Source organism: Castanea sativa, chromosome 3, assembly GCF_040712315.1.
Source record: "Castanea sativa cultivar Marrone di Chiusa Pesio chromosome 3, ASM4071231v1".
Taxonomy (NCBI): Eukaryota; Viridiplantae; Streptophyta; class Magnoliopsida; order Fagales; family Fagaceae; genus Castanea; species Castanea sativa.
This window is the reverse complement of record NC_134015.1, coordinates 16,709,569-16,781,657: the sequence shown is the minus strand read 5'-3', so window position 1 is coordinate 16,781,657 and position 72,089 is coordinate 16,709,569. Positions and strand designations below refer to the sequence as shown.

Here is a 72,089-nt window from a genome sequence, read left to right as displayed (position 1 = left end):
TATTTGTTGAAAAAAAATGGTTACATCCAACACTATTAGACTATAAAATTGTGGGAAGCATGCTTTTTTAAATCTCTGTGAATTCCTATTGCATAAAATTTCATTCTTAGTTAGCATTTGGGAGTGCTACAGAATTTCGTTTCTATGGGCCAACAAAAATCAAAATAATTTTTTTTATATAATATAAACAAAGCCAAAAGAGGATTAGTGTTTTTTTTTTTTGTTTTTTGTTTTGAGAATTGACAAGGGTATTTTGAGGAGGTAAACTTGTTACACACAAAGAAGTCGACGACTCCATTAAGCCCATCAGCTTCATATACAGAAGAACGAAAGTGACAATGCCATAGGCCAACGACCTCACCTCAATACCCGACGGCATCTACATGAGACGACGGGAATCCTCGAACGCAACAAGAGGCTGACGGGAATGAAGAGCATGAGGGGTCCAGCGTGGCCTTGCTTGAGCTCCACGAATATCTGTGTAAGAAAATGTCTTGCATCCCATGATTAACCCTAGCCAAGGGAATCTCCATAAGAAAAGGATCCTACAAGATACTCGTATTTATGAGGATCTTCCCTACAAGGAAAGACCATCTCCACCAATAAACGAATGTTAGCTCTAGGCTACTATAAAAACCCAAAGCCCTCACACGCCAAGGTACGCATAATATATCCCAGCTCTGGTACTCTAAAGTTGTAAAAGTTCTCTAACTTAACCTTCGGAGGATATTTGGTCGGTATTACACCGGTACTCTCTGTGAGGTTTTCTTCTTTGTTGCGTAGGTATTGTCTTGAGCACGTGGGGACTATGCGACTTACTGACTATTTTTGGCATCATCAAGAATCAAAAAAGGATCTAGTTGTGATTAATTGCATGTCATTTTCACATCAACCTTCTACTTTTATTCCACCAATTACAATCAGCCGTGTTAAAATTAATGTAAAATTGGTTGTTGTTGTAATACTGACCCGCTTGAAATAATTAGAGTAATGCTACAGACACAAAAAAAAAATATTTGTAAAATAATATTTCTAGCATTATTCAAATAATTATTGGCCTTGAAAAAACTCTCTCCTCACAAGCCAAAAGGTTGAATATATCACACTCAACAATATACGAATTCCGCATGAAAATTACTGCCCTTCCAAAAAGTGACATGGTGAGTTTTGGCAATTACTGTACATAGAAAAACAATGAAAGCTGGAAACTTCAATGTTCATGGCTTAAACCAACTTGCAGCCAGTATAAAATTTAGGGTCATGCTAAAGATTTCCCTTAGGGTATTGATTAAAAATTTATTTTAGGAAAGTTTTGACATCACTTTTATGAGAAATGAAAAAAGCTGTCAAAACATTAATTTTTTTTCTTTTTCCATAAAAACTTTCTTTAAATGAATTATTAACCAATACCCTAAGAGCATTCGTTAGAATTTCCCTAAATAAAAAAGAATTAAAGTAGCTCATTTCTTTCGTTATAACTCAAAAGTCTTAAGCAACAAAGAGGCAGAGTGTGAGTGAAGCAATAAAGAAACTCCTTGTGTCAGTACCTAGGTTGGGTTTTCTTAAAGAGAGTAATTAGTTAGTGTTTTTTTGGTAAAGAGAGTAAATGGCTAAGGGCCTGTTTGGTTTACTCTTAACTCAAAACTCAATTCTCATATCTCATTTCTCATCACTCAAACTGATTAGTTTTATAACTCATATCTCTATCTCTACTTTTTCCTTAACTTTATCTTATTTTTGTTTGGTTTCAAATTTGGGTGAGCTTAACTCAAAATTTTGACAAAGTGATGGAGCTCAAGTTGTTGGAGTGTAATAAAATTGTAGTCATATCTTGTGGTGTCTACTCTACTCTACAGGAGCATTAATGGAGTTTACTACAGGTAAGTTTCCAAGCTGTAAGGTGAAATATCATACACAATATTTTTGCAACAAATTTTAAGTGATATCTTCAATGTTGGTTTTCTTGTTGCCAGCTACTTTGAGCATTTGTTTCAATTTTCAAGTGGTGGTTAATATAATAGGAAAATGTTAACAGATGCCCTAAGAGTACCCATTAATATAATCCAATATAATAATCTTTTAATTAAAATTGAAAAAATGTTTTAGGCTCAACTCTCGCCCACATACATATTAAAATTATATTAAAAGAGTTGATCTATTATAAGCACCATACAATAAAGTTAACATGTACTTCCTAGGAGCTTTAAATAAATAACAAACCCGGTGAAAATAATAAAATTAGAGAGTTGATTATCACATTGATATATAATAAATCAAAATGATGTTAGTGGTGATCTCAATAAAAACAATATTGCATAATTCACAATTTATCACCTCAACAAATATTAAAAATAAATTGTAATTTTTTTTTTTAGCATTGCTGTAAGGAAATGGTGATTGGCTAGGTTCGTAGTTTATTCAAGCTTATTTTATTCATAATTGATTCCATGCTAGGGCAAAAAATTATTAATTTCAATTAAATTAAATAATAAATGTCACTTTTATATACTTTAACATATGTAAAGTAATATAGGAAAAATATAATCATTACATGAAAAGTTTATTTTGCATATGGATGATATATTAAAATATGTCCCAATTTTTCAGCATAAAAATTATTCCATCTTTTTTTTTAATGAAATTGTTTTTACATATTCCTATATATCCTACTCTAACTCTCCTAATAAATATGAATAATGCTTAATCTATAACATTTTCAAAAAAAAACTTAGGTAACAATTTATTAATGTTTCTTATTTGGACTCACAACTACCATTACTTTTTTACATACTATTAACATTTTGCCACCTAAAATTTATTGTGAAAATATTGTGTACCTAGTTTTATTCATTAAATATTGATACAAAGTAATGTGGAAGTTTACCTTTTTTTTTAATATTGATTTTTTTAAAGAAAATAATTGGATAATTCTTTTTTTTTTTTGAAGCAGAAGCATATCATTCAATTAATCAGAAAAATTAGCATCTTGGTACAGAGCTTCTCTAGCTATTGGAGGAACATCTTCCATCCAATACATATCCTCAATAATATTCCTAGCAAATTGAGCTAATACATGAGCTACCCGATTCCCCCCTCTTCTAATACAATCAATCCTTACCCAGTGTAAATTTCTAATCAAGTGTTGAATATCCCCAACCACATTCCCAAGCATTGGTTGATCAATCTTCAGAGTTGAAATAGCTTTCATAGTAGAATTGTTATCTCCTTCAATGACTAATTCAGAGAAGCCCGCATCTACCGCAAACTCAATAGCTTTTCTACATGCAAGTAGTTTAGCTTCCTCAATGCAAAACACTTCCAGATCCTTAGTTGCCATGGCTGCCATAACCTCCCCTTTCTCATTGCGTATAATTGCACCATATCTGGATCTGTTGAGGCTTGAGAATACCGTTGCATCAAAATTGAGCTTGTAGATCGTCTGTGGAGGGGGTTGCCAAGTACCCCGAGCAGGTTGCATCCCTTGTTCAGTTCTCATTTGTACTTGTGCAGTCCAAAACTCTTCTAACAGCTCTCTTGCTCGATTGATCAACCATCCCGAATCATGGAACTTCCCTCCATGTACAACTCGGTTTCTTTGATTCCAAATCAGCCAAGCTTGGACCAACACATCCTCCATGTCTTGTAACTCAACCTGATCCAACAAGTATTCCATTAAGTCAATTAAATCAGCCAAACCCGAGACCCCCTCTGCAAAATTTTCAAGCTATCAGACCACACATCCTTGGCCGCCTCACATTCCATAGAGCATGGATAGTTGACTCTAGAAATCTCATACATATAGGACACATTGCATCATCAATTATTTTTCACTTTGACAGATTCAGTTTTGTTGGCAAGATATCATTGCAAGCTCTCCACCTAAATACTTTAATCTTTTTTGGGATCCGAAGATTCCATAAGGCAGCCCAAACTCGTCTCCCCACGCAACCCCTTGATCTCTCAGCTATATTTCCTCCTTGCAATACTTCCCTTGCCACCTTATATGCAGACTTGATAGTAAACAACCCCTTTTTATGATGCAACCAGATTATAGTGTCTTCCACATCTCTTCGGCTTAGTTGGATTCTACAAATGGCTTCAACATCCACTTGCTCAAACATGTCCATGATAAATTCAGACCTCCAAGCATGCAATTCTTAATCAATTAATTTAGCCACAGTCACCTCTCGAACCTCATCCTTGACTGGAAACAAAGGCGCATTTGTTGGATAATTCGGTATCCATTTATCCCCTGAAACCCAAATGGAAAGGCCATTCCCAACTCTCCAACAACATCCCAACTTCAAAATAGGCAAAGCAGCTACAATACTCTTCCACACAAAGGAACAATTTGGGGACTCCTTGGCATCAAATAAATGAGATCTAGGAAAATATCTAGCTTTAAGGCATTGATATACTAAAGAATTATCATCATGCAGCAACCTTCACCCTTGTTTAGCTAACATAGCTAAATTAAATGCCCTTAAATCCCTAAAACCCATTCCTCCATCCTTCTTTGATTTGTTAGCTTTTCCCACCTTTGCCAATGAATTTTTCATTCATCCCCCACTTGCCTCCACCAACAGCTTCCGATGGATATAATTCTTAGACTATATTTAAAAACAATATTTTTATATCATTGACCAACGGAAGCTGAAGCTTCTAGTCCAGTGGCTATGAAGCAGGACATGCGATTCAATGAATCTCTTGAATTGCCCATTATTAAAAACAAATAATAATAATAATAATCTCTTGAAGTAACTTCTCAAGTCATGCCAGCCGAGAATCATAAATTAACTGTTATTTTGTGGACTCCTCATGGGAACTGCAAAAGATCAAAAAGGCAGATTACGAGAATATTGTTGGGTGGGGCGGACTTGAGTTCCAGTTGGGTCTTGAGGGAATTGGGTTCGAAGGGCTTAGATAGAGCAAGGGCTATTTTTTTGGTAAGGAGATTTTTTTCTTTCTAATTTATAGTAGGGTTTTTAGCCTCGTTTTTTAAAACACAGCTTCAGGGATTCTTGAAGTCGCATTTAAAAAACGCAGCTTCAGGGTTAACTATGGCCACGTTTTTCAATAAATGCAGCTTTAGGATAGACCTAGAGCCTCGTTTTTAAAACGCGGCTTCAAGACATATATTAAAAAAAAAAATTTAGATGGGTTTAAAGCCGCGTTTTCAGCCCATTCTAGAAAAACGCGACTGGAGAACCAAAAAACGCAACTACAGACTTGGGCTTGGGCTACGTTTAACACGCGCGGCCATAAATCAGGTGCTGTGGGTGCGTTTCTCAGAAACGTGGCCCAACTAGGGTCTTAGGCCGCATTTTTACAAACGCGGTTGAAAAAAACGTGGCCTAAGTTATTTTTTGCCTTAGAAACATTCCCATGTAGGGCACTAACAAAGCATAACTTAAAAAAAAAAAAAAAAAACCTCTACTTTTAAGAAGTGAAAAAAAATGAATGATGTTATAAATATTACAAAATTTATTATATAAGTATTATTAAAAAAAAATGTAATATTACAAATATTACAAATTTTATTATATAGGTCTTACAAATTGTTGTGTCACCATCATTGTGGGGAGTAAAAAGATCTTAATAGGGATAAGGGCCGTTGGGCCTTGCTGAGGAAGGCCGACCTGCTCTTGGGTTTAGGGCTTGTTGGTACTTTAGGTCGGCCCATACGCCGAGGATCCGAGGATCCAGCCGAGGATGTTTTTCCCTCGGACTGACACCTCGCAGAACCCGGACTTCATGGTACGGGTTAGGGAATGACACGGTCAAGACCAGTGGTTAAAGGGGGTGAACCCTTGAATGTCCTAGAAGCACCGATGTTGGGAAAGTGTCAAAGGTAAAGGCTGCTACCTCCACATTAAAGACCCTGCACCTACCACCCTGGCCGCATTAATGGGGAGGTGACACTTGAACAGTGGAAGGGAAACTTCTAGTTACTGTTCAAAGGCACTAAGAAAAGAAATATCTAGGCTAAGGGAGGAGTTGGGGCAACACGTGTATAAAGTATTAAAAAGAAGAGTATTTAAGGAAGGACCTGGAACAGAAATGAGGATGGACTTTTTGTAACCTAAAAAGAAAAAAGACAAAGAAAGAGAGATAATATAAGAACAGCTCTCGGCTTACGTCCGAGGAGACCTATTTACATTACTCCTTGCTGTTTCCAAATACTTGCAATCTTGAATTTGTCATTTAATCCTCACTCACTTCTAACCTGGGTTTCAAGCCCACACTCTAAAAATTCTTATTGTTTAAGGCTCATTGGGCCCGAGCCCATAACTTGTTCTTGGGTCCGTGTGCAATTGTGCGCTTACAATTGGCGCCGTCTCGTGGGGACCTAGTCTAGAAGTAGTAGGGATATTATGGCGGGCTTAGGCTCTCACCATGGTAGTCACAAGGATCACAACGGAAGATCATTTCGAACGTCTTGAACATCGTAGGGATCGTGAGGGAAGCGTCCATACGTAATATCCAGGGGCTAGCCATACTCGGAGGGGGTAGCACTACCCACGATGAGGGCTCTAAATCCATGCGAAGGAAATTAATCGTTTGAAGAGGAAGTTACGCCGTGCTAAACGTAAGGTTTCCCCGTCCTCATCTAGTTCTTCCTCGAGAAGGATAGGGGAGTTGGCTACAGCTCAAGGTCATATTCCCCCACTAGCGCAACATCCTCCGGTGAGGAGGACGACCAATCAACTCGCGGACGTAAGAAGCTTCGTTCTAGGGGCTTAGGCAACGATACCATGAGTAGGGCGTTGCACCAACTCTCTAAATCTCCGTTTTCACGGAGGATTGAGGGGAGGCTTCCCAGAGGTTCACCCAGCCCACCTTTACCATCTATAATGGCCGGATCGATCCGGTGGAGCACGTGAGTCGACTCAACCGCAGGATGGCAGCACTCTCACAACGAGACTTTGATGTGTAAAGTCTTCCCCTCCGGCTTGGGACCTCGTGGCTACGAGATGGTTTAACGGTCTCAAATCGGGGTCTCGTGGGCTCGTTTGGGGAACTAACTAGGGCATTTGCTTCGCGGTTCATTACTTGTAGTAGAGTCCCTCGGCCACTTGGACTCGTTGCTATCCATGGTCATGAAGGAAGGGAGACACCGAAAGCATACTCCGACAGATGCGGGAGATGTTTAATGAAATAGACGGCGACTTTGATGAGGTGGCGCTTAATACCTTTAAGGTAGGCCTCCCTACCGATCACGACCTAAGAAAGTCCTTGACGAAAAAGCCCGTCCGCGCGTACGCCGTCTTATGGATCGTATTGATGAATATAAAAGGGTAGAGGAAGACCGGCAGGCGAGGGAAAAGGAAAGGAGAAGGTTATCCCGTAGGAGAAGGGATTTCGTGTCGGACAGATATCACGACAACAAGCCGAGGAGGGATTACTTCGGACAATCCGGCTCGGCAACACCCCAGTCGTAAATACTCGTGTTCGAGAACTCGGTGCATCAGGTTGTTAGAAAAAGTTCGTAAAGAGCCCTTCTGAGATGGCCGGCAAGATGGCGGGGGACCCCGCGAGAAGAAATCAAAACCTTTTACGTCGGTACCATCGGGATGTGGGCCACACTACCGAGAACCGTCCGGACCTGTGGAATCATCTAGAGCGGCTCGTCGGTGAGGGAAAGTTAAAGCGGCACTTGTGTCCCCACCGGGCGGAGTCGGTCAAGTTGGTTCAAACAACCGTAGGAACAGGTTCATCTCGACCAAGCATTGGGAACGATTAATGTCATCTTCGCCGCACTGGTAGGACCGGCTCAGTCCCACTAGGGTTATGGCGGTTTCCCATCCGCGGGCCGAGGATGTGGGTAGCAGGCCGAAGAGATTAAAGAGCACTTTACCCGTCTTGGGTTTCTCCGATGAGGATAAAGTAGGGACTATTCGGCCCATGACGATGCTCTTGTGGTTACCCTCGGGATAGGGAATTATGACGTGAAGAGGGTGATGATAGATCGTGGCGTGGTGCGAATATCATGTACCCGATCTATTTAAGGGCTAAGGTTGGAGTTGGAAGATTTAACTCCTTATGACTCACCTCTTATAAGCTTTGAAGGGCGAGCCGTTGTGCGAAGGGACAGGATCAGTTTTACCCGTTCAATCCAGGCACGAAAACGGTTGAGGTAGATTTCATTGTGGTTGACGCGTACTCCCCATATACACCATTCTCGCCGGGCCGTGGCCGCACGCTTTGGGAGTTGTCTCTTCTACCTTACATGTTAAAGTGAAATTCCCCTCGGGGGAGCATGTTGAGGAAATCCTTGGCGTCGAGTAGTGGCTAGGCAATGCATATCGGCTGCGGTGCTTCGTCGGGCCGAAATTGAGTCATCAACCTTGCCCATCCGGGAGTCGTAGCAATTAACGGCTTCGGAGGCGCCCGGAGCGATGACGGAAGATGAGGCTATTTGTGAGGAGTTAGAGAAGTTTGTAATAACGGATGATCCGAGAGAGATTCTTCCAAGTTGGCATACTTTTGCCACACCAAGAGAAGATGGAGTTAGTGAAATTTCGAAAGACAATTTAGATGTTTTCGCGTGGGACCCCTATGAGGCTCCGGGCGTAGATCCGAACTTTATTTGTCATCGTTTAAACGTCAATCCCGCCATTGTTCCGAGGAGGCACCACCTCGGCGATCTTCCCAGAGAGCATTCGAAGTCGTGAAAGAGGAAGTTCTTAAACTCAAAAGGGCGGGGGCTATCAAAGAAGTTTTCTACCCGAGTGGTTGGCTCATACTTGTTGTTGTTAAAAAGAAGAACGGCGAGTGGAGAGTGTGTGTAGATTTTACTTGATCGAATAAGGCCTGTCCTAAAGATTCGTTTCCAATGCCACGGATTGATCAACGGTCGGTAGATACTGTTGGACATCCTCGGATGAGTTTCTTGGACGCCTTCCAGGGTTACCATCAAATTCCCTTGGCGTTAGAGGATCAGGAGAAGACTGCTTTCATTACTCCAACCGGGAATTATCATTATAAGGTCATGCCATTTGGGTTAAAAAATGCTGGGGCTACTTACCAAAGAATGATGACCCGAATGTTCGAACAACAACTGGGGAAAACCATAGAAGTATACGTGGATGACATGGTGGTGAAGAGTAAGACAGTGCCTTCGCACATGACAGATTTGGCCAACACCTTCTAGATATTAAGGAAATATAGGTTGCGCCTTAACGCCTCCAAATGTTCTTTTGGTGTGGGGTCTGGAAAATTCTTAGGATATATGATTACTCATAGGGGGATAGAGGTAAACCCAAAGGCAGTTAAGGCTATTCAGAATTTGCAGCCGCCTCGGAACCCAAAAGAGATTCAAAAATTGACCGGAATGATTGCTGCGCTGAATAGATTTATTTCTCGGTCAGCTGACCGGTGCCGTCCTTTCTTTCAGTTGTTGAACAAGTGGAAAGGGTTTCAATGGACTGAGGATTGTGAGTCAGCTTTCCAACAGCTTAAGCAATATCTTTCTCGCCCGCCCATTTTATCTCGCCCTGAGGTGGACGAGGTTTTATTCGCTTATCTGGCCGTGGCTATTCATGCGGTGAGCCTAGTCCTTATAAGGAATGAAAATGGAGTGCAGAGGCCGATCTACTATGTTAGTAAGTCCTTGAATGAGGCCGAGGTGCACTATCTGCCCTTGGAAAAAGCACTTCTGGCTGTAGTCCACGCCACGCGCAAACTTCCTCATTATTTCCAATCTCATACAAAGGGTTGTTTTGACCCAGGTTGCCGCCGCTTAAGGCCGTGTTGCGTAGTTGATTATTCGCGTGTGGAAAAAATGGGGAACCATTTTAGGAGCCTTTGATGTTAAATACAAGCCTCGCACTTCGCAGCGGCAGGTCCTCGCCGATTTGGTGGCGAGTTTACCGAACCATTGTTAGAAGAAAATTCAAAGGAAGCACACATGGGTGAAAAATCAGTTGGTGTGATCACAGCCGTATCGCCCTCGGCTTGGAAAGTTTATGTGGATGGGGCTGCTACTCATAAAGGGTCTGGGGTTGGACTTGTTCTAATGTCCCCTGAAGGGATTGTCTTTGAAAAATCTTTGAGATTGGCCTTCTCGGCTACTAATAATGAGGCCGAGTATGAAGCGCCTTGGTAGGCATGCGAATGGTACATAAGATGGGTGGCAAGGAAATCCATGTGTTCTCGGACTCTCTGTAAGTGGACGGCCAAGACATGGGGACCATGGAGGCTAGAGACCCCAGAATGCAGGACTATTAGGCCCAGGTTAAACGACACCGAGCTGAATTCGACTCCTTTGCCTTAGCTCATGTCTCTAGCAGTGGAAACACTCATGCAGATTCTTTGGCTACATTGGCCACATCCTCGGCTCAAGGTCTACCAAGGGTTGTTCTCGTTGAGGATCTGGTAGAACCTTCTCTTGTAACTGCTAATGCACCTCGCATCCATCTAATAAGGCCTCGGTCCTAGTTTGGATGGATTCGATCGTATCTTTTCTTAAAAATGACATCCTTCCTGAAGACAAGGTCAAAGCAGAAAAGGTACGTCGAAAGGCGCCGCGTTTCTGGTTGTCCGAGGACCAGAAGTTATACAAACGATCCTTTTCAGGACCGTATTTGTTGTGTGTACACCCTGAATCAACAGAATCATTACTGGAGGAATTGCATGAAGGAATTTGTGGGAGTCACACGGGGGAAGGTCCTTAGCCCATAGAGCCCTGACTCAGGGTTATTGGTGGCCCAATATGCAGAGGGAGGCTCGGGACTATGCCGTAAAATGTGATCAATGTCGAGGTTCGCCCCTAATATCCACCAACCTCGGAGGGGTTCTTAACCCTCTCTCCCGACCTTGGCCTTTCGCACAATGGGGCTTGGACATTGTAGGGCCATTCCCGAGAGCCGCCGGAAACAAAAGATGATCGCTCGTAGGACGGACTACTTCACTAAATGGGTTGAAGCGAGCCCTTAGCCAATATCCGAGATGTTGATTCCAAGAAGTTTATATGGAAGAATATTGTTACTAGATTTGGTATATCCGCATACTCTTATCTCGACAATGGCGTTCAATTTGACGACAACGCCTTTAGGCGATCGTGGTGACATGGGCATCACAAATAGATACTCTGCCCCGGCTTATCCTCGAGAAAATGGACAGGCCGAGGCCGTTAACAAGGTCATAGTCAACGGGCTCAAGAAGAGGTTGGATGATGCGAAAGGCGAGATGGGTAGAAGAGCTCCCTCATGACCAGTGGACGTATCGGACCACTCCGCGCAGGTCCACTGGAGAAACGCCATTCTCTATGACTTATGGAGCCGAGGCGGTGATACCATTGGAGTCTGGATTTCCTACTCTAAAGACAAGTTCTTTTAGTCCAGAGAATAACAAGGAACTTCTAGAGAGATCTTGATTTACTTGAAGAACGGCGTGAGGTGCCTATGGTCCAAATGGCTTATTATCGCCAAGAAGCTAAGACAAGGACATGATGCCCACGTGAAGCTAAGGCCACTTGCGCCGGTGATCTTGTGTTAAGGAAAGTTGTTGGCACTTCTAAAAACCCGGCTTGGGGTAAGCTAGGACCTAACCGGGAAGGTCCTATCGCATTGTTTCAATAGCGAGGCATAGGGTCGTATCGGCTAGTTGACCTAGACGAAAGAATTGTACCACGTCCATGGAATGTAAATAATCTTAAAACGTATTATTATTAATGAAAATGAGTTTTTGTCAATTAATATTTCAAAGTTATGAGTAGCTCGATTTTTGAAGTAACAATTCTAAAGAATCAAACGAAAACTTGGTTAAGTCTTTGTCCTCGGACCACAAACCTTGTGGAAATTGATGTCTTGTCATTTGTTAAACAGAACCTTAGTTATGCGGGTCCTCGGACCTCCTACTTTGGGAAAATTAACATTTGAAGTTACGTTCTAAAGAATCAAACGAGAAACTTGGTTAAGTGCTTGTCCTCGGACCACAAACCTTGTGGAAATTGATGTCTTGTCATTTGTTAAACGAGAACCTTAGTTATGCGGGTCCTCGGACCTCCTACTTTGGGAAAATTAACATTTGAAGTTACGTTCTAAAGAATCAAACGAAACTTGGTTAAGTCTTGTCCTCGGACCACAAACCTTGTGGAAATTGATGTCTTGTCATTTGTTAAACAGAACCTTAGTTATGCCGCGTCCTCGGACCTCCTACTTTGGGGAAATTAACAGTTGAAGTTACAGTTATAAAGAATAAAACAGAAACTTAGTTAAGTGCTGTCCTCGGACCACAAACAGTCTGGAAATTGATGTCTTGTCATTTGTTAAACGAACCTTAGTTATGCGGGTCCTCGGACCTCCTACTTTGGGAAAATTAACATTTGAAGTTCTTGTTCTAAAGAATCAAACGAAACTTGGTTAAGTGCTGTCCTCGGACCACAAACCTTGTGGAAATTGATGTCTTGTCATTTGTTAAACAGAACCTTAGTTATGCCGGGTCCTCGGACCTCCTACTTTGGGAAAATTAACACTTACAGTTACAATTTTTAAGAATTAAACGAAAGATTGCTTAAGATTTGTCTTCGGACTATAACTTTGATTAAAGTTAACTTCTGATTATGTCTGGATGTTAATACGTTACTGTTTATTAAACTCGGACCTTAAGTTTCATATCTTCAAGTGTTAAGCAATTTTGTGTAAGGAATGGTCCTCGGATCTTGCATCCTACTAGAAACAGTGTTATGCATTATAAGGGCTTAATCGTTACATGAAGTCCTCTTTCCTTTTTAATCAAGGCATTGTTCAAACGTATTAACTATGTCACCTTGTATTAAATCTTTAGTAATATACGCATGATTATGTGGAAGTTATGATTGTGCCATCCTTGGAGTTAGATTTTTATACTCTGAGAAACTTTTGATATGACTTAATGGGAAACTTTTGTAATAAGTACGAAAAAGAGTAAAGTAGAAACAGAGACAATTCAAGTGAAAAGTAAACGAAATCGTTCTTCATTAATCAATTGAGTATGCATTACATATAATTCAAAAAAAAAAAAAATAAAGGAAAAGGAGAAGCCCTAAGCTAAGTCCTAAGCTGTTGGAGGAGGATCTTGCTGAGAGGTACTAGTGCCCTCGGTCTTTCTCAACTCCAGCTCAAAAGGAGTCATCACCTGCTTTCCTTTATCCGCTGTCTTTGTTGAAAGGACGATGGGTTCCACTGTCTGGCTCAAGTCCTTCTCTGCATCTACTCCTCCTTCCTTCTCTTTATTGGAACCAGAAGGCTCTGTAGGATCAAGAATTTGCTGTGGGACCATCGGAGGTGGGGCAGGAAGAGTTGTCTCAGGGGTAGGAGTAGCAGCAGGAGCCTCTTCAATCTCCTGTATTTCTAGGGGAAGCCAAACGTTCTCGGACTTCCTCAAATCCGAAGATTGAGGAACTCCTGCTACGTTTAAAGCTTCCCCCCATACTTTTTGACAGTATTCGCGGCATAAAGCTGCGAACTCCTCTGTCAGCTGCTCCTCGGTGGTTGCTACCCCTTCATCGAAACTTGCCTGCTTGGCAGCTTGAAGAGAGAGTTGGAAGGAGCTGGCTTCTTCCTTCATCAGCGCCAGTTGCTTCTTCAGATCCGAGCACTCCCTTTGAGCTAGGGAGAGCTCTTCATCTCTTTTACGAAGGAGCTTGCGCTGTCCTTCTATCTGGGTCTTCATGGTCTTCAAGTTTGACTCGACCCCATTTTTCTCTCTCCTCAGCTCTGCTACCTCCGAGGTCAGCTTCTCGTTCTCGGCAAGGGCTGTGCCCAAGGACTTCTCAGTCTCCAGCCTTATTTCGAGCTCAGTTCTGGCTACTTTCCGAGTGTCTTCAATAAACTTTTCAGCTACAAAGACCTCTTGAATAGCCTGTAACAAAGTATGATGGAGTTAGGAATAACAAAAAAAAACTTACCTGTAAATAATATTAAAAGTGGAATCTTCCTAAAAAAAGGAGAAAAACTTACCAGGGCTAAGTCTCTTTTTAGAGAGAGGAATAGTTGTGGCTGGCCCATCTTTTCCAAGGTCTCCATGTCCTTGGGCAGCAGAAGAGGACGTTCCAAGACCTCGGCCAGGTGGTGGGCATGGCCTTGTTGAACCGCCCTTATACCGGACGCGGGAGAGATAGGAGCGCCGTCCCGGCCTTAGATCGGGGGACCAAGTGGTCGGTGCTCGGCGCACTACAGCCTCATCCCTGATTTCCCCGAGTTCAACTGAACGGGCTCTGCCCTTGCCCTTGTCCGGCTTCTGCTGCTGGGCCGGTGGGAGTTGTTGGCGGGCTTCTTGGGGTCTTTATTAGTCGTCCCATCATTATCCCCCTTCCTCTTCTTCTTGGGATCCTCGGCTAGTAGTTTGGGCTCAGCTGGAGGAGGAGGAGGAGGTAAAGCTGGGGGAACTTGGGACGTCCCCGTTTTCTTCTTCTCTGCAACTTTGGCAGCCCTGTTGGTGAGGAGACCCTCCATTCGTCCCATGTCTTCTTCTACGTCGTCTTCGGGAAGGGCAACCACAAACCCAGCAATTCCAGAGGTCTCGGTGGCTTCTTCTTCCTCGTCGGAAAGTACCACAAACTGGTTCCCGCGAGGTCTCTCGGTGTCTTCGAGATGGAATTGGTCTATCTCGTCGTCAAGTGTGTGTGAAGAAGACACCTGCTCTTCTGGAACGACAGTTGTTTGTGAGTGCACGGCGAGGGGGACTGCTGCTATCGGCCGGTTGTACAAAATAGTGTTAGGAGCGTCCGGGAGGTCACGGTCGTCCAAAAAATGGGGCCGAGCTACGTTTATCCTCTTTCGTCTTCGGTCGCCTGCAATAATGGCGTCCTCTATCTCCTGGAAGTCTTTGGAAAGGGGAGTGTATCCGAGAATGAGGTGAGCAGCCCGGAGTTGTAGGTCTTCACTAACGAACACCTCGGAGCGAAGTACTCGGTTTAGATCGGCAACGTTACAGTGACTCAGACGAGGACGCACGTGCTGCTTATCTGCAAAAAAGACGTCAAAACAGACAAACCTGGTCAGATTCACACAAATTTTTAACAAATTTAAGTAAATACAAATACGCATTTCTGTGTGTGTGTTATGAGAAGTTGTGTTGTGGGAGATTAATCCTATGGCGTCGCACCTGGATCCCCCCACTGAACTGGGCAGTGGAGGCCGTCGTGCCAGTTCCCAGACACGATCAAGTAGTCGTCCTTCATGCCTTTGTTTGATTTGGGCAGATAGGAGATTAGCCTAACGGTGCTGGACCGAGATTTAATATAATAACCTACCTTAGAAAGTTTGTGGGACTCATATAGGAACACGACATCGTGCCATGTGAGGTTTAAACCCATCTGCTCGTTTAGAGCATCTACACTACCTAGAACTCTAAAAACGTTTGGAAGGCATTGGTCGGGGCACAACCGGTGGTTGCGAAGATATTCCCTCATTACGGGTTTCATTGGAAGGGTCATCCCACCCTCTATGAAGGCTATCATAGGGATGATAACCTCTTCCTCTTTCCTAGAACCGGCCACGGTTGTTGCCGGGCAGTATTCTAGCCCTACGTCACTGGGAATATGGTATTTAGCTCTAAAGCCTTCCATCCCAGCGACGGTATCAACTAGACACTTGAATTTTCCCATTACAGAAAGACGATAGACTAAACTCTAAAAGGGAGAGTGTTTGTATTGATAGCCGAGGACAACTATCGAGGAGAAAAGGTTAAGAATAAGAGCAAGAATTTACAAGGTTGAAGGTGTGCAAATCTCCACGGTTTTCTGCAAAGTAAGGTATGATGGCTGATGTCTTGATGGGATTACCCCCTGAGGAATTAAATGAAGGCGCGGGTTCCCGAAGCGTCACGACGTGCGAAAAGGCGGCCTCGAAATTATGTCTGTCCCGCCTAAAATTTCGTGGAGTAATGAGAACCGTTGGATGCCCATCTCACCGTTGAACGTGGGAGACAAAGAGTAACTTACAGTAATAAATGCGCGCGTTTTTGAAAATAAAACCGCCAAGTGTCATCTTCTGGGACGCGAAACGATTTCCACACGTGCCATCACTTATAAAGTGTGTGGAGTGGATCCTCGTCAGATCAAAACCCTATTTTTCTCCTCGGATGTCGAAAATTAGAGTTTTGAGGGGCTATTGTGGGGAGTAAAAAGATCTTAATAGGGATAAGGGCCGTTGGGCCTTGCTGAGGAAGGCCGACCTGCTCTTGGGTTTAGGGCTTGTTGGTACTTTAGGTCGGCCCATACGCCGAGGATCCGAGGATCCAGCCGAGGATGTTTTTCCCTCGGACTGATACCAGAGAACCCGGGACTTCATGGTACAGGTTAGGGAATGACACGGTCAAGACCAGTGGTTAAAGGGGGTGAACCCTTGAATGTCCTAGAAGCACCGATGTTGGGAAAGTGTCAAAGGTAAAGGCTGCTACCTCCACATTAAAGACCCTGCACCTACCACCCTGGCCGCATTAATGGGGAGGTGACACTTGAACAGTGGAAGGGAAACTTCTAGTTACTGTTCAAAGGCACTAAGAAAAGAAATATCTAGGCTAAGGGAGGAGTTGGGGCAACACGTGTATAAAGTATTAAAAAAAAGAGTATTTAAGGAAGGACCTAGAACAGAAATGAGGATGGACTTTTTGTAACCTAAAAAGAAAAAAGACAAAGAGAGAGAGATAATATAAGAACAGCTCTCGGCTTACGTCCGAGGAGACCTATTTACATTACTCCTTGCTGTTTCCAAATACTTGCAATCTTGAATTTGTCATTTAATCCTCACTCACTTCTAACCTGGGTTTCAAGCCCACACTCTAAAAATTCTTATTGTTTAAGACTCATTGGGCCTGAGCCCATAACTGTTCTTGGGTCCAAGTGCAATTGTGCGCTTACAATCATCATAACTAATTCAAATATTCATTCATTATCTTGTAGTTTTTGAAGTGCCACCAAGTTATATTTTTTAGTTTCTAAATATATATATATATATATATATATATATATATATATATATATATTACATTAGTTTGTAAGCTTTTGTAGTAAAATTTGTAGTATTTTTATTTCAAAAAAAATTGTATATCAATAGTAATCCAACCAAATAACCATCATTAAGTGAGTGAATGAAAATGCTGAAGCTAGTACAAAATTTACTATAAAAATAAACTTACTAACTGATGTAGCAAAAATGTTATTCATACCAATTAAAAATTTATAATAAATGAATGTTTGAATCGATTTTTATTTATTAGTGAAATGTCAAATTATAAGGTCTATGCAATAAAATTTATAGTATCCTTAGCATCACTTAAATGAATTAGTCATATTACACCTTAAGAATAATAATTTTTAAATAAAAAATAATATCAAACTATAACTAAATTGATAATTAATAACCAAATATTATTCAAGTAATATTTAATTATAAAAAGACCCATTTGAATTTATTATCTTAAATTTCAAATTGTATTGAGGCCGACCCTGGTGACACTGGTTGGAAATATGTATAACTGTATAAGTTGATATCTCATACAGATGATAATTAACATCCCTATCACTCCATGCAAACTGTTCTTTGGATCTCTCACAGACCATTAGTCTTGTAATATTTTCAATTTTTTGTATTGAAAATAGGTTTAAATGTGATATAAAAGAGAGAGAGATCACCACCAACACAACATTTTACTCTAGAAAAAAAATAAACAAAATAAAAAATGAAAAAATACCGTTTGGATTTGGGTACTCCATTGGTGAAGCAAAATAAAAAAGTTCCTTTAGGACTTTAACTGCTCATCTGTTAGTGTATAAAATATTAACTGAAATGGAAAAAAAGTGTTTTTAGAATGAAAACTAGATGTTCTTGTTTACTATTTGTATATGTTGTCAGAGCTTATCCAAGTAGATTGTAGCTAATTGTTTCTAATCCTCCATTGTACTTCAATAATTTCAATATTTAATGAAGTAAGTTTCATTTCCCTTAAAAAAATAATAATAATAAATATTAAAAAAAACCTAACCCCACAGGCTCAAAATGCCGAATCTCATATCTTTTTATGTGATTCTATTTCATATCTTTTTTGGATTTCAGTTGAAAAAAATTTAGCATGACAATCTATTTCACAACTTATTTATCACAACTATGATGAAATGGGTGTGATTGGTAGGGGAAAAAAAATTTGATTTATAAGTAAGTAATAAGCAATCATTAACAGTTTGTTGAATCAAAATTGTAACAGAAATTATGAAAAATTGTTGGCGTGCAATAAAATTATAGTCTTGTTTTGTGGTGTCAGTGAAGTGCAATAATTTACTGGAGCTACACTAGGAGAATGTATCTCATATGTGCAGTGTGTTGTCGTATGCTTGTGAAGGACTTGTAGAGAACTCTTCCAAATAAATAACAAACTCTTGTCCATTTTCTTTTGGGTCTAATTTTGTGATCTTAAATTGGGTGCTTTGTTTCTTTTTGATGTAATACCAGCCTTTCATTAGCAGTATTACATAAAGTCAGTGTTTTCATAAAAATTTTGAAGAGAAGGAAATAATGTTTAATTGAAAGAGTGATCTAAACTAGAAAAAGTAGGGTTCTTTGGATTAATTTGGCTAAAAATTTGAGGAGATTGATGTGAATACTCTTAAAGCCAAAACTAAGAGACAATTTAATTAGATCCCAAATTAGATTTCAATTGTGGGCTAATGTTGTGCCATGTGTCCACTAAAGTTTTTTAATATTTGTGTCAAGTAAGTTAATGAGTGCAAAATATTAAGAGTCCAATATTATTTTAATGTAAGAATAAAAAACCAATCATATATATCTATTATATTCAACAAAAATCACCACACTTTTTATCTTATTTAAAATTAGAATAAAAATCATCATAAATTGTATTAAACTTAAGCAAAAATTTTAATATACATCTAATTACGTTTATTTTTTATAATTAATTCAATCAATTATGTATATTTTTATGATTACAAAAATATATTTATTTTTAAATACATTTATGCGTATGCATGGGTTACATACTTGTAACAAATAAGTTGGAGTTACAAACTTGTCGCTTAATATTTAAATAATGTGTACTCCTTTTTTAGGAGTTTCAATATGGTCCTAAATATCTTTTGGAATTGTGTGAGGTGTTTCTCCAATTGCTTTTCTAGTCGGGTCGTGTGACTAAATTTGGAACTCTCCATGAACAAAGTATTTTGGATTCTAGGTGAGAAAATTGTTTGAGTTACAGGATTAGCATTATATGATAACCATCTCAAAAAAAAAAATTACATTTCTTGATTTTTCCATATTGTTTTTTTTTTTTTTTTAATTTCAATTTTAAGTCAAGTGCCTAACAAATTGTTTCGTACAAGAATCACCACGTTAAAAATCAATGAATTTATGCTAAAGGTCAATTGTGGTATTTTCCAATCCAGACACCTCCCTTAAACCAAGGGACCCGGACACCACCAATCAACAATCGCCAGGCTCAAGCCCTTAGAAGTTAGGTCCATCAGTCCAATCTGAAATAGCCTAAACTTGCAGTCCACTCTAATTCCCAGCCTAACCCAAATGTCCATTAAACCCATCTCTCTCATTACAACCTGCAAGCCCATTCAAATAATCAAATCCAAAACCACTCAAGCATAAAAAAAAATAATAATAAAAAAAGGCCCAACTGAAAATTAAAAAAAAAAAAAAAATCAGCCCTGAATGTCTCTCTCAAGTACACTAATCCAATCCAAAAACATGCTAGGCCCATCAAAAGCTTAACCCATTTAAATCTCATAATCCAAAGCACCACCGCACTCAAACCAAACTCACTCAGCCCAAACCAAATATAAGCATGTTAAATTTAGGCTAAAATGCAAAACTGACTCTACTTTAACCTTTTATCATTTCAATCCTTTAAGTTTTAGTTTTGTCATTTTAGTTTTTTAAGTTTCAAATTATATATGTCAATTTGGTCCTCCGTTAAGATTTTGTTAACTGCGGCAGTCTACTAACCAAAACGTCACCATTTTGGACTTTTTTTTTTTTTTTTAATTTCTCAATTAAAAAAAGTTGAATATGTTAATTTAAAAAAAAAAAAAAAAAACTTAGGGGAACGATGTCATTCCATGCAATTGAAAAGAATCTTAAACTGCCCAAAAGTTATACTCTGAGAAGTGAGAAAGCAAAGCAAACACACAAAATTAGTCAAATTTAATCAAAACTCATTTCACAATTTGCCTAGAAGATCCATAAAAATGTTATCTTTAATAATACCTTGATTGTGATCTCTGGTTTCATGGGCTTACTATCACCCAACAAAATCAAAGAAAAGATAATGAACAGAATTACAAACCCAAGCACAAAAGCAAGAGCAAGCAACAACAAAGAAGACCCTTTACACGCTCTTCATCTTCAAGAAGTCCTTCTTCAATCACATCACACTGGTACTTCCATGGTGGTCAACGGTGATGATGTGGCGCTAATGTAAGCAGCTAACTGGATGATGACGTCAACTAGGGCTAACGTGGCAATGCTGACATCACGAATGATGTCAGCGTGGACCAGAAGCTGGCACGTGACTGAGGCGCTACTTCTTTGGGCGGTGCGTGTGAGCTTCGATGACTGCAAGAGTTCCACAAGTGAGTATATCGGGGCGAGGCGATCACAATGATACTTGCAAAAGATGAATTGGAGCAAGATTCATGATGAAGTCGGTAAGGGCAGTGGTCTTTGTGGTGTGGGACTCTTTAATGACGGTTGTGAGACGTCGGAGGTTCAACGGTGAGTGGCTGCGGCAATTGCTGTAATGGCGGAAGCGATGAGAGTGGAGTAACACCAAGAAAGACAAGACTGCTAAGAGAAAGGTCAGAGCAGTGGCTCTGATACCATGTTATAAATACTGAATGAATAATATTGTATTTCATAGGTAATAGAGTATACATGAGTGCCTTTATATAGAAGAGACAAAGTGTGTAATACAAGTAAGTATGTAGTATAAATATGCATGCTCTACAAGTAAACAAGGTGAGCCTAAAGCCCACAACCCATTACACGTTAACAGTTTCTATCAAAATTTTCTATTCATTAAAAAAAAAAATCACAAACAAGAGAGAGAGAGAGAGAGAGAGAGAGAGAGAGGTGATGAAAAAATGGAAATAACAAATGAAAGAGGAGATGATATTGTTGATCTTTACAACGCATCAGCGAATGGTTGTACAACCACATTGAAAAGCTTAATTGATAAAGACTCACACATCCTCTGTAGAATTTCTTCGTCCTATCTCAGTGAAAATATATTACACATATCAACCAAGTTAAAAAAGTTTTAGTGAAATGAAGGTGGCCAAGCTCAGCTGATATGTGTAATGGGGTTTCACTGAAAGGAAACGAAGAAATTCTATAGAGGATGTGTGGGTCTTTATCTATTAAGCTTTTCAATGTGGCTGTATAACCATTTGTTGATGCGTTGTAAAGATTAACAATATCATCTCCTCTTTCATTTGTTATTTGCTTTTTTTGTATCACCTCTCTCTCTCTCTCGTTTGTATTTTTTTTATGAATAGAAAAACTTTATAGCAACAAACAAAAACACACTCCAAACGACCAAAGTCCTTAACAAGAGCAACCTCCAAACAAGGACACCAACCAACACCAAGGCACTCACAAAGTTTGTGAATTGTGATTACAAAAAAGAAGAATATATATAGATGGTCGAGTCAACATACTCTTCACACACACCATGACATTGATGTTATATAAGTTAGTCTAGAATCACAACCAATTTCACATTTATTTTTACAACTCTTTTGGCATATTGTGATTAACTACATGTCACTTTTATATAAACATACTATTTTTATTTTATCACTCAAAGTCAGCCACGTTAAATAGTTGTGAGATTAAGTATAAAATTATTTGTAGTAGTATTGAGTCCGTGTGAAATAATGAATGCACTTCAAGAGACCTCAACTCACAAGCCCAAAGGCAGAATCACGCTCAATATGCAAATTTTGCATGAAAATTAATGCCCTTCATTATCAAATATTTCTAGGAAATATTAACGAATACTTTAAGGGTGTTGGTTTAGGAGCTATTTTTAGAAACATTTTATGGGAAAACGATAAAGTAATTAATTTTTTTTGACAGTTTTTTATATTTCTTATGAAAGTGGTGTCAAAACTTTTCTAATATGATTTATTAACAAATAGTCTAAAAATACCCGTTAACATAACCCATATTTCAATAGTTAATGAAGTCATTCTCATTTCCAAATAAAAAATTCATTTAAACATACTGATACATTAAATGTTGATCAACCTATACAATGTGGCTGTACAAATACATAAGCACCAAAGGGTGAGAAGTGAAGCAAAGTAGTCAAAAGAAAGTCCTAGTGTCAATACCTAGGTTAGGTGTCTTGAGAGAGTAAGGTGTGTTGGAGTAAATAGCTAAGTCTGTTGGAGTAAATAGCTATGTCCCAAATTTCCAGCATAAAAATTATCCCATCTTTTCTTTTGATTTTTTTTTTTTACGCATTCCTATTTTCCTATTTCCTACTCTAACTATCCTGATGAAAAAGAGCTTAGCTTTAGAATTTTCTAATAAATATGAGTAATATTAGCATTTTTCACAATAAACTTAGGTGACAATCTATTTATGAGTAATATTACATCCATAGCATTTTACAAAAGTGCTGCTCATGATCAATCTTATAGTCGTTTTGAAGGTCTTGCCTCTGAAGATTATATTCATTAATATGTACTTTTCTTTTTTCTGTTATTCAAAATTTCAACAATGAATTTTCATGATAAACGATGTTAATCTCTCTTTCTGATGAAATGTCGATATTTCATTGCATAGTATTTTCAATTTATACACTCAAAATCTTAATCTTCTTTAACAATCAGATTACTAGCCAGATAAGGTATTAGGGCCTAGAAACAGAAGCAAAGGACCAGTACCTTTATAGTTTCAACACACACATGCTGCATAATACAAAAAATTGTGAATCCAAATCTTGTTCGTGAATTTTTCTAACCATTTTCTCACCCTCCAAGAGATTTTAAATGGCATTGGCGTTACTGGAATTGGACGCCAAAATAACTTTCTCAATGCTGCTTTCCCTCTATGGCAGGTTGCAACAACAAACATCAGCAAGGGGATATGGCAACCAACTTAGGGTGAAAAATGGGTCAAGGTAAGTATGCCAATGTGTAAAGCCAATTCTTGCCAATAAAAAAAAAAATCCTAATTAACACAGGACATGGTTTATGATGTTTGTAACAGACTTGACTTTTAAGGTTGATGTGATAATCCTATGTGAAGATTCACCACTTAAAAAAATGAATGATAGGAAGGTTAAATAAATCAACTTAACGATGCATGGATACTGTTATTTTAACAAAACTATATACAATGCCAAACTAAATAGCATACATGAAAAAACTAAATTGCAATTCATACTGATATGCATGGCTCCTTCACTCTTGATCAAGGAACCTTTTGCTATCTTGACTTCTAGCTTTCTTGCGCTGGACATAGGCAGTTTGATTTTGGACATGATGGAAGGGTTCAAGAAGTTATGAGTGTTGCCAGTATCCACCAAGAGTATCACTCAGATGCCCTTTGATTTGACCCAAAAGCCTTATGATTTCCTGTTAATGCATATAATGAAATCTCTGGTAGTTCCCTGGAGGTTTCTAATCTTCTTGCAAATATGGCATTCTTTTAGCCTCATATTCTTCTAACTGCACTTATTTCTTTACATCATGGAGTTCTCGCCCCTCCATCTAGTATAGTTTTTCAAGGTATTGCATTTATGCCCACATGCCACTTTCCATCATGGTAGTAAGTAGTAACAATCCTTTCTTTCTCCTTTCTTCCATTTGAGCAGGAGAAATATTTTGAGTTGGGATCTTTGGCTTTTGATCTGTCTCAGGAGGGCTTCCCTTGATCAAGCACTGGCTTCATGGTCCTCCTGCTGCCAAAGACTAATTCTTCTAGAACCTTGGCCAACCCAAAAGTAGTGTTCAAGGAGGTGGGGTTTAACATCCTAACTGGAAGTCTGATCTCATCTCTTAGACTACTCAAGAAAAAAGTTAACTTGTGTTTCTCAGATAATCCCTTCCACCTATTTGACTAGACTTCTCACTGAGCCTTGTATGCAGCCATTCTTGATGACTCTTTGAGCCTTGAAAGGCTTTACATTGGGTCATCATAAGACATGGGGACAAACCTGGTCTGCAATGCCCTCTTGAAGGCCCCCCAACTTGTAAACACTCCTGACTCTCCAGCATATTGGACCAAACCAAGGCTTTATCCCCATGTGGGAGGAAGCCATTAGAATCTTTTGGGGAGCAAGGGTGCTGTAATAGTTGAAGTATTGATTAGCCTTGTACATCCAGCTCGAAAGATTCTCTCCCCCAAACTTTGGAAAGCCTAGTTCCGTTGTCCTTTGAAGATTGAGAATGCCTCCCTTTGTTGTGCTCCAATAAGGGTCTTGAGAGTATCTAAAATTTGGTTCATCTGTTATGCCAAATGTCCAAAGACCTCTGTTGGTGCTCTTGCTGCTAATTCATGCTTAATTGCTTATCATCGATTCAGTCAATTGAGATGCTCTGGTTCCTTCCACCATCTCCAAGTTAAGGGTTTTGATCCCTATTGTAATGATTTAAACAGGTAACTTGGGTTCTTTAAGAATTAGAGAAACCTTGACTGATTCAAGGTAGTCACCCTCCAAGAAAAGAGAAAGCATGACTTGGTGTCTGATTACTTTCACACATGCAACTAATTGGCTTACTAACCCCTTGCCCAACTAAGTCATGACAACCTTAACAACCCTTTCAAGATTCATTCTTGCCCCTTCTTGCACTTAGTCTATTAGGCACTTTAGGCTCATGACATTCTCATGTGTATATATATACACACACGCACACGTTTCCTTTTTCCCTAGTGTACATAGGAAGCATAGTGAAAAATATGATAGCTCAGCTGTTCCAAGCATGATGCATACAGAGATTTAGGATTTAGATAAACCTGGCACCTAGACAGACATGGGAGCATCATCAGTTGTAGCATGGAACCATTATTCAAAAAAACACACTTCAATAATAAATATCCACTCTTCAACCCCATAATGGTATAACTTACCCCTTGCGCCAATGATATAATAACGTAGCCTTATATTAAAATTTCAATTTAAGCTGGCTTTTTTCTCAACATATGCAATTAGAAATTCCCCACTAGAATCAAGTTTGAAATAAAATACTAGTATGATGGACAATTGATAGTGATTTTCCCTCTTCACTTCCTCTGGTTATCACTCAGATGATTCCATGCCACCATAATAGAATCTAATAACCTTTACATCAACTTGAACTAAACAAATATGAACAAATTGAAAAAAGCTTTTGGGGTTGAACCAAAAATGCCAAAACATCAAGCCTTGGTTTAGACAATACGCATGGGGTGGGGGTTTTGTTGGACGGGTACCAGTTAATGATTCATCCCTCTGGGATCAATATCAATATCTTAGACTATTGTAGTAATGGGTAATGACTATAAATTATGACAAAAGAAAAGAAAAACAAAACAAAACAAAACAAATTCCAATTGTTCACAGTACTAGCAATTTGCAAAGCGAACCTGACCTCCAACAAAACTTTGCAACCATCAACGGCCATACAGCCCTCATACTAATCACTGAAAATTCAGAAGTTAAGAACCAGCCCAAACCGTGCAAGCATGTAATCAACAAAATGTGAAAAAAAAGTAAACAAAGATTAAAAAAAACAAACAAACTTAAGTGAATAAATTCCTGGTGAATCAGTCCAGCCAAACTATTGAAACAAACAAAGAAAATAATACTCAAAAGAATCCTCTTTGGTCCGTTTAGGAACAACTTATTTAGCTGAAACTGAAAACTTTTTGCTGAAAATGTATAAAAAAAAAAAAATTCAAAAGCTAGCTGAATAGCACAATGGGACCTATGAATAGTACCAAAAAGTACAACGAGACCCATAAATAGTACAAAAAAGAAGCTAAAAACTTAAATAAGCTGAACTTTTCATTACATCCCAAACAAACTCTTTGTATCATAATGAGATGGAACACCTCCATTGAATTTTTCTAGTAACTATAACTTAATTATGAGAAACTTTTCCAATTTCTACTATAATACAAACAACATACTTTAGATCCTTGAACAGCCTAGCAGGAAATTTCTACATCTTGGATTACCAAAAGGTTTTTTTTCCCCTTCTGTTTCTCCCTCCTACAAATCTAAATATTTTCACAAATAGAGCAGCACAAATGGGTCAGAGCAAATAATCTCAATTGCACCGGACAAGGAACTATGGAAATACAGGTGAGGGAGTCGAATTTTTAAATTGTTCAGTACTTCAACGAATTTGCGGAAACACAAAAAATTAAGATTAAAAAGTGATGTAGATAAAGCAGTACATTTTAAAGATTGAAATCATGATACATAGAAATAAAGTTTAATACACATAAGAATGCTATACTATTTGCTTAGGAACCATGGTACAAACATAAAGCATGCTATAAACTAGGTTACAATAATAATTTCCCGAAAAATGCACAGAAGTTTAAGACCACCTTTCCATAATCCATCGAATGTTTACCATGATGTAATTGAACATTAGGAGAAAGGCCCCAGCAGAAAGTGGGAACTCTTCCATCATCAATATAATATAGCTATTTTCCCCTTTTGGCTGGGCTAAGATAGTTGTTATGATTAATATTATAATCTCAATCAAGATAAGGAAATCAGACATAGAAAACAATCAATCAGAATAGCAACTTCCTATTTCCTAAGACTTATCTGAAGTTTCATTGGAATCAGTAGCAGGCCAAAATACTAACAGAGAGCATGCTCTACCATTGCAATGCTCTTATTCAACTAGAACAATAACAAAATCCATAGTCCCAAACTCTTTGGGTCAACTATGAATCATACAGACTAATCAGGGTTGGCCACATGGGGACACCCTAACTTTTGTTTATGGAGGTTCCATTAATAATAAAATGGCTAACCTTTGTGCTGGCTGTCAACCTACCACAATTTCTGATGCGGGAGCAAAGTAAAAATCACTTTAGAATTAACATTTTCAGATTTTTGTATTTATCTCATAGGAAATTGGATAATTGTAGACTTTTATTTAGATAGGGATTAGATTTGACACTAGATAGGGATTAGTATTTGAGTTCAATTAGGAGTAGTTTTCATTAGTTGTTATCTTTTTAGTTTTATCTCTTTATCTTTTGGAAGCTCTAGTTCTATATAAGGGCCTTGTTTATTTGTATTTTAGAGATTAGATGATTGATTAATGAAATTCAGATTGGAGATTTTCCAATTGTTGGGTGCTGATTCCTAATGCCTTAGGTGCTGATGCCTAAGTTTGTTTGCTTGGTGCTGATTCCAAGTGCTTCCTAATGCCTTAGGTGCTGATGCCTATGTTTGATTGCATGGTGCTGATTTCAAGTGATTCCTAATGCATTAGGTGCTGATGTCTAAGTTTGTTTGCTTGGTGCTGATTCCAAGCGACCCCTAAGTGTTGATTCTTAGGGTTTATCTTTTAATTTTCTTGTTCTTTTATTTTATCTTCATTGTCCTACATCAATTTCCCTCCTTTTTGGGGCTTGGAACTGGTTGTGAGCAAAATATATGACACTAAGCACTGAAATTGGTGGAGTAAGCATTCAGTGTTATTACGATAATGAAAAATGTAAAATGGACTGCAAAGCAAGTCCTGTCCATCAGGTACTGTAATATTAGTAATAGCATGCTCCTGCATAGATAGATGCAGTAATGTTAATCAGCATTATGGAAAAATATCTTATTAAGGAGAAATATAAATTGTTTATAATTATATGGTAAAATAAGAAATTTCTTGTTTGAAAGCTACTTGGTAGCGCATATAATAAAAATCAAGCTTGCATGATGAATATTCTTTTCTTTCTATTATTGGTAATTTATACATGTATTTAATGAGGCTTGGACCTACAACCTCACCCTCCACATTGTTCTTATGGGGGGAGGAAGTTCCATTTTGTTAGAGCTCATTGGCATCAATTATACATGAAGATTTGAGAGCAACACATAACTGGAAGTTAAAATAAATAAATCTACTCACCTCCACCACACCATATCATACATGAAGAGTGCTAGAAGAAGACCAATTTCGAGCTATGCAGTCAAGGACATGACTAAATCTTTAGATAGTTTGCACTTTGCACTTGGCCAAATCCTCTACATCACCATCTCATATGCTTGTCCTTTCTATTGATTAGATTCCTGTCGGCCACTGTAATTAGATTTCCACTACCAATCATCCATATGCAGATCAAAAGTCAACTCTCTACTATTACCTTGTACAACACTTATGTAAAAGCAGAATTGGTCAATTTTTGGACAATGACAATCATAATAACTGTAAATCCAACAGAAGGGAGGGGTTACAGTAACTTACGATTGATTTCAGTTGCCAAAATAACTTTATTTTCTTGGCAATAAATAAACGATAGCAAAGTAAATTCACTTGTTCTAATTTTCCTATTTTACACAGGACATTCCTCAAAATATAATCTATAAAAAGAATTCTATTTATTGTACTGAATAAAAGATAGTCCCTAACATATATAAAGGTATGGCCACCACTTATAAAATCCATTAGGATAGGTAATTGTTGCTTCATTTAGCTTGAGGAAAGAAAGAAGATCTTGTTGATAATACAGAAATTTATGTAGATTAATAGAGAACCAATAACCAAAAGAGTAAGAGGCAAAATAAATTTATATGCAAATTACTACACCAAAGTCCCCCTTTCTTATTTTCTTTGCTTTTTGCTAATGAGGGTGTCCAGAGCTCTTTGAGCACTAAATATTTTCCATGAAAGTGTGTATTCTCCCTGTCCCACACACAAGCTAGGTAAACAAGGATGAATCCCTTGGGAGTGGCCTCAAGATACTGGTTAGAGGTTTCAAAAGCATGCCATTTGTTTTGTTGTATCAATTCAAAATTTCTTACCATTTGCAGGCCGCAGTAAGCCAGTAAGCAAATGTTCTACTATTATTGACAGCCAAAACCAATTTCAATCCTAGCACTTGATTTCAAGCCTCCCAAAACCAATTTCAATCCTAGCACTTGATTTCAAGCCTCCCAAAACCAATTTCATTGCCAATGACTCATGGGTTTCAAGTGTCCCTCCATGGAGATGGTCAGATTTAAACCCCCAACAAGGGCTTTCTTTGTAATGGGGATAAGGAATTTAATGATTCTAACTGTTAGGGTGGGAAACCCTGTGTTGTACCAAAAATTAAAAACTTCTTTTCATTCACTTCACTCACCTCTCCTTAATGTGGCTCAATTTTCAACAATTATCTTATTCTCATTATTACTTCCAACAATTCTTTTGAGACTTACCCCACCCCTCCCTGCCAAAAGAAAACTATCTTTTAAGGACATTGAAGTCAACATATTATCAAACATGAAATGTTTTAGTAGTAGTTAGAATAATACCTAAGAGAGAATGACATGCTTGTTAGAACTGACAGTTGTTCATTTTATTTGCTCAATAAATCAGGTAGGAAGCTCACTAAAATTGAGAGATAACAAAGTGAGATTTGGTACTAAACAACAACTTAAGAACTGAAGATGAAGTGATACCCATCTTAGTTGGCTTGGTGCAGACATCTAAATCAGTGATAATTAAGTTCAAAACAATAGGACCTTTAGAGATGCCGGTAATCTATTTATTAGTGTAGAAGATTATGTAATTGTATCACATATATGGGGAAACTTCTAAATATTGACATGTTACACAATAAAAGAATTTAGGGAGTGGAGATGTAAAACCAATTCATGTGTCCTGACTAGATGTTCAGATAAGTGTTTTACACTTATATTGTAGTGTCCATGCAATATAGTGAACGTTATAAATACCATAGTCAAGATCATAGTACAATCGCTTCCCATTGAGTATATCAAAAATATAATCATAAATGCAATTGAACTAATTCATTATTGGGGTAATTGCAGCCGTGACCTAGGCACAAATTAAATTTGACCGACAATGTGAATAATAATTCAGAACACTGATAGCTCCTTGATGCCAGTTTTTAGAAACTAAGACTTAACACTAGTACCCCCCCCCCCAAAAAAAAAAAAACAAGATTTCACACGGAACAATGCAGGAGAAAAGGGCATACAGAATTATGAAATTCCTTCCTCTTGACACAAATTTTACTAGACTAAGTGTCCTTGTTGCAAGTATGTCTTCAAAAAGAGTCAATAAATATCTCTTTAAAGGGAATATTCAAAAAGTTTCAGCATTTGTTTTTGGATTTTTGGGTAACAAACAATTATTTTTCCAAACGTATACATTATTTATTAAAGATGTTTGTTTACATGTCAACAGAATTTAGTCAATTACAGAAACCCAACTCTCTAATAGTAATATACCATAATAATCAGATCGTCTTGCAGAAGTACCACATTCCTCCTGACCATCATCTACTTGGTATTTCTGTTACTATTAATACCAAGAACCAAATAACTTGTTTATATTCATGGCAAGACAGTGAAGCTACGAATAGTCTACACCTGAATACCCTCTTGGAAGCTAATAAACTCTTTGCCACAGTAATTAACAACCAACTTGCAAGCTAATTTATTTACACATTATTTACAGCTTTATTTATATTCAGTAGAATCATAAATAAAAGACTATTTTAGTTTCTCCAGATATTCTACAAGTTTTGTTATGAATGTAGAAAATCATTGAATCAATCACTATCATGTTATTAACAAATTTAATTAGTGTAAGAATTGTCCTTAGATGATATATTTTAAATGTCACCGCAGGTTTGGATGTAATTATTTTGTTTGCATGCATACACACATGCATACATTAACTAGGCCTCAAAAATTAGTTTGACATAGAAAGTTAAAGAAAAATATTTCAGGTATAGTTAACTGAATGAAGTTGACATCTTCCTCTGTTGAACTGAATATGAACGTAGTGTTTATTCAAGATTGACATCTCAAAATGTCATCATTGTTATTAAGTTGTCATTACACTCATTAGCAGAAATGCGTTGTCGGGTATCAGCAATTAGCATTAAGAAAACTGTTGAAAATCAGCAACATAGTCCTGCTCCATCTTTCAATGCATCAACTTCTAAATTTTCTTTTCCTAGCAATTCAAAAGATCCAACAATTTCAATAGGTCTAATTCAAGAGATGTACTATTTTCATGGCATTTCCTTTTTCAGCCATACTAGTCATTATTATATCAATCATCCATGCATGTAGTACCTTTAAAATTAATAAATTAGGGGAAAAGGACATGCTGCTAAGAAAACTGGTAATTCAGACACACTGGCTGTGCTTAGTAAATCCGATTCCATATTTTGTACAACTTAAGAGTCCAAAAATTTCTCATTCAATCAATTAAGTGAGAAGCTTTCCAAGAATGATGATAAAACAATCAGATCATGAACATTTTGTCATCTAGATTCTAAACACTGATAAATTACTCATAATAGATTTAAATTTTCAGAAGTAAACTTGGGCCACTTCTGAAACAAAACAAAGTTACAGCAGTAACAAAGAAGTTTTTCAAACCACATCCTGAAGTAAAACAAAAGAACATACCTAAAGTTACTTGCATGTGCTACGGTTAAGATTCTTAAACAAACAATATATACTTTTTACTGTTGCTAGATTTTTAAAAATGGAGCAATGAAGGGAAGGAGAACAAGTAAAAAAACGAAAAAATAAAGACACTTTGACTGCTTTTCACTCAAGTACTTATTTAAAATTTAATAGATAAACTGCCTGTTTATACACAAACTACTTATAAGTCATACCTGCCTTGTTTTGATTCTTTTGAAAATTTGGAGCCTCTCCCACTTCTTTAAATTTCACTAGTGTACTTATCATTGTAATGGTCCATTTGGATTGAGGGAGAGGAAGGGGAAGTAGAGTAGTGTAGAGTGGATTTAGCACAAAATTAGTTTATGTTTAGCCAACTCTACTCTACTCCCCTCTACTCTCCCTCCTTCCCCCTCCATCCAAACAGGCCATAAAAGTAGCCCAAATGTTTATTCCTAATTATTCTCCATTTTCTTAATGTCCAAACAGCAATATTAGAATTCCCAACCAATCAAAAGCAAAATAGGGTTTTCTTTGCCAGCACACTTACCTTCCTCAGAAATGAGTGATGAGTAGCAAACACATTTGGAAGCTTTTCACTCAATATTCACAAGCAACAACCCCTCTCGCTTTCACAACTCGCTAACAAGGAAAACTCACCGAGTCATCAACTCATTAAAACCACGTGTTAACACTTAACATCACAGCCCATTCATCACAAAACCTTCTCCACCACACGCTAGAAAAACAAACGTCATTTTCACATATTTTCAAAAAAAAAAATTTCATTTTTTTTTTTTATCACAATCAGTCAAATTACTATCCCCTTAAGCAAAGTACAACCTCGCCCTCTACATTGTTCTTATTGGGGGGGGGAGGGGGGGGAGTTCCATTTTGGTCAATCTCATTGGCATCAATTATACATGAAGATTTGAGAACGATGCATATATGGAAGTAAAAACTAATAAATCTACTCACCTCTCCCACACCATATCACACATGAAGACTGCTAGAAGAAGACCAAGTTTGAGTTATGCAGTCAAGGACATGACTAAATCTTTAGTTACAAGTTTGCACTCGGCCAAATCCTCTACATCACCATCTCATATGCTTGTCCTTTCTATTGATTAGATTCCTGTTGGCCACTGTCATTAAATTTCCACAACCAATCATCCATATGCAGATCAAGAGTCAACTCTCTACTATTATCTTATAAAACACTTATATAAAAGCAGAATTGGTCAATTTTCCGACAATGGCAATCATAATAGCTGTAAATCCAATAGAAGGGAGGGTTAAAGTAACTTACAATTGATTTCAGTTACCAACATAGGAACTTTTGTTCTAGGGATTAAAGAAAATATATTGAAGTAAATTCACTTGTTCTAATTTTCCTGTTTTACACAGTACATTCCTCAAAATATAATATATGAAAGAATTCTATATATTCTACTGAATAAAAGATAGGCCCTAATATATACAAAGATATGGCCACTACAAATAAAATCCATTAGGATAGGTAATTGATGCTTCAATTAGCTTGAGGACCTTGTTGAAAATACAGTAAATTTATGTAGATTAAAAAAGAACCAATAACCAAAAGAGTAAGAGGTCATTAAAAAAAAAAAAAATTATAAGCAAACTACAACACTAAAGTCCCTCCCCCACCCTTCTTTTTTTTTTTTTTCTAACAAGGGCATCCAAAGCTCTTTGAGCACTAAACATTTTCCCGGAAAGTGAGTATTATCATTGTTCCACACACACCACGTAATTACAAGGACGAATGACCTATTAAAAAATAAACTTATAATTACCTATCCAAAAAAAAGGACGAATCCCTTGGGAATGGCCCAAGAGACTGATCGGAGGTTTTGAACCCAGGCCATTTGTTTTGTCATATCAACTTAAAATTTCTTACCATTTGCAAGCAAATTTTCTATTATTATTGATAGCCAAAACCAAGTTCAATCCAAGCATTTGCTTTTATGTCTTCTAACGCCAATTTCATTGCCAAGGACTCATGGGTTTCAAGTGTCCCTCAATGGAGATGGCCTGATTTAAACCCCTACAAGGGCTTTCTTTGCAATGGGGAGAAGGAAGCTAAGGATTCTAACTGTTAATGTGGGAAACCTTGTGTTATACCATCATTTCATTCATGTCACTCACCTCTCCTTCATGTAATGGCACAAATTTTAACAATTATCATATTCTCATTATTACTTCCAACAATTTTTTTGAGACTTACCCCACCTTTTCCTGCCAAAAGAAAACTATCTTTTAAGGACATTGAATTGACATCACTATTTTATCAAACATGAAATTTTTTAGTAGCAGTTAGAATAATACCTAACAGAGAAATGACATGCTGCCTTTTAACGCCTGCAAAAAAGGTAATCCTTGTTAGAGCTGACATTTGCTTATTTTATATCTGTGCAATAAATTAGGTAGGAAGCTTACAAAGTGGAGAGAAAACAAAGGGAGATTTGGTATCGCGTAGCAACATAATTACTTAAGAACTGAAGATGAAGTGATACCCATCTTCGTTGGCTTGGTGCATACATCTCTATCAGTGATAATTAAGTTCAAAACAATAGTACTTTCAGAGATGCTGGTAATCTATTTATTAATGTAGAAGATTATGTAACCACTACATTCAATGTATCACATATATAGGGAAAAAAAAAATCTTATATTTATGCTAAATATTGACATGTTATGCAATAAAAGAATTTAGTGAGTGGTGATGTAAAACCTATTTCCCATGTGCCCTGACTAGGTGTTCAGACAAGTACTTTACTTTTTGTTTAGTGTCCGTGCAATATAGTGAACGTTATAATAAATACTATCGTCGAGATCATAGTACAATCTCTTCCCATTCAGTGCATCAAAAATATATTCATAAATGCTATTTAACGAATTCATTATCAATTTGACCGACAATGTGACTAATAATTTAGAACACTGATAGCTCCTTGATGCCAGTTATTAGAAACTAAGATTTAACACTAGTGCCCAAAAAAAGAAATTATAAGATTTCACACGAACCATGCAAGAGTAAAGGGCATACAGAATTATGAAATCCCATCCTCTTGAGGGACTAAGTCCTTGTGGCAAGTATCTCTTCACAAAGAGTCAATGCAAATCTCTTTAAAGGGACTATTCAAAAAGTTTCTACCTTTTGTTTGGAGTGTTGGGGGAAACAAGCAATTAATTTACCAAAAGTATACATTATTTATTAAAGAAGTCGGTTTACACGTTGACACCAATTGGTCAATTACAGAAACATTTCATAACTAGATCCTCCTTCAAAAGTACCACCAAGAACCAAATACTGTGTTCAATTAGTCTCAACAGAATTACCCTCTTGCAAGCTAAAAACTTTCCTGTAGTAATTAACAACCAAATTGCAAGCTAATTTATTCTTACACAGTATTCCCAGTTTATTTAGAATCACAAGTAAAAGACTATTGTAGCTTCTCCAGATAACTGAAAGGTTTTGTTATGCCTTTAGAAAATCAATCGCCGTCATATTATTAAAAAATTTGACAAATTCATACAAAGAATAGTGTAAGAATTGTCTTTAGAAGATATTTCTTAAATATCACCACAGGTATGGATGTAAGTAGTTTGTGATTGCGTGCATGCACACGTGTATACATTAACTAGACCTCAAACATTAGTTTAACATAGAAAGCTTTAAGATAAATTATTTCAGGTAGAATTAACTGAGTTACTGAACTAAATACGAACATAGTGTTTTTTAGGAATTGACATCTCATAATGTCATCATTGTTATTAAGTTGTCACTAGACTCATTGGCAGAAATACTTTGGGTGTGTTTGTATAAGTCAATAAAAAACGGTGTTTTGAGTTTAAAATAAACGTTCGTAAAAAGTTATGAAAGTTGTAGTTGCAAAACATATAATTTTTGGTTTTATAAACGCTTCTTTAAACTCCCAAAACATCTCACAAAATGGACCCTTTGCTGGGGATCAGCCTTTAAGCATAAGAAAACTGTTAGAAATCAGCACTTTCAATGAATGCAACTTCTAAATTTTCTTTTCTAAACAATTCAAAAGATCTAACAATTTCAATAGTCCAAACAACTTAATTTCAAGAGATCTACAATTTTCCTGACATCGCTGGCTTTCTTTGCCCATGTTTAGAATCCATACATGTAGTAGCCTCTACAACTATTAAATTGAGGGAGGACATGCTGCTAAGAAAACTGGTAATTCAGACACTCTAGAGGGTGTGCTTATTTAGTAAATCCAATTACATAGTCTCGTACAACTTCCGAGTCCAAAAAATTGCTCATTCAATCGGCAAAGTGAGAAGCATTCCAACAATGATGATAGAACAATCAGACAATGAAACATTTTTTCATCTAGATTCCTAAACACCGATAATTTACTCATGACACTTAAATTTTCATAAATTTAACTTTCAAGTAAACTTGACTTAGGTCACTTCTGAAACAGAACAAAGCCACAGGCTACAGCTGTAACAAATAAGTTTTTTTCAAAACCACATCATGAAGAAAAACAAAAGAACACGCACCTAAAGTTACTTCCATGTGCTAAACTTAAGATTCTTAAACAAACAATTTATGCTTTATACTGTTGCTAGTTCCAGGAACTATGAAGGGAAGGAGAAGAACAATTAAAAATAAATAAATAAAGACACGTTGACTGCTTTTCACTCAAGTGCCTACTTTAAATTTAAATTAATAGATAAACAGACTGCTTTATACACAAACTCATGAGTCATAAGTCATACCAGCCTTGGCTTTGAAAATTTGGAGCCACCCTCACTTTTTGAAATTTCACCACTGCAAATGTTTAATCCTAATAATTCTCTCCATTTTCTTAGTATCCAAAACCAATCAAAAAGCACGACAGGGTGAGTACCAAACACATCACATTTGGAAGCTTTTCACTCAATTCTCACAAGCAACAACAACCCCTCTCGCTTTCACAACTCGCTAACACCGAGTCACCGACTCAGTAAAAAAAAATCCCACGTGTTAACATCACAGCCCCACCCATTAGAAGAAAATCAAACGTCATTTTCGCATATTTTCATTTTTTTTCTTTTTTATCACAATCAGTCAGATTATATTATCCGTTAAGCAAAGTACAACGTGGCCGCGATCCTCATCCTCACTAACGTGCGCAGATCCCCCCATTCCCACGTTTCACTGATGCTAACATGCACCGTCAATTCTAACGTGCGCCGAATCTCTCGTACGGCAGCCCGTGAATCCAAGAGAAACAGATAAAAGGCTACGAGAAAAATACGAAAAGCCATTCGTAACGTTTTAAAATTAATTAATACTAAAAACGAAACAACGTGATAGTCTAATTAAGATTATAACTAAAAATTATTTAATTAAACAAAATAAAATAAAAACAGACAATCCCTAAAAACATTTTATAAAAAAAAAAAAAAAACATTAGCTGTGTAATACAACTATCTTCTTCTTTTCTTGCCTAAATCAGAAACTACTACCCTTACTAAAGTAAGGTATTTACAATCACTGCCATCACTCTGAGAAACACAACCTAACACACACACATGAAGAAAAAGCTTCTACTTCTTTGCCTTCCTCGCCGGAGCTTTCTTCTTTGCCGCCGGAGACTTCACGCTCTTCGGCTTCGGTGCTTTCTTTGCCGGCGCCGCCTTCTTCGACGGAGTTGTTCTCGTCGAAGTCCTCGCCACCTTCGCCTTTGGCTTCGCAACTGGTTTTGCCTTTGCTGCAACCTTCGTCTTTGGCTTTGGCTTTGGCTTCGCAGCCACGGACTTCGCCTTAGGTTTCACAGACGCTGCGGCTTTTGCCTTTGGCTTTGGCTTGGTTGAAACTTTCTTTGCCTTGGGAGCCACTTTGGTTCCCTTCGGCTTTGCAACGGACTTAGGCTTCGCCGGAGCAGAAACGGTTGAGGACTTCTTCACCGGAACGGCAGGAGCGAGCTTGAACGAGTTTTTCACCTTGACGAGCTTTCCGGAGGCGACGAGTTTCTTCAAATGGAAGAGCAAAAGCTTGCGGAAACTCGTCGGTAAGTGCTTGTGCTTTTCCTCGGAGTACTTCGTGATCGCGTACTGGCTTGAACCTGTCTTCTCCTTCAGAGTCACAATCGCCTCTGTAATCATCTGCAAAAAAACCAAAATCAAACACAAAAAATCAGTTTTTAGATCTGAAAACTTTGAAAAAGAAACAGTTTTTTTAGAGAGAGAAAGTTAGGGTTTCTAGAGAGAGAGAGAAAAACCATACATCGAGGAAAGGAGGGTGAGAGGGTGCGGATTTGGGCTTTCTCGGGCCGGACGATTTTCTCGACTCAGTAGTAGCGGCCATGGTGAGTTAACGCGGACGAGTTGAATGGAGATTAGATTCGGAAGCAGAGCAGAGAGGAATCGGAATCGGAAAGAGTGTTTTAGTTTTTGGAGAGAGAAATTTGGATGTGAGATAAGACGGTTAAGGAGAGAGATTAATATAGTGAGAATGTGAAAGAAATGGTGAGCGGTGATTGGTGGAGGGTAGTGAGACGCGGATTGAGGCAAATTTGAAAGTTTGAATGTGGGCCATTGGATTAAGGGGTTATCTACGGCTTGGGGTGGAAGTTTGGGTGGGGTTTGGATTGAGGATTTTTGGGGATAAAAGTTTTGGGGGTTGGGATGAGTTTTGGGTGTGTTTTTCACTTGATTTGTAAGGGGTGTAATTTGGGTTGTGGGTCATGGATTTTATTGAGGTTTCGATGGTTTTTTAGAGGAGGACGTAAGCTTTGTAATGAGTGTTTATTTGGGTCTTTTGGGTAGGAGAATTGGGAGAATTTTGGGTTTGAAGGTGAATTGGTCAAAACTAGGGTTTTTAAAGAGTTTGGTTGGGTTTGGATGAATTTTGAGGCAATGCTTGGTGTTAAATTGTGATTTTTCAATTGTATATGATTGAAGGGTTGTGAAGGAGTGAATTGGTTCAAGAATCATGAAATTTGGACAAATATTGGTACTTGAAATATTAACCAAAATGTCATTTAAGTTGAACATATCAAACCCATGTCCTTATCTCACAATTTAGGGATTATCATTCCTTAGTCAATAATTATCTCCAATTAATCAAATTATTAACCACTTGTTAATGACTAAGGATACTTTTCAAGCATAGTTAATGGTATATAGAGAACTCATTCTTCAAGGTAAGCTTGATTATGATAATGGCCAAATATAATTGAATGTCTTGTATGGTAGTTGTTTAGTCTATATGCAATTTAAGGTATTGGCATTCTACATTGTTGTGTTTTGCACCATAAACATTAAACGGGAACAAATCTTATCATTCATTCTCCTAGGAGAATCGTATTTATATCCACTATTCTTTTTTAGAGAAGTTTCAACTTTCATTCATCATATAAATATATGGCATCCACTTAGGTTATGTCTTGAAACATATTCATGCTTTTTATCAAGCTCATTTGACTAATGTTCATCTATTAGAGATGTCTAGTTAGATCAACTATCTCATATCGATTCATTCAAATAGAATGAATCACAGTTATTTATAAATTAATCATTCAACAAGCACCTACAATAGAGCATAGAAATTCTTCTTCTACTTACTAAATGATGAGAAATGCATTTTTATATTGCTCCCATCCTAAAAGTTGAAATTTGAAATTTGTTCTTATAACTTTATCTAAAGGTTTCCGAGAATAATGAAAGTATACCACTAAAAGAAATGATTCTCAAAAGTTGTTTTTTTAGATCTTTAATCAATATCCTATACTTACACAAATGTTTAATTCCCCACCCTTGCCAAGAACATGGGTGATTTCCTCAATTCAACCAAATTTTAAAGATTAGATTCATTTTTCAGCCATGCTTGGAAAATTATCTTCCAGCCATTAGTGATAGTTCAATGAAATGAGAATGCTTCCGATTGCATCTACTCAAGATGCAAATTACAATTTTAACTATTGAAGGCTAACTTTAGAAATTAATTTCTTCCATAGCATCTCTCAATTTTGAGAGGTAATAAAAATTTTAAACTTAAAAATAAATTGTTCATCATAAAATCTCAACAAGAAAAATGGAAGTTTTATTATGCCACTGCTATATGAAAATAATTAGTGAATAATAAGTATTTTTATTTTTTTTATTAAAAAAAACATTTTCTTGTTTGCTCCAACAAAAATTTCACTACAAAATTTTAATTTTTTTTCTTAAAAAGTCAAAATATTGAAGTTGTTTTGCATTAATATGACTAGAAAATTTAATGTATCACTTAGTTTTATTAGAGTGCCATTGTAGGATTTGTTTAATAAACTCAAAAAATACTCATATTGCCTCATATGAGCTAAATTGACTTCACAAAAATAATGGGGATGGGTTCTTTAGATAATCCTAAACATTTAAGCTTTCCTATCCATCTTTCTCCGTTCATACTTCCTATAGCATAGTTTGTCATGTTAATTCTCCTAGTGAAAATCATTATTAAAAATCAATTTTTAATCACCTACTTATTGGGAAAAAAATGTTAATCATCTAGCTTCTAAACCTTTTGAAATTATTATTACCTGACACTGAAGGCCACAATTTCTCAATAATAAATTTTGCACTAACTTTTGGTGCCGAGTTTACTAATATCCAATTATTTTTTGAAAGAGTTTAACCTATGGCACCTGAACTTGATAATAGCTATTTATCATTAGACCAAAACACCAATCGGTTTTTTGGTGTAGTCAAGAATAAAATCTCAAATCTCTTATTCAATAATCATAGACTTTATCAGTTGAACTAACTGGAACCCACACTAATATCCAATTATTAAAGTGCTCAAACAATTTTATAATTATTAAGTCAAGAGACTTGTAATTCAACTGGTACTTTATAATATTTTCAATGGAAACATACATGATTCAAATCCTCCTCCTTTAACCATCAAATTATAAAAAATGAAAAAAAAAAAATATATATATATATATATATATATATATATATATATATATATATATATATATATATATATATATATATAATGGTATTTGTCTATTCTTTGCTCATCTAATGATTTTCATAATCCACAATCTACTATAGGAAAGATAAGAAAAAATTTTGGGGCAAGAAATTTATCATCTTCAAATCTTCCAACATCAATGCAACCAAGATAAAATGTTTAGACTGATTTGGTTTTATCTAGTTGTCTAGGGGTATTTGGCATGTCTGCTTGTATACAACATGAATCACTTTTATGAACCCATTTAAGTTAGTCAACAATTGCCTAAGTTTTTTGGAGTAATTATTCAATAATCTGAGAATATGATGGCATGAGATTCTTCTCACATAATAGTTAGTTCCACTAATAAAATTTATAATGGAATCGACCATTCGTTTGAAGAGAGTCTTAGGTTGATGTACCAAATATTTTCCTACTTATTGTATTCTCCTTTACAAAGATTTTAATTTTACTTATTTTATCATGGTCACATTAACACATGGGTTATGTTTTAGATTTTGTTCAAGTGTTCAGGGCTATACTTTTCTACCCTTTTTTTTTGCCATTTAGCATCATTTTAGCAACAATTTCGTTAGTTGGTATGTTTTGAAAAATTTTAGCAAACTAACATCTTGAGTTTGTTAGATTCAATTTCAATGAAGAAAATCAATTCTAATACACTTGATTTATGCTCTAACAGAGGCTAATGTGGATCTTTTGTACACATGGAACTCAAGTCTAATACACTGATTTGTGCTTTGGAGAATAAATATCAAATATTACACATCTGGAGAAGACATAGAAGAAGAAAGAAAGAGTTTTTTGCAGGTGCGTTTGGTTTTGCAAGTGACTTCATGGAGTGGGTTTGGTTTTGCCATGGGTCTCTTCTTCTTCTTCCTCTTCTTTTCCTTCTTTCTTCTTCCTCTCCTTCTTTCTTCTTCATTTTTCTTCTTCGTTTCTCAGATTAGTAAAAACTAAATCGAGTTCATGAGACTTAAGTTCTACATGTATAAAAAATTTCCACATCAGTCTTCCAAAGCATCAAACTTGAGTGTGTGAGACTTGATTTTGTTTGACGAAGTCGACTCTAACAAACTCAAGATGTTAGTTTGCTAAAATGTTTCAAAACATGTCAACTAACAAAATTGTTGCTAAAATGATGCTAAATGGCAAAACAATCCCTCTCTTACCCTGATAGAGGTTTTGGGTTTGGGCTATAAGATAGTAGTAATACTAATATTAGGCCCACACATTTTTTTTAAAAATAATTATAGTCACACAATTTTCACCAAAAAAGTCATTTCCACCAAAAAAATCATTTCCACCTTCTCCTTTTGTGTTGTTTTGGCCTAAGTGAGGTGCCATAAGAGTGAGGGTGTGAGTTTTTTCAAAGAAAAATTTTGTGCATGCAACAAGGTTGTTTTTAAAATAACATATGGAAATAGAGATTAAAAGAAAGAGTAGATTCCAATTAACTTAACGACAAACTCAAAGATTAGTTGTAGAGGGTTGAAGAGAATTTGGTCAAGTCTGGGAATCACAAGGAGGTAGCTCACCTCAAATCTGTATTGGTGATTTTATATGACAGGGAAGAGAAGATGTGACATTAGAGGTCTCGGATTCAATGGTTGCAAAATAGGGATTAGAACACAAAGATTTTCCATGGGCCAGCTACTTAACGGAATAGGAAAAATTTCATAAAGGGTTTAAAGGATGATAATGGTGTTTGGCATGAGGATGAGGATTTTTTTTTCGGGTTTGTTAAATGAATATTATTCTCGGCTATTTTCATCCTCAAATCCTCATGATTTTGATCGTATTTTGGATGGGGTTGATGAAGTAGTGACTGATGAAATGAGGGTAGATCTAGCCCGGCCTTACACAACTTAGAAAGTGGATGCAGCTATCAAGGAAATGGTGCCATTAAAGGTCCCTGGTCTAGATGGGATGCCACCATTATTTTATAAGACCTACTAGATTGATGTTGGAATGGATGTTCATCAAGCTGTCTTGTCAAGTTTAAACTCAGGTGCTATCTTAAAATCTATAAATCATACTTTCATCACTTTGATCCCTAAAGTGAATAACCCGGAAAAAGTTTTCGATTTTTGTCCTATTAGTCTTTGCAATGTGATTTATAAGATTATGGGTAAGGTGATTGCAGACTGTCATAAGCCTTTGCTTAATTCAATTATTTCAAAAACTTAGAGCATTTTTACTGTCGATAGATTGATTGCAAATAACATCTTAATAGCTTTCGAATCTTTGCATCACATGAAGACTAATTGTATAGGGAAGAAAGGGCTTTATGGCACTTAAATTGGATATGAGTAAAGCCTATGATAGGGTGGAGTGGATTTTCCTTGGAAAAATCCTTTTGAAGTTGGGTTTTCAAGCTTCTTGGTTGGCTCTAATTATAGAGTATATTACCACTATTTCTTATTCCATTCTAGTAACTGGAGAGCCAAAGGGAATGATTTCCCCCTCTAGGGTTTTAAGGCAGGGCGATCCTCTCTCGCCTTATTTATTTCTATTTTGTGCGGAAGGGTTAAATGCTATTATTAGAAAAGCAGTAATGAAGGGTGACATAAAGGGGTTTTCTTTGTGTAGGAATGGGCTAAAAGTTACTCACCTATTTTTTATAGATGATTGTCTTTAATTTTGTAGATCCACCTTGGAGGAATGTCAAAAAATTCAGGAGCTATTGGCCTATTATGAGGCAGCGTCAGGCCAAATGATAAATAAGGAGAAAACCACTCTATTCTTTAGCAAGAACACCGATGAACAAACACAAGAAGCTATAAAAGTTTCTCTTAATGTACCAGCAATACAAAATTATGAAAAATATTTGGGTCTTCCTTCGTTTATTGGTAGAGAGAAGAAAGCTTGCTTCACCAATGTGAAAGAGCGGATATGGGCAAGAATGCATGGGTGGAATGAGAAGCTTTTGTCACAAGCTAGTAAGGAAGTGATGATAAAAGCTGTCATCCAATCTATTCCTACTTACTTGATGAGTGTATTTAAATTGCCGGTCAGTTTGTGTAAGGAAATAAAAACAATGATTCGACAGTTTTGGTGGGGATAAGGTGACTCAAAAAAGATTCACTAGGATAAATGGAGTTCTTTGTGCTCATCAAAATCTGTTGGAGGGATGGGTTTTTGAAATATCCAAAAGTTCAATAATGCCTTACTAGCCAAACGAGTGTGGAGATTAATTCAACAGAAAGGTACGCTTCTTTATAAGGTTTTTAGTGCGAAGGTTTTCCTAATGGGAGTATTCTTGATGCCTATTCATCCAAAGTGCTCTTATGCATGGAGGAGTATATTGCAAGCACGGGAGTTTATAAAGAATGGTGCTATCTGGTGGGTCGGGAGTGGTTAGATGATAGATGTGTGGAAACATAGATGTCTCATTGATAATAGTTGCAACAAGATTGTATCACCAAGAGCAAATTCCACTATTAATTGGGTTAGTGAGTTGTTCTACTCCAATACAAGAATTTGGGATCCTGGCATATTGGAGAGCAATTTTTACCCTTGGGAAGTTGATATTGTCATGACCCAAATTTATGGAACATGAATTTAGATGCATGACTAACTTGCTGAACTTATTTAACTCAATAAACATAATTGATCCAAAATAAATTAAAACTCCAAAGAAACAAGTACTCTTAAAAAACCTCTTGCAAAAAAAATCTAAACTCCACAAATTGAAAATAATCTCCACTATAAAAACATGAATTACAAAATAAAGGTAACTGAAGTTCTATAGGTCTTCAAGTAATACTGAAGTCGCCTACAACTTCCACGCTCTACCTTGCAACTTACAAAGCGATCCAAAAGTTCTATATTCTTAACTACACTTTAATTTGAAAATAGTAATTGATGGGGTGAACCACACATCTAGTAAGTAATTATACAGAATACACATCGTAATAGAGTCAAGCAAAGCACATGTATTTTGATTTTTCACAAACTCATTCAATGATAAAAAAAAAATTATTCCAAAACATATAATGAATCACTTAATACATATGTAATCACATCTTAAAATCATTAGAAACCACATACATATAATTGATCAGAGCACAGTGTCACATATACACATCACATATTCTCACATACAATCCTGTAAGCGGATACCAATATCTAACCCCTGCTGGTGAGGGATTAACACATATTCTCCCATGCAATCTTGTGAGCAGATTTACACATATATTTGATCAATTCTAAAAATACTCATTTTGAGTCACATATGACAAGACAAAATATATACTAAATAGAATAATTTTCTTAATATTAACAATTTTTTCAGATATAGAGACATATCAAATATCACAATATTGAATTGAAACCAAATCAAAAGATGCTTAACTCTCTTAGGGAATGAATAAGAAACTGGGGAGGGATACCAACATCTAACCCCTGCTGGTGAAGGATTAACACATATTCTCCCATGCAATTCTGTGAGAGGATTTACACATATATTTGATCAATTCTAAAAATACTCATTTTGAGTCACATATCACAAGACAAAATATATACTAAATAGAATAATTTTCTTAATGATGATGCGAAGAAAATCAGTAGGCTGGATGCTTCGGACTTGACAGGACTGCTTGCTCCTTCGATGGCTTGGAAAAGAAAGAAAAGCGATCAAAGGTGACCGGGATTGCCGGCCAAGAACCCTTCGATGGCAAAGTTAGTCTTCTCTCTATATTTTCGGAGTTCCAACTTTTTGGGAAATATCAAGCGTACCTTTTTCTGGTCTGAATGGGTGTTTATATAGTGTCCTAGGAACAGTTATTGGGCTTGTAACCTCTCCTAGATTTGAGGAGGTGTGAGGGTTCAAGGATAACTTCCACCAGCGTTTAGGAGTTATATTTTCTCATATAACGGTCACCGGAAGTTATGCGTATGTTTCGGAGTGGAACATGTACTCAGGAATTTCCAAGTGTAAAGGGCTCGTCTAGTGGTCCTCTTGTGGACGAACCCCTTCAGGACGGGGTTGATAGCTTTCCTAGGACGAATGCTACAAGTGTGTTTTCGTCTATGGACGACCATGGATGTTAGCCTCGTCCTGGTGCTTTCTTCTAGACGACTGCTGGTGTGGATGACCATGGACGGTCTGGAGTACTTTAATTTTTCTTTATTCCTCATCAGTTGCCCCTTCGTCTAGGGGTCATGCAGTACATCACCAGACTTCAGGACGAGTTTTCCAAGAACATTTATTATCATTATTTTCTATTTTATTTATTTTTCAGACAGCGTACCACATGTCACGCTTTCATAGGTGGTTGGTCACGTCGACTTACCTCATCGAGGCAGATGCCACGTGTCGCTTTCTCATTGGTCTCGTCGTTGTGAATACTGAGACTTCTCTACCTATAAATAGTGTTTTCCCTCTTGTGCCCCTCATTTTTTTAGATTTTCTATTTTGACACTTCTCGTCCATCGCCTCGTCTAGGAGCGTTCTCAGCATCCTTGGTATCTTTCTTCTAGAGCCAGGTATTCCCCTTACTCTCACTCTCAAGCTTTCCTTTTTAAGCTTTAGGACGTCTGAAATGGCTACCTGTTTGCCTAGCGACAGTGTAGACAAGGCCATAGACGAGTATCATGATTCTTCTAGTTATAGCACTTCTAGTAACGATAGTAGTAGTAGTAGTAGTGGCCACACAATGGAGGAATATACCTCTGGTGTTCCTGGAATTCCCGTTGAAACCTTACAGGAAAATGTTAGGACGAGGGCAGCCTCTGGAGCTGATACCTCGACAAGCGTCCCGCCGTCCCCCCTTTTGGACGAAGAAGAAATTGTGTATAGTTGTACTATAGAAATCCCTTCTAAGATGGACGAGAAGAGGTTAGATGCTCTTAGGAGTTGGTTCTAAATCTCAGACGATCTGGATCCTAGGTTAGCCGTTCGAGGGGAATGGTGTTGCCAACCTTGTTTTGGAATAGGTATTTACGAAGCTTATTTGCTAGGGGGACTTAGATTACCTTTGAATGCCTTCGCTAGAGAATTACTCACTAGGCTGGGCTTGGGAGTTTGTCAATTTAACCCCAACGCGTGGAGACTTATTGTCTCTATGCAAGTCTTATGGAGGGAGGTATTTAATGGGAACCATCCTATCACCGTAGACGAGTTTCTGTACTGTTATAAACCCTCTGAGATAAGTCAATCTTTAGGTTTTTATCAGTTCACAGCTAGGGGCAATGACTGTAGGTTGATTAAGTCTTTGCCTTCGTTTGACAGAAATTGGAAGACAAAATTTTTCTTTGTCTCTGGTTTTTGGGTGGGGCATCCTATCAAGGTTGGTAGAGATGCATTTGCCCCTATACTGGAAAATTAGGGAACCTTCGTCAAGACGGTATGTTATGTTTTTCCTTCATTCTTTTTTATTTGTTTTGTTATATTTTATCTTTAGATATTTGTCTAACCTTAATTTTCCTCTCTTTTCTCAGTTGTTAGAGGTCATTCTTTAAGTAAGTTTCACCGTGACTGCGTCCACAGAGCTCGTCTACACCTTAAGAGGATTTTTCACTCGTTGGTGACTCTTCGACGCTTGCACAAGTGGGGACTTGGCCCTAATCCATTTGCTGAAGCCCTTGCGCACAAGCAAGCTGTCCGTAGACGTGAGTGCTTTTCTTACTTGAAATTTTGAATTTATATATATATATGTGTGTGTGTGTGTGTGTGTGTGTGTGTGTGTGTGTGTGTGTGTGTGTGTGTGTGTGTGTGTACATGTGTTTTTCAGGAATGGCAACCATGAAAGAAAACAAGGGGAAGGAAGTGATTGACGAGATGACCAGACTTGAAGTTCAACCTCAGCCTTGTCCTGCTGCTGGAGACAAGAGGAAAAGCTTGTCCAAAAATTTGGACTTGGGAAGCTTACCCAGTCGTCGGGGGAAGAAGACCAAGCATGGGTCGTCCAGGCCCGAAACTACTAAGTCTGACCCTCCTTCCTCCTTGCCGTCCATCACAGTCATTGATGTTGACTCGCCTACGCTCGTTGGTGTCGCTCTGTCCAAAACCCATGCTCCTGCTTCGTCCGAGCCTCCTCAAAGGATTTCTATGAACTTATTGGAGAATGAGGATTTGGCTTGGGAATGATTTCAAGAGGCTGTAACAAGTGAGGATGTGGCTGCATGCTACTACTTGTCTTTGAAGGAGTTTGAGCATTCCGGTGTCCACGATCTTTTTAAGGTGAGCACCTTTGTCTTGTCTTGCTTTAGCAATGTTATTTATTGTCATTTTTATCCCTTGAACCTTCTTGTCTTCTATGTAGGCAATGTCGAAGTTCATAGCTGCTTCCAGGCAGGCCATGGAGATGGACAAGACGAGGATCCTTCTTGAAAAAGGAATAGAGGAGATTAAAAACGACTGCAGAATTTGGGCCGAGGTGGCGAATAAGGCCAATGACGAGGTTAAGGGGTTGAATGCTTTAGTAGGGGAGCTGAAATCTGATGCTGCTAGGAAGGACGATCGTCTTGACTTTTTCAAAAGAAGAACGACGAGCTGAGTCTCCTTCTAAAGAAGGCCAAAGACGACGCAATGGAGGAGTTCAAAGCGTCCAAGGAGTTTACCGACCTGCTGGACACGAACTATGCAGCAGGCTTTGAAGATTTTAGAATGGATGCTATAGAAAACTTTCCTGGAGTTGACTTTAGCACCATTAAACTCAACCTTGGCGCTGCTACAAGTTCTCTCCTCCAAACAGGCTTAGATGATGTTAATATTAAGGATGACGCCACCACAAAGCCATCCCAGGACGACGCCAACGTTGATGCCCCTCTTCTTGAAGAAATTTTTTAAAAATTAAAGTACTATTGTTATTCTGCTTTTCTTTTGGTCCATTGTTTTTTGGACTCTTATTAAGATGTATTTGAGTACAATTATGTCGTCCAGAGTGTTCTGGACGAATTTATTAACAATTGCCTTTTAAGGCTTATTTTATAAGGATTTTTGAACGGTGGTCGTCTACCCTCTTTAGACTAATGAATATTTACTTTTATTCATTATTTATTGTATGGACGAGTTTATCCACTATTTTCACCATTTATGTCATTGGCTTTTAAACAGTGTGTTCTAAGTGTTGAATGGTCGTCCATGTGATTTTCTTATGGACAACCCACCTAAGCATGGACGTCTTTGTTAGCTAGTCAAATCTTTACTAGTGTAACTCGTCTTAGGAAGACAATGATGACTTTGCCAGTCTTTTACCTCGTCCTTTGGGCAATTATCATTCGTCTCCTCGCAAGAGGCTTATAATGTTTTACTCGTCCTAAGACATTGAGGCGTCTTGGCTAGATGCTCATTTTTGGAACTTTATGCTTGTTTTTGGAACTTTATGCTTTAACGTATGCCTTTTTCTTGTTTATCTACTTCTTAGACGAGTATGTCTTAGCTTTTTCTTTTTGCTTTATCCTTATTTTAAGGAAAGCTTAGACGAATATGCCTTAGCTTTTTTTATCCTCATTTTGAGGAAAGCTTATGAACATTACATCCCTGCGTCTAGAGACTTTCATTCATCTTAGGCTTTTGCCCCCTTGTGGGTATCATTATGGAAACTAGATTAAGTATATTAGAAATCCAAACCATATTATTGCATGAACATTGTCCACAAATATGGCATGCTTAGAAGTTGGTGCCTTATTAAAACACTTAAGAAAATACATAACCTTGTCTTTTACAAACTGGTCTGTAGACGGTGCAAAAGTTTAAGAATTAGTGCACTTTTTATTCTTAGTACACACTATAGTAGTAATAAGAACACAATAGTAGGTATAAGTAAACACATAGATCGTGGCTGTAGTTGTCCATAGTATCAACCTCGTCCCTGGATTATTTCGTCCAAGTTCATCACTGATAGTACCTCCTTAGGTGTTCCATGTTCCAAGGGTGCTCTAACTTTCATCCGTCCATGGTCTCTAGGTAGTATGACCCCTACCTCTTGCAGTTGATTACCCTGTAGGGTCCTTCCCAATTGGGCCCTAATTTTCCATGAGCCGGGTTCCTAGTTACTAAGGAGACTTTTTTGAGAACAAGGTCCCCAACACTAAATCGTCTAGGTTTCACCATGGCATCATGCTGCCTAGCCATAAGATTCTTGTATCTTGCTGTCCTTTGCTCCGTTCCATTCTTACCTCGTCAATAAAATCGAGGTCAAGACAAAGTTTTTCCCCATTCTCTCTCTCCTGATACTTCATCACTCGATGATTAGCCATATGAACTTCTGCCGGTATGACAGCTTCACTTCCATAGGTTAGCTTGAAGGGGGTCTCTTCTGTCGGAGTTCGTACAGTCGTCCTGTAGGCCCAAAGAATACCTGGTAACTCATTTGGCCATATCCCTTTTACCCTCTCAAGCCAAGTCTTGATGATTTTCAGCAGGGATCGGTTTGCTACTTCTGCTTGTCCATTCGCCTGTGGATGGGAGGGTGAGGAATAGTGATTCTTGATTCCAAAATGTTTACAAAAGTTCCTGAAGGGTGCGTTGTCAAATTGATATCTGTTATCCGATACTAGTACCCTGGGTACTCCGAACCTACATAGAATATTCTTCCATACAAAATTTGTAACATTTTGCTGAGTGATTGTTACAAGAGGTTCGGCCTCTACCCACTTGGTAAAGTAATCGATCCCTACTACCAAAAACTTCATTTGTCTGGTTCCCATGGGGAAGGGACCTAGGATATCTAGTCCCTACTGTGCAAAGGGCCATGGGGCCATCATTGGGGTTTGGTACTCTAACGGCTATCTAGTGACATTGTTATAGCGCTGACATTGATCACATACCTTGACATAGGCCTTAACATCTGCCTGTATTGTAGGCCAATAGTGACCTGCACGAACGACCTTATGGACTAGTGATCTCGCTCTTGAATGATTTCCACATGCTCCTTCATGAACTTCCCTCAAAATATAGTTTGACTAGTCCGGAGCCAAGCACTTTAGGTAAGGTTGGGAAAAACCTCACTTGTACAGGACTTCGTTTATGAGGACGTATTTGGCTGCCCTGACCCTCAAGTTCCTAGCTTCGTCCTTGTCTTCTAGAAGCCTTCCATCTTTAAAATAGATTACTATTGGACTCATCCAATTTTCTCCCCCTCCTATCTGTTGTATGTTTGGAAAGACTATACTTTGCATATATTGGACGTTGTTATACTCGTCTATAACTCCTCCTGCCGAAGCTGCTTTCGCCAACGCATCTGCTTCCATATTTTCCTCCCTAGAGAGTTGAACAAAATTTACTGCTGAAAACTTTCGTGCAAGTCGTTTCACTTTGCTGAGGTATTTCTTCATCCGATCTTCCTTGGTATCACACATTCCATTTACTTGGTTGATGACTAGCTGAGAATCTCCTTTGACTATAGTGCTTTGAGTAGAGCTTCGTACTCAGCCTCGTTGTTGGTGGTTTGATATTGTAGACGGGCCGCGTACTCCAGCTTGTCACCCTCTAGGGACTTTAGTATGACTCCGATCCCTCTTGCATATAGTGTGGACGATCCATCTACATTAATAACCCACCTTTCAACTCCTTCATCTTTGTCCAGCTCATCCTGGTTGGGGGTGAACTCTGCGATGAAATTTGCTAATGCCTGTGCCTTTATCACACTCCTTGGAAGGTATTTGATGTCAAACTCGCTAAGTTCCACAGCCCACTGTATTAATCGTCCAGAGGCTTCCAACTTGTTCATTGCCTTCTTTATGGGATGATATGTTAGGATGTTGATAATATGAGCTTGGAAATAATGCCTCAGCTTCCTGGAAGCTGTAATCAAGGCAAAAGCTAGCTTCTCCATCATCGGGTATCGTCCTTCTACTCCTCTCATCGCACGGCTTGTGTAATAAACTAGTTTCTGGATTCTCCCTTCTTCTCTGACCAACGCTGAGCTTATTGCGTATAGGGACACCGCCAAGTGCAAATACAGCTCTTCTCCAAGTATAGATAGACTCAGCAATGGTGCTGTCATGAGATATGTCTTCAAGTCTTGGAAGGCCTTTTGACACTCGTCTATCCACTCAAATGCCTTCCTGAGGACTTTAAAGAATGGTAAACACTTGTCAGTAGCTTTTGACACAAACTTGTTATGGGCGGCAACTCGTTTGGTAAGAGACTGGACTTCCTTGATATTTTTCGGTGGTTCCATATTCAGTATCGCCTGGATTTTGTCTGGATTTGCTTCAATTCCTCTGTGCGAAACCATGAACCCCAAATCTTCCTCGACAAAACTCCGAAAGCACACTTGCTTGGATTTAATTTCATGTTATACCGCGGAAGTATATTAAAAGTCTTTTGAAGGTCGTCTAGATGATTTCCCTCGTCCAGGCTTTTTACCAGCATATCATCTACATAAACCTCCACATTTCGCCCGATTTAAGGTCGAAACATGTGGTTAACTAGTCTTTGTTAAGTCGCCCCTGCGTTCTTCAAACTAAAGGGCATTACTTTGTAGCAATACAACCCTTGGCTTGTAATGAATGAAGTCTTTTCTTGATCCGCTTCATCCATCTTTAGCTAGTTGTAGCCTGAGAAGGCGTCCATGAAGCTCAGCACCCTGTGACCTGCCGTCGAGTCCACTAGCTGGTCAATGCGTGGCAATGGGTAACTATCCTTGGGGCAAGCTTTGTTTAAGTCAGTAAAGTCTACGCACATTCGCCACTTGCCGTTAGCTTTCTTCACCATGACTACGTTCTCCAACCAATCTGGATAATAAACTTCTTGGATGAACTCCGCGGTAACCAACTTCTGGACTTCTTCCTTGATGACATTGTCTCACTTAGGAGCAAAATCCCTTTTCTTCTGACGCACTGGTTTTGAATAGGGACAAACGTTCAAGCTGTGAGTAATAACACTTGGATCAATACCAGGCATGTCTTCATGACTCGATGCAAAGACATCAAGGCTTTTCTTCAAAAACTGGACCAAAGCATGCTTTGCCTCTTCCTCCATGCTCACCCCAATTCTAGTGAACTTCTCAGGCTGGTTCTCGTCCAAAGGGACGTCTTCTAACACCTTAGTGAGTTCTGCTGCGATCCTTTTCCCATCTATACTCATTGCCTGTATATGCTCGTCCATCGCCAGCATGGCTAAGTAGCACTCTCTGACGGCCAATTGATCTTCTTGTACTTGGCCCACTCCGTGCTCGGTTGGAAATTTGATGGACAAGTGGTAGGTAGAGGTTACCGCCTTCCAACTATTCAGAGTTGGTCTTCCAATAATTGCATTATATGACGATGCACAATCAACAACAAGAAAATTTACCTCATTGGTTATCTGCTGTGGATATGTTCCAACGACCATTGGTAATGTGATGGTGCCCACTGGTTGCACCTTCATTCCTCCGAATCCCACCAATGGTGAGTTTACTGGTCGAAGCTGATCTCGTCCTAGCCTTATTTGTTCGAAGGTGGGGTAATACAAAATGTCTGCAGAACTGCCATTGTCTATCAACACCCTCCTAGTCATGTAGTCAGCAATGAGCAGGGTGATGACTATCGCGTCATTGTGTGGGTGGTGAAGTCATCCTGCGTCTTCATCTGTGAACGTAATGGCTTGCTCATCTACTTCCCTTGTCTTAGGAGGTCGTCCAAACAGCTGGATGTTCTGCACCACCTTCAGGTATGTCTTCCTCGACTTGGATGACTACGCTGTCGAGTTTCCTCCGATAATTACTCTTATCTCTCCTAGTGGGGGTCGTGATAACTCTTCCACCTTAGCTTTCAGTTTCTCATCTCTTTGGTCTCATCCAAGGAAGTTCCTTAGCTTTCCTTGTCTAATGAGATTCTCTATCTGCTGCTTCAAATCAAAGCACTCGTCCGTGTCATGCCCGTGGTCTTTATGAAAGCGGTAATACTTGCTCCTATTGCGCTTGTTAGGGTCTCCTTTCATCTTATTTGGCCACTTCAAGGACGGATCATCCTTGATCTGTATAAGAACTTGCTCTAGTGGCATAGTCAGGGGTGTGTATTGCTGATTTCTCGCTAAGGAACTTGTCTTCTTACCATCCTTGTCTTTTCCCTTGTCTACCCAAGCCTTCTTTGGACGAGGTCCCTGATCTGAGTAATGCTGGTGGCTCGCTTCCGAGCGCTCTGCTCTCTTTCTCTTCTTGGCTATGATAGCGTCCTCAGCATTTATGAAATTCTGGGCCAAATGGACGAGTTCGGCCATAGTCTATGGTTCTTGCTCGTAGAGCTTATGGATGAATAAGTCAGAATTGACCCCATTGTGGAAAGCGGCCAATAATAACTTATTATCCATTTCGTCTACTGTCAAGGCTTCCCTATTAAACTGGGTAATGAAGGACCGCAAACTCTCATTTTCCCCTTACTTTATAGTCAGCAAACTAGAAGAGGAACGCTTGTGGCGTTGTCCTCCAATGAAATTATTGACAAATAACTTACTCAACTCTTCAAACGATCCCACTGAGTTTGGGGGTATTTTGCTGAATCACACCCACGTTGGTCCCTTAAGTATGGTAGGGAAAGCTCTGCACATAATCTCGTTCGGGACCCCCTGAAGGTGCATTGTCGTCTTGAAAGTAGCAATGTGATCACATGGGTCACGATTTCCATCATACGAATTCAAAGAAGGCATTTTGAATTTCGAAGGTAGGGGATGACTGTTGATGGAAGCCATGAAAGGGGAGTCCGTTCGGTGAACTAAATCATCCACTGGGTTCGCCCGCCTCATGTTCTCCCTCATCTCATCCATGGCTTTTTTCATCTGGTCCATCTCTCTTTCCAAGTGTGACACTCTTCTTGAAGCGGTACCCCTTGTTTGATTTTCGGACTCAACATTTTCTCCTCCACCTTCCTGACTCTAGGCTCGTCATTTCGTGTGCCCATCTTGGTGCTGCCTCCTAAGGTTGATCTCCCTATTCAACTCCTGATTCTGACGGGTCAATTCTGCCATAGCGGTAGCCAAGGATTGTATATGTTGAATAGAAGGCGGTTGCATGACAAGCGCTGATCTGCGATCGCGAAGGGGATTACTAGAAGCATCCCTACTCTCCTGGTGGCCTGGGCTAGTAGCCTTTGATCTTGTTCGAACCATTCATCCTTTTGTCTGGGAAAGGCTAATCGTTGACAACAAAAACAGATAGTCGAACAAAAAGAACAGTGAATAATTCCCACAGACGGCGCCAATTGATGATGCGAAGAAAATCAGAAGGCTGGATGCTTCGAACTTGACAGGAGGGCTTGCTCCTTCGATGGCCTGGAAAAGAAAGAAAAGCGATCAAAGGTGACCGGGATTGCCGACCAAAAACCCTCCGATGGCAAAGTTAGTCTTCTTTCTATATTTTTGGAGTTCCAACTTTTTGGGAAATATCAAGCGTACCTTTTTCTGGTCTGAATGAGTATTTATATAGTGTCCTAGGAATAGTTATTGGGCTTGTAACCTCCCCTGGATTTGAGGAGGTGCGAGGGTTCAAGGATAAGTTTCACAACCGTTTAGGAGTTATATTTTCTCATATAACGGTCACCGGAAGTTATGTGTATGTTACAGAGTGGTGACATGTACTCAAGAATTCCCAAGTGTAAAGGGCTCGTCTAGGGGTCTTCTTGTGGATGAACCCCTTCAGGACGGGGTTGATAGCTTTCCTAGGACGAGTGCTGCGGGTCTGTTTTTGTCTATGGACGACCATGGATGTTAGCCTTGTCCTGGTGCTTTCTTCTAGATGACTGCTGGTGTGGATGACCATGGACGGTCTGGAGTACTTTAATTTTTCTTCATTTCTCATCACTTAATATTAAAAATTGTTTCAGATATAGAGACATATCAATTATCACAATATTGAATTGAAACCGAATCAAAGGATGCTTAACTCTCTTAGGGAATGAATAAGAAACTGGGGAGTTTATATAAATGTATTACAATTCTTGAGTAAATCTGAAACTTCTATTTGCTAAAAGAAACGTTTTAAATACCATTTAGAGAATAGAAATATGACTTTGAAATCACTGGGTTTCAAATTTAAAAAACAAGAACATTTTTAGAAAACTTACTCTGAAACTCAATTATTTTCGAAAAATAGTTTAATTTAAAATCATCTTTTAAATGAGATTTGGACATTCAAAACGTTATTTAAAATTCAAAATTTCTCTTTAAAACATTATTTTAAAAAAGAGTCAAAGTTCTCTTCCAATTATGTAAAAATGCTTTTTGATAAACTTTTAAAAATTTAAGCTTAAAAAAAATATAACTTTTGAAAATCTTAACTGCTAAGAACCTAAAGAACAAAGTTTGTGCATATTATGCATAATTACTTACAACACTTGAATCACTCTGAAAGTCCAGCCGAAACAACCTCCAAAAAGCCTCAAAACACTCTTAAATAAGACCTATATTCAATCATAGAAATTACTTAATTTCCTCCACAAAATATAAATCTTATTGAATTATACAATTTGACTCACTAAAATTATACTTTTCTGAACTAAAAGATAACACTAATGCAAAGCATCTCTACCTAAGAATATGTTTCCTTGAATTTATCAAAACTCAGTGTCAGCAGCCAATACTTTAGGATTTAATATATGTCCTAAACAAAAGTAAAACCTTAAACATGAATTAGGCTCTATAACCGTAACTTTGTTCTAAAATACACACTATGGGCAAACCTAGGATTTAATATAAAATCCCAATGAAAACCGTGGGCCAAAACTAATATGACTTGTTCATGAACTTAATATCATTGACCCTACTACATTTAATATCTAAGCATTTTGAGTTGAAATTAGAATTTGGATAAAAGAAACAAGTTTGCCCTTATCCTTTGAAAGAATTGTAGACGTGTTGCACCCTAATGGTTCATTGTGTTAGGGAAATAGTCAACACCTAGGCATAGACTATCAAGGCTATCAAAAAGAGAAAGTAGGACTTTGACAAAATGAGAGCTAGCTAGTGAAACATGTGTGGGGCCAGGTGCAAATTCTCCAGCAAATCATAATCCAAAAGTTCCAATAGACCTTAGAGTGACGCTAGCCTTATACATGGATTTAACAATTTCGGCTTTTGTTCTAGGGTCCGAATAGTGGCAACCTAGGATTCTAGCATTATTGAAGCAGTTTAAAATCGTAATCTAAGAAATTATCAATTCAACAATCTACACATCACTAAAGTTTTCTATGATAAAATTCTAACTCCTTAATTCTTTGTTTTTAACGGTGAGAAATCATACCTTGAGCAATCTGATTGCCTCTTCACTTGTATGTGTTTTAAACTCCAATGAAAAACCTCTTACCCTCTTTGATAAAACCCTTTCTATGAAAACCCTGGCTATCTCTTCCTCTACCCTGTAGTTCGTATTAGAGATGTGGGCTTAGTGGGGTAGCGGGCTGCAGTTACTAATAAAAAGAATACCTATGACCCATCAATTATATTTAAAATAAAATTTAATAATAACCTCAAATAAAAGTATGTGGGGGTATTATAGATATGGTGAGTAAAATTCAGGTGAGTGAGGCGTGGGATGAGGATTTGCTGGTATGGCCTTTGACTATGGATGGAAGCTATAGTGTTAGGAGTGTGTATCGCTTGTTAGCTTCAGCAGAGGCAAGCATTGCACCATGCTCTTCCACACCAACAGAGCAGTGAACCTTATGGAAGAGTATTTGGAAGATTTAGACTCCCAATAAAATCAGACATTTCCTTTGGCGTGTAGTGAAAGATTCACTTCCAACAAAACAAAATGTAAGAGCTTAACATATTCCGATAGATGAGACATACAATTTGTGTCATCAAGAAACTCTACTACATAGCCTCTGGTTGTGCGATCATGCACAGTTTGTTTGGAAGTCATACTCGAGTTTTGCTCCTTTGTATTAGAAACAATATAGGGAGTTTAAGGATTTGGTGGAGGAGGTGATGCATAGGGGCTCAGCTTATCAGGTTGCACTTTTCTTCACCATAGCTTGGTGCTTATGGTAGCGCTGGAACAGGCTCAGCGAGAACTAACGGACTTGGCAGCTTCATGAACTGGGGAATCATGCTAAAAATCTAGTCTTGGAGTGTCTTGATGTGAAGAAACAGCCTACTCGGGGTGTACCTTGGCCTACTGGTGTTCGCCGAACTCCTCCAACGAAGTAGAATTATAAGGGTAACTTTGATGCTGCATTTTTTGATGCTTTAGGTTGTGTAGGTATTGGAGTTGTCTTTCAAGATCACATTGGAAATATTATCGCTGCTTTGAGTCAAAAGATCCCATTGGTTCAGTCCGTGGCGTTGGTAGAGGCTTTGGCGGCAAGATGTGCAGTAGTGTTTGCCAAGGAGCTGAGCTTGTTCAATGTGGAAATAGAGGGAGACTGCTCATGGGTGATCAAAGCCTTGACTGATCCGAGAAGATGTAACACTTTGTTTGGTCACGTGATAGATGAGAGTCAAAGTTTAGGCGCTACTCTTTACTATTGCAAGTTCTAGCATGTTTGAAGGGAAGGAAACAGATTAGCTCACACCTTAACTAGAAGAGCAATTTTATCTACAGATATAGATGTATGGGGTTGAATCTCAAACTAGTGATTTGGATATTGTTTTCCAATTGGATTTAGCTCATAAAATTACTTACTTTTATCTCAAAAAAAAAACTACAAAAGTTTCTTATCGTTGAAAAAAACTCGAGTTTAAACCCCGCCTACACCAAAACTTAATTAGTGTTTTGGCTTAATGATAAAATACAATCATTATAAAAGCAAACACCATTAGTTCAAGTCTATTATATTTATAATTAAAAAAAAAAACAAATTTGTTAACATTCATCATCCTAGGCGAACCACACATTTTGTTCCTTGACTATATAGACAAGAGTCAAGAGTCAATAGTTCACAGTCGAGAGCATAATTTAGATAATAATAGTAAAAAAACTTTTTGACCATTTGCACAAAAAAATTAGGAGAATCCACCAAGATGTCAATCCACAGAAATGGATAGCTGTCCTTAGGACATGTCCTATTCAAGTCTGTGAAGTCTACGCACATCTTCTACTTTCCATTGGCCTTTTTGACCATCACCACGTTGGCCAACCAGTCGGGGTAGTAAACTTCTCGTATGAATTCTGCTTCTTGTAACTAGCGAACCTCTTTCGCTATGGCCTTGTCCCACTCCTGCGCGAACACCCGTTTCTTTTAGCAGATGTGAGAAAATGAGGGCGATACATTCGATTTGTGGACTATGACTGAAGGATCGATTCTGGGCATGTCTTCATGGCTCTAGGCGAAGACGTCCTAGTTCTCCCTTAGAAATGCTGTGAGTGCCTAATGGACTGGCAAGCTAGCAAGAGTACCAATTCTTATCGTTCGCTCGGGCTTAGAGTCATCAATGAGTGCCTCTTCCAATCCTTCCATTGGTTCTACCACTGTCTGCTGTTCTTCTATGCATATGGTCTGTAAATGGTCATCTATCTCCAGCATGGCGATGTAGCACTCACGTGCTACTACTTGATCCCTTTGTACCTCTCCCATTCCGTATTCGGTGGGGAACTTGATCATCAGGTGGTAAGTGGAGGTTATGGCCTTCCACAAATTAAGGGTAGGACGGACCAAGATGGCATTGTAAGCGGATGAACAATCTACAACTAGGAATGTGACATCTTTGGTGATCTGTTGAGGGTAATCACCGACTGTTACAGGTAAAGTGACCACACCAAGTGGGTACACTCTTGTTCCTTCAAATCCAATAAGTGGTGCGTTAGTTGGAACTAACCGTTCTCTCTTAATCCTCATCTGCTAGAAGGTTGGGTAGTAGAGTATATCAGCAGAGCTCCCGTTGTCCACCAAGACCAGGTGGGTGTTGTAGTCCCCAACCCGTATGCTCACTACAAACGCATCGTCGTGTGGGTGTTGGAGATGTTGAGCATCTTCCTCTATGAACCCAATTGCAGGGTTATCGATGTGCGCCATCTTTAGGACTAAACCCGTCAGTTAAACGTTCTGAACCATCCTGAGATAGGTCTTGCGTGCCTTTTTGGTTGAATAGGAAGTTGTGGTGCCCCCTACAATCATCCTTATGTCTCCTAAGGGGTGGTCTGGGACGCTTGTTTTCTCTCCGGGCGCCTTGCTCTTATGGTTGATCCATCCTTTCCTTGTATCTGCTGCTTCAAGTCGTAGTAGTTGGATGTATCGTGACCGTGATCTCGGTGAAAGCGGTAGTACTTGTCTTTAAACCTCTTGCTGGGGTCTCCTTTTAGCTTACCAGGAAATGTCAAGGATCCTTCGTCCTTGATTTGCATCAAGATTTGATCAATTGGGGCATTTAGTGGGGTGAAAATCGCAAACCTTCCAGTGGGGGGTTTGGAGCACCTATTCTCTCGTCTGTCTCTCATCCTTGTTGCCTGCCATCCCTTATCCTACTGTGCTTCTTCTTATATTTCTCTCTTCCTGGGCTTTTCTTCTCGGGCAAGCAACATGTCTTCCACATTCATGTACTTAGTAGCCTTGTAAAGTACATCCAACATGGTTTTCGGGTTGTTTTTGTATAAGGAGAACAAAAACTTCCCCTTTCGTAATCCATTGGTGAATGCAGCCACAAGTATCTTGTCGTTAGCTTCATCAATTAAGAGGGCCTCTTTGTTAAAGCGGGTGATGTAAGACTTCAGCGTCTCATCCTCCCGTTGCTTGATTTTCATTAGGCATACGGTGGATTTCTTATACTTATGCCCCCCGATAAAGTGCGAGGCAAACTGGACGCTCAACTCTTTGAAGGTTCTGATGGAATTTGGTGTCAACCTACTGAACCATTCTCTTACGGGGCCTGTCAATGTAATGGGAAAGGCTCGACACATGATCTCGTTCGCTACACCTTGCAGGTGCATAAGGGCCTTGAATGACTCCAGGTGGTCCAAAGGATCCCTTGACCCATTGTAGGCTTCTATTTATGGCATACAGAACTATGGTGGAAGGGGGAATGAAGTGATAAGTGTAGTGAAGGGCGAGTCCGTCTGATGTACCATCTCGTCGAGATCGCTTGATACCCGTCCTCTGAGGGCATTCATCATCAAATCCATCTGTGCTTTTATCATCTGCATCTCTATGACTAGGTGCGGTAGGGCGACATCTATGGCAGTTGGTCTACTCACGGAGTTGTTGCCTTCTGGCCCTTCTCTATTTTGCCTACCGTTGGTGTGCTGAAGGCTGTCACCCTCCTGCTTTTCTTCTTGATTTCGGGGCTTGGTGTCCCTTTGGCGTAATTGTTCTTCTAGGTCATGGTTTTTCTTGTTAAGGCGTTCAACAGTCACGGTAAGAGTTTGAAGCTGTCTCTCGAGGGCGGTGGTACGTGGTTCATCTCCTTGGTTTTGTTAGTGGTCGCCATCGAGCGAGTAAGTACCGTGCAATTTTTTGTCGGAGAAGCGGTAGTATGGCTTACAACTTTCCCACAAACGACGCCAACTGATGATGCTGAAAATTGTCAGTAAGCTACACGATCATTGCACGCTCTAGACAAGACCTGCATAAATAAGAAGAAGAAGACCTTATAGAGAGTACTAGTGTGGTACCGGCCAAATATCCTTTGAAGGTTAAGTTAGAGAACTTTCACAACTCTAAAGTGTCAGAACTGGGGTAAATTATGTGTACCTTGATTTCTGAGGGTTTTGGGTTTTTATAGTAGTATACAATCAACTTTGGTTTCTTGGCGAGGAAAATGTTTCCTTGTAGGGAAGATCCTCATTAATACACGTATTTTACGAGATCTTTCCATATAGAGATTTAGTTGATTATGGTTAATCGTGGAGCACAAGACATTTCCATTTGAAATTTCTTGAAGACCAATTAAACCATGTGGATGTCATGTGCCTTTGCCATCGTCCACTTTGTATTTGTCTGTTTTCTCATCCGTCTGCCATAAAGAGTCTGTTCACCTTGGACATGTTTCGTCATGTTTCTTCCTTCCCTTTGATCATCCACTACCCAGTACCGTCGCTCATGGCAGGTTCTAGAAAACAAGACCGACTATTTTAATTTTATCCTCTTCAGCCAGAGTTTGCATCTTTGTTATAAATTGCTTACAAAGTTTGCATCTTTACATTTACACTGAGTTTCGGATTAAAGTGCTTTCTTCTTGGTTCTGGCACTGAGTTTAGTTTACTATTCACTTACAAAGTTTTCATCTTTACATTTTTATAAATTGCTAATATGTGATTAGATGCACATTATGCCTAAAATTCACAACCCTTATATTTGGCTTTTTGTTCAGGTTTGGCACTTATAACAATGAAGAAAGCATTGCTGTGGATCGATGGACGATACTTTTTGCAGGTTGCAAAGGAACTTAATGATCAATGGAATCTCAAGCGAATTGGAGAGGACCTGGCTGTAGATGTCTGGATGGCAGATGTGAGTCACCATGTTTTTAAAATTTCTAATGAAGGTTAAGGTTATGAACAATGTAAATTTTCTAAAGAGAGATTTATTATTCTATATTTAAGCAAGTTTGGTCACCTTCTTAGAGTGGATCACTCCACCTTGTCTTTCAACTAGAACTTTTTATTCAGATTGTTACAATTTAATCCGAAATTTTATTTGAATTTTCCTATTGTTGTTACTATCATATATTTTATTGATTTTTCCCCCTAAGAATGGTTTCGTGAATCTTGATAGAACAACTCACTTAGAACAAAAATTCAAAAACTTATGAGACATGTGTCCTATTTAATTTTTAAATTTGTTCCAAATGAATTATTAAGTGTAAAAATTGAAAAGTCCAAATCTAATTAGATTCTAAATTAGAGTTCAATCTTTCGTCATGTGTTATTTTTTTTTTAATATTTGAGGCAAGTAAATTCTAAACACACACACACACACACATATATATAATGAGAACCATTACATATTTTAGAATGTATAAATTTTATAAAAAAAAAGCTAATACTATGTATAATTTGAAATTCTTTTAAAAAGAATATATATAATTGTGATTGTTTTTAATTGTTCCTGTGCATATGCACATGACTATACATTGGTTATGGTTAAATAATTAAATTTATCATTTTTTAATAATTTTAACTTTTGAAATAATTGACAATTTATTTAGTTAGAATTATAATTAAATAATTAAATTTACCATTTACTAATAACTTAAACTTTTAAAACAATTGAAAGTTTATTAAGTTAGAATTGTAATTAAATAATTAAATTTACAATTTATTAATAATTTAAACTTCTGAAACAATTTATAATTTATTACGGGTGCTATACTCCCCTGCCATCCCCTCAACAACCAACACGGTCCATCAAATCTGTACAGGCTGGATCAACACCTCACCAAATCTGTAGTACATTGTGAATATAATTCAAAGTTTTCACTGACATGTCCAAACTCATGACTCAAGAGTTGTGAAAACCAAGTTTTTACTGACAACATGATAAATTCATGCTCCGTGAATTTCTACATTTTCACCTAACTCATTAGCCTTTTCTCTTATAATATTCTCTTTCTCCACTCCCCATTTCCCCCTTTACCTTAACCAAAAATATTGCCAATCCATTTTTTCCACGAATTGGTTTACTATTGAAGTGCACTCGATCATGTCCAGACCACCAAGCTGTAGGCAGCATCGATGGACTTGGCAAACAGTTCCGAGCCATCTACAAAGAGCATGGCAGCGAGTCAAAGGAGATCTACAATATCCAATTATACTGGCTTTTGGGATGGGATGTTTGGAAAAATTATTTTGATATTATTTTAATCCTCAACTTTTATATCATGCACAATTTGAAACAAATTGGTTTGATTTATGTCTAAATAGTAGTTGCTGTTTGGTGGATGGAAAAATTATAATTTGATAACTGAGATCGCATGTAATTAAAAGGATCAGGCTTCTTTTGTAACAATATATTAAACAAAAAGAAAAATTCGAAAAAAGAAAAAGAAAAAATTGTAGCTTACAACATTTCTTTAAATTGTAAAACATTATAGATTACGGTGTTTTTCTTTTTTGTGTCAATATTACAAAAATTTTGAAACTACCACGGAATGGAATTATAAGAGATTCTTATCATCATTGGAGTTTTGTTTTAAAAGGTTGGGTTTTACTTTTTGCTGTGTCACAAACAAGTTAGCAATGTTGAGCTATTTGGGGTTTGGAGACGTGAATTTTGCATTGATTCATGATTCTCATGCTTCCAGATTAATTAAATTTCATATTACTTTTAATTTCTTTCTAATTATATTTACAATATGATTGTTCAACACTTGGTTGATTTCAAAAGTTTATCTCATTATTTTAATCACACATTTCAAATGGGGTATTATTTATTTTGTAGATTTGTTACCATACACATATCTCATTGTTTTTTCACTCATTGTTTTTTCACGGTGATTAGGGAAGCAATTCAAACATCAATAGATGACAAAGTTATAGATTTTAGTATATGTACTTGCCTCTAGGATATTTCATGGTTTGCCTGCAAATGCTTTAACCACTGAAAATAAATAATATAAAATGTTTTAGAAATAGAAAATGTTTTTACAAATTTATAAATATTGTAATAGATGGTAAGATAGATAGTAATGTAAGAATTTCAGATTTAAGTTTTGGTTGAACTGTGAATTCTCTCTTTCTCTACTTCACTCTCTTTTTCAAAAATCTTTCTCTCTAGAAAATGCTCGTATTAATCTTCTTAGATCATCTTAAATTAACAACATTGTCTAAACCCATCTAAAAAAAGTTATTAAAAATTTAAAACAATAAAACATGGACAAAGTTGGAGTGATTTTACTACTCTCATTACAAAAGAACCATACTTTGGTGATAAAAGGCAAAACAACAGCCATCAATATCCACATAGATTTGAAATGATTCAATTAAATTTTCTTTTAGAACATCAGCCTCATTGCTTAAAGGACAAGCATTAATGCCCATTCTTTTAATTTAACAAATGTATTGGATTTAACTCTGATGATCATGTCAGTCAAAGAAAGCATTTGTTTTTAGAATTGAGCTTGACCAGATATTCTACATTTTGCAACGTGGAAGTTTGGTGAAGAACAACAAAGATTTGGGTCTAGTTTGGACCAAATTAATCGTTTAGCTATGATGACAGTACAGTTACTATAGTCCTATTCTAGTTTCATTTGGTCTAGTTCTGTTAAACAAGGCAACCAAGACTTGATTCAAAAAAAGAAAAAAGAAAAGAAAAGACAACCAAAATTTGAGTCTATGGTGATCTGAATTAACGGGTAAGTTTAGATCATGTACAGTACAGTTACCATAGTCCCATTTTAGGTTTCATTTGATCTTAGTTTTGCTAATTAGCCTCTTATCTGCAGTTTTTTTTTTTTAAATAAAAAAATTCCTGACTGAAAAAAAGGGAAAAGAAAGAAGGCTCTGAGGTTTTGTTTAGTCCCTATTTTTAGTTTTGTGTTTTAACTGTTTTCCAAGTGTTTTCTCACCCAAAAAGTTGTCTGGCACTTGATCTCCTCTCAATTCTCCAATTCCATAATCAGTAGGAAATTTTATCATCAAATGGTATGTCGATGTTACAGCTTTCCATGAGTTGAGGGTTGGACGTCCTATGATGGCATTGTAGGCTGACAAGCAATCGACTACAAGGAATGCTACATTCCTAGTGATCTGCTGTGGGTAGTCTCCAATGGTTACTGCCAAAGTGACGACGCCAAGTGGAAATACCCTCGCTCTTCCAAAGCCGACGAGCGGGGTGTTAGTCGGAACTAGTCGTTCCCTTTCAATTCCCATCTGTTGGAAAGCGGGGTAGTAGAGGATGTCTGCTGAACGACCATTGTTGACGAGGACTCGGTGTATGTTATAGTCTCCTGCCTGTATGGTGACGACCAGCGTGTCGTCATGGGGATGGTGAAGACGCCGTGCGTCTTCTTCTAAGAATCCGATGGGGGGATTGTCAATCCGCGACATTTTGGGTGCTGAACTTGTCATCTAGATGTTCTGAACCGTTCTGAGGTATGTCTTTCGGGCTTTCTTGGATGACCCGGCGGTCATGGTGCCCCCTATAATCATCCTTATATCTCCTATGGGTTGCCTGGGGCGATCATTGTCTCGTCGAGGGGCTTGATTTTGTGGCGGGTCTGCCCTCTCCTTGTTGACGAACCTCTGTAGCCTTCCTCGTCTAATAAGAGCTTCTATTTGCTGCTTCAAGTCGTAGCAATCAGCGGTGTCATGGCCATGATCTTGATGAAAACGACAGTATTTATCCCTTGGTCTCCTGTTGGGATCTCCTTTCAGCTTGCCAAGAAAGGTCAAAGTTTCTTCATCTTTAATCTGCATTAGTACCTGGTCGATAGGAGCGTTTAGGGGAGTGAAGCTTGTGTATCTCCCTACAGGTGGTCTATGGCGTCGATCATCCCGTCGTTCTTCAGTTCTAGCCTTCTTTTGCCCCTTATCCGAGTGTGCGTCTTCCTGTTTTCCCCTTTTTCTAGGCTTTTCTTCTCTAGCTAGTAACGCATCTTCCGCGTTCATGTACTTGGTCGCCCTGTAAAATACTTCGGACATAGTCTTTGGGTCGTTCTTATACAGAGATAACAGGAACTTACCCTTCCGCAGCCCGTTTGTGAATGCTGCTACAAGTATCTTGTCATCCGCCTCGTCTATTGAGAGGGCCTCCTTGTTAAAGCGAGCTATGTATGATCTTAAAGTCTTATCTTTTCGTTGTCTAATGTTCATTAGACACGCGGTAGACTTCTTATGCTGGTAACTCCCGATAAAGTGTGATACGAATTGCGCGCCTAATTCCTTGAAGGTGTCGATAGAATTAGGCGTTAGCCTACTGTACCAGTTCCTCGCAGGACCTTTCAACGTGGTGGGAAAAGCCCTACACGTGATCTCATTCGGCACACCCTGAAGAAGCATTAGGGTCTTGAAGGATTTCAAGTGATCCAATATGTCCTTGGATCCGTCGTAATTCTCCACCTGAGGCATGCGAAATTTTGGGGGAAAGGGACATGAACTTACGAGCACTGTGAAAGGTGAATCAGTTCTCTGGACTAGGTCATCCAAGTCGCTGGAGATTTGACCTTTGAGGGCGTTCATCATCACATCCATCCGCTCCCTCATCTCCTGCATCTCAGCTGCTACGTGTGGTGGTAGGGTGTCTAAGATGGATGGCCGGTTAGTGTCTTGCCGTTCTGGTCTACTCGGAGCATTGCTACCTTTCGGCCCTTCCGAATTTCTCCCATCCGCACTTGCACCTTCTTGGTCTTCCTCTAGTGTGCTAAGGTGCGTATTCCTTTGTCGTAATTGCTCCTCTAGATCATGATTCTATTTGGTCATGCGCTCAACCGCCGCCGTAAGTGTTTAAACTTGCCTTTCCAAGGCGCAGGTGTGCAGTTCGTTGCCTTGATTGTTAGTTGTTGCCATCGATCGAGTGAGTACCATGCAACTTTTGTCTTAGGGGTAGAGTAAAGGCTGATTACTCTCGAGTGCTGATGTTGAGCGTTCCCACAGACGGCGCCAACTGATGATGAGTTAAAATCCACCAGTTGTCACGTGGTCCTCACCTTACTCGAAACAACACCTGCACAACAACAGACAAGACCAACTAAGGGCACCGGTGTGGTGTCGGCCAAAAACCCTCCGAAGGTTAAGTTAGAACTTCTTTTCTTCTTTACAACCCTAAAGTGCTAGAGCTGAAGTGAATTATGCTTACCGTGGTTTATGAGGGTTTTGGGGTATATATAGTAGCATGGATCTGAAATAAGTGACTTAGTGAGGAAGTACTTTCCTTCTAGGAGAGTAGTTTATGGATTATACGTATCATCTAGAGCCCTTTTCCTTTTAGGAATCTTATTGACTGAGGCCAAACGTGTAGCACAAGAACTTTCCTTATATGCACGTACGTGATGGACAAAACAGGTTATGGATGAAGGTTGGGTTATCCCTTTCAGCTTTTACTTCCTAAGGTCGTCAGCTTACGTATGTCTCCGGTAAGGTCATCAGCTTAGGACCTTCAGCTTTGACTCCGTCTGATTTTCTTCCTTCAGCCTAACACCGTCAGATATGAGGCGGAGCCGCGGATGTCAAAATGGAATGGTTTGGTGATCAGAGCTGACGGGCTTGATACTCCCGTCAGCCACCTTAAGGTATTAGTAGCTTATACAATTATCCTCGTCAATAAGAATTCAAATAGATCAAGTGGATAGTTTAAGAAAAGCTAAGAACTCAAAATGGTAGAACAGTGTGTAAAACCCCAATTCGGAGTATTTTCTCGTCTACCATTCTTTTTGCTATTAGCGCTATGACTCATGAGAAAAAACCAAAAGAGTAATAATATATGTTCCTAAAAATTAAAGAGTAATAATATATGAAAATCCCAATAAATCAAGCATGAAATTAGGACCAAACATTTTTGGGTGTTCTTAAAACATTTATTAATGGACAATTTTAAAAAAGTTTTGATGCTATTTTCATGGAAAATATAAAAAATTATAATAAAAAAATCACTTGTTTTTTCTCTTCCCATAAAAAATTTCTAAAGAAATTTCAATAATTAAATACCCTTGGTTAACTTTTTCCAATATCTTCATATCTTTGTAAATTGTAATACTAAACACTAAACAGAGTTAAAAAGTGAAACCAACTCAGCCATCCCACATACAGGGTATAGCCAGAAATTTTTATTTAGAGGCCAACTTATGATACTAATTTATTAGCTTATACAAACTTCTATAAACATGCATAAACACAAATATCTATACACACATAAAACTTAGTATCCTCCATAGTGAATCCTTAAAATTTTCATTTTTAATATAAGTTACCAAATTATCAACCAAAGTGAGTATACAATTTTCGATTGAACTAATAAAGTATTCAAAGACATGAATGATTCAAAATTTTAACAGACACAAAAACACAATTTACAATAAAAAATGAATATGAGAAATATAAAAAAAAAACATTCTCGATAACACTGGACCAATTAGATAATTTTTTTAAGAGCATAATTAGATTAGCTCAAATATTTGGAGGCCAAGTCTCTTTTTTATAGGCTAATAGTTAAAATGTTAAATATTTATATATAATATCAAATATTTTTGAAATTCATGGCCCTCACTCATAGCTCTGCCTCTACTCACATGTTTTTACGGCAAATTATTTACTCTCAGAATAAGTGATATGATGATTTTTCTTCTCACGTACATAATAACCCATCATAAATTTAATTAGTAGAGAGTACCACCCTTGCTTAATCCAAAAAACCTAAAATACCCTCAACTTTAGGCTTAACTGCTATGACCAAAATTCTGCTAAAAAATAAAATTAATGACCAGAACACATTCTCTTCTCTTTTCTCTCTCTAAAAAAAGAAAAAAAGAAAAAATCCTCATTCTTTCCCTACGCCCTATAATACGCTTCACGACATTGCCATCTCTCTGCTCCTCCGTTCTTTGCTGCGTTGTCTGCCTCCAAATCTTAGGTAACCATTCTTCATTACCCTTTCCCCCTGAATTTATTTTATAGATTTGGGCCTTTTGCATGTTGGGTTACAAAATTTAAAAATTTGTAAGTAAAGACTTTATAAATTTAAAAATTTCAGGTAGATGGGGTTGAGTAAAACCATTTGGATTTGATGGGATTAGTTTTTTCTTGTTAAATGGTTGATGGGTTCGAGGAGAATTTCAGAAGAGCTTACTCTGCTGACTGCTGGTTTTTGGCTTTTAGATTTAGCCTTTGTGTTCTATTTGGTTGAATACAAATTTCTTAATTTTCTGAAATAAAAAAATTGATTACAAAATTTTAAGTCATTTGGTTGATTTTATTATTGAAAAGTATTTGGGCGTATATAATTCTATATAGTTCGGAAAATCTTATTACACCCTCAATTGCACACTTCCTTTTGAAATAGTGTATTTTAAAAACACGAGTTCAGTCCATGTGGCAGTGTGTGTATGGTGAGTGTGATAATCATTACTAGTATATTTTATAGGACTTTACTTCATACTCATTTCCTTATGTGATATGCAAATAAGGCTTCCTGAACTAAAAAATTGAATTGCATGTTTCATTTGGGATGTTTTTTGGTCTGCTCAGTCTGTGTTGAGATAGCTGCTGTGTTGGGATTTTCCTTGTTCCCCCAACTAGCATGCATACAAAAGTTCAATAGACAGACTTGATTTTTTTTTTTTTTTTTTAAGGGATAGACAGACTTGAATTGCATGTAAGTTTTATAGACTTAAATTGCATGTAGGTTGGCCAGTCAGTGTAGTCTATGATCTTTTATATTGTGTTGAATTAGTCTCTACCGTTCAATGGTAAATTGAAAAAAAAATATGATATTCAATTGATAATTTTGATACAAACTGGAATGATTTGGCCTTAGATTTTTTATTTTTTATTTTTATTTTTAAAAAATAGCAGTTAACTTTTTGCTTTGGGCTGAATGGGTTCTTTCGGTGACTTCAGCATTCAGAATAGGTGAAAATAGCAGTCACTCTCAGGGGCGGAGCCACCTTATGCATTGGGGGGGCCATGGCCCCTCCAAATTTTTTTAAAACCTCTCTAAATATAAGTAAAATTAGTCTACAATCATTTTGAGTTAAGAGTTGGCCCCCACAAGATTAAAAGATTGGCCCCCCCTCCAACACATCACTCATAAAATTCTCCCCACCCCAAATCCCAACTGTGCAATGGTAAAAATTAACTCCTCTTGTCTTTCCCATTCTTCTCCAAAGCATGATAGCCACGTCCATATTTTTCTAGTTTTTACTTATTCAATTTTTGTGAAAGGATAATACTGAGGAGTAGTACTTTAGATTACTTGATTAGACTCATATGTATTGAATTTTAGTGTCCTTAAAAATAATATTATTGTTTGTATTTTATTGGACATGTTAAATATGTGCTTGAATTTAATTGAAGAATCTAATGTATTACATTTAGGACATTGTATTTAAGTTTTACACTTTCTCAAAACTATTACAATATCTCCTTTCACTTTACAATTCTACAAAAGACTCTCCTCATCGCTTGGCACTCTCTCTTCAGTTTCTCTACATTAATTCTTCCATAGGATGCCCTCACGTAATCATATTTTCATTAGTTTCTCCCACTTCCTTGACAAAGAGTTTTCTTATTTAAAGCTAAGCAAATATTGAGAAATACCAACTTCTTCTTCTTCTTCTTCTTCTTCTTCAGTTTTGTTGTATACTTATATTTGATTCCTATGAATGTTATAGACTTATGGATTTTCAAAAAAATAGGAGAAACTCAAGAAAAAAAAAAACTTAAGATGCTTAATTGGTTGATTAACTTGTTAGTATTTTAATTTTTGAGTGCTATAGAATTACACCGACAAAAAAATTCTATCAACAAGCTTGTGTTATAAATATACTGTAGTTTGAGTTTTTCGTTAAATCAAAATGATAGTTTTACGTTGGCCCCCTCAAGCAAAAATTCCTGGCTACGCCCCTGGTCACTCTCCTCCTCCTCTGCTAAGAGAGAGAAACCGTGAGAGAGAGATATGAGGCTTCTAACCCACAACATGTTGTCATCGAACATAAAGGGAGTTAGCAACGGGTTTCCACTTCGAATAGAGGTAGAGAAAGTGTTGGAGAAGCAGGTGGATTTCAATGCCGACTTCCTCCGCAACATGTTTCCCAAGATCGAGTGGAAGGCCTTTGTTGATGCTGCTAGAACTATAGGCTATGCCGAGCTCCCTGAGGAGGTCGATAATTCATCTATACTCACATCAGAAGAGTTCTTAAACAAGTTCCACCATGCCCTCCTTGAGCTCCACCTTGAGGAGGGCGCACTAGTTTGTCCTGAGACTGGTCGCCGATTCCCCGTCAATAAGGGTATTCCCAACATGCTCCTTCATGAGGATGAAGTCTGAATCTTATTTAAGTTAATGCGCTTTTGAGGGTGTTTTTTTTGTGTGTGGTATTTTGTCTTTGTATAATTGTATTTAGGGGCAGTGAAAATTAGGATTCTCTTCTTTTGCAATATGTTATGTATGCATTTGGATAAGAGAAATTTTGTTTTGATTGTAGATGAATGAGAAAACAGGGTTTTGTTTCTTAAGCGTTTGTTAATTATGAATTGGAGTTTTTCTCTCTATTTTTTATTGAGCTTACTGGTTGTTTTGCCAACCAAAATAAAATGGCTACAACTAAACCAATTGTCTGTCTGTCTTCTGGTAAATTCCGGCCTATATTCAGGTTTTGTCAATGGGGTTTTGAGAAATCTTGAATTTTTGAGATATCAAAAAGCTTTGATACGTCTGCCAGTGAATCCTGGCTATTCAATATATTCAGGTGGTCTAATGTCAAACAGCTGCTGCATTTGCGAGTATATGAACACCCAATTTTATCACTTTATTTGACAGATTAATGAATTGTGTATCTATATACAAAATGTATGATATAATCACTTGGTAGAACAATAGTACAATAAACACAGGAATGCATACCGAACAAGGAACCTCCATTTCTGGATCTAAATTAATTTTCACACACATGGCCTCGTAATATTTCTCAGTTTCTTCCGAATTAGTAATAGGCATGCCAGTTGCAATCCGTTTCACA

At 37.9% G+C, this 72,089-nt stretch overlaps 5 protein-coding genes across 7 annotated transcripts; 1 reads left to right on the top strand and 4 right to left on the bottom strand.

Annotated features, from left to right (window-relative positions):
- Positions 1-2,965: 2,965 nt before the first annotated feature.
- On the bottom strand, positions 2,966-4,127 carry LOC142628606 (uncharacterized). The gene is made up of 2 exons (XM_075802667.1): positions 3,888-4,127; positions 2,966-3,652 (listed from the first exon to the last, which is right to left on the bottom strand). Exons 1-2 carry the CDS (start codon positions 4,125-4,127, stop codon positions 2,966-2,968), a joined length of 927 nt encoding a protein of 308 aa, XP_075658782.1.
- A 32,851-nt stretch (positions 4,128-36,978) lies between these two features.
- LOC142626725 (histone H1-like) lies at positions 36,979-38,080 on the bottom strand. The gene is made up of 2 exons (XM_075800433.1): positions 37,886-38,080; positions 36,979-37,764 (listed from the first exon to the last, which is right to left on the bottom strand). The coding sequence occupies exons 1-2, from the start codon at positions 37,964-37,966 to the stop codon at positions 37,207-37,209; spliced, it is 639 nt and encodes a 212-aa protein (XP_075656548.1). The 5' UTR covers positions 37,967-38,080; the 3' UTR covers positions 36,979-37,206.
- A 21,878-nt stretch (positions 38,081-59,958) lies between these two features.
- LOC142628605 (uncharacterized) lies at positions 59,959-60,378 on the bottom strand. The gene has a single exon (XM_075802666.1). It carries the CDS (start codon positions 60,376-60,378, stop codon positions 59,959-59,961), a length of 420 nt encoding a protein of 139 aa, XP_075658781.1.
- A 4,554-nt stretch (positions 60,379-64,932) lies between these two features.
- On the bottom strand, positions 64,933-65,466 carry LOC142628603 (uncharacterized). Its single transcript, XM_075802665.1, has one exon. The coding sequence runs from the start codon at positions 65,464-65,466 to the stop codon at positions 64,933-64,935; it is 534 nt and encodes a 177-aa protein (XP_075658780.1).
- A 3,355-nt stretch (positions 65,467-68,821) lies between these two features.
- On the top strand, positions 68,822-71,586 carry LOC142627415 (multifunctional methyltransferase subunit TRM112 homolog A-like). 3 transcript variants are annotated; one of them, XM_075801271.1, is made up of 3 exons: positions 68,822-68,983; positions 69,970-70,002; positions 70,987-71,586. In XM_075801271.1, the coding sequence occupies exon 3, from the start codon at positions 71,027-71,029 to the stop codon at positions 71,396-71,398; it is 372 nt and encodes a 123-aa protein (XP_075657386.1). In that variant the 5' UTR covers positions 68,822-68,983; positions 69,970-70,002; positions 70,987-71,026; the 3' UTR covers positions 71,399-71,586. The 3 variants fall into 3 exon arrangements, with proteins under 3 accessions (XP_075657386.1, XP_075657388.1, XP_075657387.1); XM_075801273.1 differs by lacking the exon at positions 69,970-70,002 and having other exon boundaries at positions 68,826-68,983; positions 70,954-71,586; XM_075801272.1 differs by lacking the exon at positions 69,970-70,002 and having other exon boundaries at positions 68,826-68,983; positions 70,933-71,586.
- The last annotated feature ends 503 nt before the right edge of the window (positions 71,587-72,089 follow it).

Bases quoted from the DNA above. Each gene is read 5' to 3' on its own strand.
- LOC142626725 (XM_075800433.1), bottom strand. From the start codon at position 37,966: ATGGCCGCTACTACTGAGTCGAGAAAATCGTCCGGCCCGAGAAAGCCC. The intron at 37,765-37,885 runs GTATGGTTTTTC...GTTTTTTTGCAG, and splicing joins CTCACCCTCCTTTCCTCGAT to ATGATTACAGAGGCGATTGT.
- LOC142628603 (XM_075802665.1), bottom strand. From the start codon at position 65,466: ATGTCGCGGATTGACAATCCCCCCATCGGATTCTTAGAAGAAGACGCA.
- LOC142627415 (XM_075801271.1), top strand. From the start codon at position 71,027: ATGAGGCTTCTAACCCACAACATGTTGTCATCGAACATAAAGGGAGTT.
- LOC142628605 (XM_075802666.1), bottom strand. From the start codon at position 60,378: ATGTGTCGAGCCTTTCCCATTACATTGACAGGCCCCGTAAGAGAATGG.
- LOC142628606 (XM_075802667.1), bottom strand. From the start codon at position 4,127: ATGGACATGTTTGAGCAAGTGGATGTTGAAGCCATTTGTAGAATCCAA. The intron at 3,653-3,887 runs GTATTTAGGTGG...TTGTTGGATCAG, and splicing joins GGATCCCAAAAAAGATTAAA to GTTGAGTTACAAGACATGGA.